Below are 53,376 nucleotides of genomic sequence, written 5' to 3' on the forward strand. Positions count from 1 at the left end.
AAAAAAATTGGGGCTAAATTGTTCAAAATGACTAATGACACACATTGGTTTGTTATTGTAGGGTTGCTGATGGCCTGGGCATTGGGGGTTGTGTTTTCTAGTTTGTTCAAGGGCTCTGTGGTTCTTATTTGTTATTGTAGGGCTTGTCATGGGTGCTGAGACTGCATGCTCTGGATTGTTACTGTAATGTTGCACAGGACCATGGGTCGGTGTACTCTGGATTATTATTGTGGGGTTGCTCACAGGTATTTCATCCCTGTTGAACTGAGTCTAGTGCCTGGAAGCCATCTTCACGGACCCTGGTGAACCACTTGATTATACAGGGCATTAATGTTCCTGGGTCTGGGTCAGCCAAGTATGGTGCTAAGGTTCTGGCACGGTTCGCTGGTGTGTCACTTGAGTGAAGTGGTCCAGCACCAGTATAGGTAGTGTTAGGTCTCAGGAGCCTTCTGGGTTGTCGGAGTCTAGTGCTCTAGATCCAGCACATTTGACACTGGTGATCTACTTGCTTGAAGTGACTTGGCTGGAGCCCAGTGTAACTGGCACTAGAGTCAACCATGGTGGTGGAAGTTGAGTTTGTACCTAGTTCAAGTGAGCCTTGGGCCCACCTAAGACTACATAGTTCAGTGGCAGAGATCCAACACATTTGCTTGGCTAAACCACTTGTCCAAGTGTCAGCAATACCCAGATCTTCAGGATAGTAAACTGGGGCTCTGGCATTCCTTCCTGGGAGTCTCTCCTGACAAAATCAGGCTGGGGTCCTGACTAGGACATGGCATGGCCTTCCTTGCCTCCCGATCCCTTCTGCTGGGTTATCTGTTGTTTTACTGTAGGCCTGCTGGAGGGCACCTGGCTGGGTATTGTGTTATTGTAGGGTTGCCCGGGGGGCTGCCCCCCGTGGTGTGTTATTGTAGGATTGCGGGGGGGGGGCGGGCTGTGCCTGTGATGTATTATTGTAGGGTTGCCCGGGGGGCTGCGCCCTGTGGTGTATTATTGTAGGGTTGCCCGGGGGGGCTGCGCCCTGTGGTGTGTTATTGTAGGGTTGCCGGGGGGGCTGCGCCCTGAGGTGTGTTATTGTAGGGTTGCCCGGGGGGGGGCTGCGCCCTGTGGTGTGTTATTGTAGGGTTGCCCAAGGGCTGCTTCTCTTTTAAACATGCATTTTAAGCGGGTAAGGGAGGCATCTGTTTGAAAAGCAAGAGGCTCTCTTAATTCTCTGTGCTGACGCCAGGACAAGGGGGCAGGGCAGGCTGCAGCCCCGCACGCCCCAGGAAGCCCGGGGCCGCGCGGAGATGCCCCCCTCCCTCGCCCCAGCGCACCCCGCCGGGGCAGTGTATCCCCCGCCGCCCGCCCCAGCGCCGCAGCAGCGCATGCTCCCTGGGAGTGTCCAGCAGCGAGGCGATTTAAAAGGCGGCAGAGCGCGGAGCTGAGTGGAGCCGCTGCCGGGGAGCCGGGTTGAGCCGAGCCGAGCCGGGTTGGGCCGGGCCCCCTGCCCCTCTCCAAGGTAGGGCGAGCGCGCGTGGGTGCCCGGCGCGGGCAGCGGGCGCGGCTCAGACTCTCCCGGGAAGCCGGGGCTGCCCCCGGGGAGAGGGGCCAGAGAACCCCGGCCCCGGCAAAGGGCGAGCGGGGCGCGACTGGCCGGGAGCAGGGTCCCGGGCCGGGCTGCTCCATCCCATGCCCGCGAGTCCCGGTGCGTGGGACCCGGTGGCTGCTCAGCCAACTCGGCCGGCTTTCCGTGGGAACTCGGCTTCCTCCCACGCGCGGGGGCTTCTGACTCGCACTTACTCCCTGGGGCGGCGGGATTTGGGGGGACACGCAGATGCCCTTAGCAAAGCCTCTGTCAGATAGTCCCTGCTCCGCTGTGGTTTATTTCTTGCCTGACTTTCCTTGGGGGACAATCAGTTCTATCCTGGGACTACCCTAGGAGGACGCAGGACTGCCTTTATTTAGCTTTAAAAAAAAATAAAATAAATGTTATTCCTTTTCCTATTGGGCAATGAAATAACTTCATCCCTGGATCTCGTGTGTTTATTATGACCTTTCAGTGCTTTCCTTTCCCCAGGTTTGTGTTGTGCTGTGTCTACTTAGTTAAAAAACAAACCAGGAATCTGAACTATGTGGAACAACCATGGGGTTACTGAAGTTTGTCAGTCGTCTAATATGACTGTAAATATATATACATATATATTCAGTTTTGACATACTCCAGCCTCTCCCTCTCCTACATAGAGCAAACAACATGCTTTTAACACACTCCTCATCTGTCAAGGGGGAGAGAGACCACAGAAACTGGCTCTTTCTGAAGGAGGGAAGAGATTTTGAGGGCTAGCACTCTTCCTGTAGCTGTAGATAAATATGTTCTACCTCTCTTGAGGTATTTGACAAGGCAGCCAAACGTGGTGCCTTTTAAAGTAACATTAATAATAACAATGAGGCTATTGGAGACAGGGAGCTCCTTTTTAATATAAAAATATAGAAGTAGTTTTAGTCAGCACGAGTGGATGGTGTAAAAGTGCAGGACATAGGTGAGAATGTCACGTCAGGTAGTGCCAATAAGCAACCACTGTGTTGTGTTGTTTGTGTCGTCCTGACCCAGTTTTGTTCTTGGTGGATTTTGTGTATTACTCTTCGGGTTGCTTTTGTGCAGTCCAGAAGTTGTTACATATGTTAGTCCTAAACACTGCAGGGAAGAGGGGGGAAAGTCTGGGAGAAGAGAGATGAATCTAGACTTTCCAGAATCCTGGGAGACTTGCAGGGACAAACCAGCCAATATGGTAATTAACCTGAATCAAAGAAAACAAGCATGTCACAAAACTAGTAATGTTGGTATGACCTGAGTTCCTGATGGCCACGCTGCTTTAACTGAGTAGGTACCAGTTCATGTTTCCCTGTGTGCAGGGCCCTCCTAAATTCTCGGCCATGAAAAATGCATCACAGACCGTGAAATCGGGTCTTTTAGGTGCTTTTACCCTATACTATACAGATTTCATGGGGGAGGCCAGTGTTTTTCAAATTGGGGGTCCTGCCCAAAAGTGAGTTGTAGAGGGGTCACAAGGTTATTTTAGGGGAGTCATGGTATTGTCACCCTTTCTTCTGCGCTGCCTTCAGAGCTTGGCGGCTGGAGAGCCGCGACTGTTGGCCGGACACCCGGCTCTGAAGGTGGTGCCCCACCAGCAGCAGTGCAGAAGTAAGGGTGGCAATACCATACCATGCCATCCTTACTTCTATGTTGCTGCTGCCTTCAGAGCTGGGTGGCCAGAGAGTGGCGGCTGCTGACTGAGGGCCCTGCTCTGCAGGCAGCAGCGCAGAAGTAAGAGTGGCAATACCATACCGTGCCATCCTTACTTCTATGCTGCTGCTGGCACCGACTCTGCCTTCAGGGCTGGGCTCCTGGCCAGCAGTGGCTGCTCTCTGGCCGCCTAGCTCTGAAGGCAGCACCACCAGCAGCAGCGCAGAAGTAAGGGTAGCAGTTCCACAACCACGCTCCCCCCCCACCCCCCCGTACAATAATCTTGCTACCCACCCACTCCTCCCCCTCCGCCAACTGCTTTTTGGGTCAGGGCCCCTACAATTACAATTACTCTGATATTTCAGATTTAAATTGCTCAAATCATGAAATTGACTATTTTAAAAATCCCATGACTCTGAAATTGATCAAAATGGACCATGAATTTGATAGGGCCCTACCTATGTGTGACTGCTTTAGATCAAATAGAAAGTGTAAGGAATTAGGATTTGTAAAGAATGTAAGGTATTAGGATTTTTTTGTTAGTGATAGGAAGCTTGATTTCAGTGCTTCTCCAAAGCCACTTGGTCTGCAAAACTGGACTGGAAATGTTTCAGGAACAACACATCTACTCCCAGTCTGGACCTGGAAGGTTTATGGATAATGAAAAGGAATAAACCAAACTCAAACAAGGATCAGTTCAGGTTTGGTTACAGTCTGAGATAAAGGTTCAGGGAGGTGTGTATGTGACACTTGATCAGAACTTAACTGGGAGTTTTTTGAAAATTTTACTCAGAATCTATTTCTCAAAGTGCCTAAATGACATAGGTTCCTAAGTCACTTTCAAAAATGGGACTTGGGCTGCTGAGCCACTCAGACACTTCTGAAAATCTTACCTGCTAACTCTTGAGCAATTTCTAAGTTACTCACTATACCTGCAGGCCTCTTTCTATCATAAAGGATCAATTCATGCCACCAGGTCCCTTCTTGCATCTTCCCATTGTTCCTTGGTAGCTTTCCCACCCTTAAGGGAAGTGGTTCCTAGGTGCTTGCAGTGAAAAAGCCAGGGTTAGAAATCAGGGATTCCTAGCTCCTAGTCTTGTGCTGAGATTGCCCAGTTAGACTCTGGAACATATTGCCGTAAGATATCCTTGAGGCCAAGGGCTTAAGAGGATTTTAAAAAGGATTTGACATAATATGGCTAAGAAGAATATCCAGAGTTGTTAATAAATAACTTTATGAAAGAAAGAAATGAGAGCTTGGCAAGGGAGAGTTTGATGTATAAAACATCACACTTCAGGACATAAACCAACCTTTAAGAACCAGGAGACAGGAGGACATTTTCCCCTGTGGGAGGGTTTCCCATAAGAGTCTGCCTCCAAAGCTGCTGAAGTGGGCCAGTGTCATAGAGGGGATACTGGACTAGATGGACCGGAGCTCTGATCTTGTCTGGCAATTCCCACCATCATGTCTTGCCATCATCTCTAAGGGGGGTCTGTTGTTTAAAACACAAGAGAGCACTTGCTTGGGGAAAAAACTTTGAAACCTCTTGGGATGCATTACTGGTACCATAAGGCCCAACCCCTATTGATTTGTGTTGGAGGTGTCCAGAGCTAGGGATTCTCCATACATAAATCTGAATAAGATAAAGATTCCTAAAGAATCCTATTGATTCAGAAATGCATAGAATTCTGTACAGTATATTACAGACAAACACACAAGGAAACTCCATCAGCAAGATCTTCTAGAAGGGGGGGGTGGCGGCATTGCTGCATTTGTGGCTGATGCTGGCAGCCAGAAATACTCGCTACATAAATCATGAGGGAAGCTCATATCACCAGACTCTGAGATAAAAATAAAACCTTCTATAACATCTGGAGCTGTCTTATTTTTGATGGAGTAACTACAAAATACAGATGCTGAAAATAAACTCTTAATCATTTAATCTAACAATGTACTTCTGTTTGGAGCACTCAAAGTCTTCCCTTGGTTACACCTCTCCACCTCTCTGTTGAAGTTCAGCGTGGGTGGAACCTAATATACTGTGCCAGTTTCACGCAATCAACTAGAGTAAATGTTAGTGTGTTCTTGAAAGGAAAATCTGACATGGGAGTGCAGCTCTACGAAGTCGGGCTCTGGAAATCTCATCCTGCTTGTAATTTGTCATGTTTTGTTTTCTCAATATATATTACTGGCAATTGACAAACTGGATCGGATAACTTGTCCATGTAGCCCAGGATTCCGACTCCCACCATGGCTGGCACCAGATGCTTTCTAGAAAAGTGCAAAAAACCCTCTTAATGGACAATGCAGAGGAACTTGTGTCTAGGGGCAAGTTCCTTCCAGTCAGTTAATGGCTGGCCCATTCATTGAGCATGGGAATTCATACCCCTTAAATTTGTATCCTAGCTTATGTGGCAAAGGATGTTCTTATTATTCATATACATGTCTAATCCACTCTTTGACTCTTGCTAAGTCCTTGGTTGGCCCCAACCACTGGCGCAATGGCAGTGAGTTCTCCAGGTTAACGATTCATTCTTTTTGATCGGTTTTAAATCTGTTACCTTTCAGTTTCATTTTGTGTTAAATTCTCAAACCATATAATTCTGGTGATCCCCGATGCTGCAGCATCTGTCACTCCACGTGGACTCTTCCTAGCTGTAGCCCAATTCAGGACTCTGTTTGTAGTGTTTCTAAAAGCTGTTTTGACTCACACTTGCAAAATCACAAGCCCCTCTTTGCCCCCTGCCAGGCTGTTTCTCGTCTGTCTTTGCTACATATTTCTTTGGTGTAACTTCAACCATGATCAGATTTCTGGACAGCTCCAAAACTGGAGTTGGACAGAAGCAAAGTGACCCAGAAAGATAAGAGCAGAGTGAAGGAAAGCAATAAAGGGGAAGATTGCTACTAATCAGTGTAAAGCCCTGCACCCTGGGAGAAGAAATAAGCAGCGCAGAAATAAGATATGGGGAGGGAAAGGAAATTTAAAAAGCGGCACTTGGCAGGTTTATTTTCCTCTCTGCTGTCCCAGGGTCACTCTTTCATATAACCAAGCCCTCTAGTTTCTGCATGAGAAGGTGCAGGGCTGGGATTGGGAGACAAGAAAGGAAGGTGTTCTGGGAGGATCTTTGCCTTAAGAATAGCAGAGAAGCTTGCAAACAGTTGAAGGCATCCATGAAATAATATGTGTTGCACCAGGAAAATATTGCCTGGAAGCATGTGTGTGAATTTCACTTTAGGATATGCAAGCGAAATCTCCACAACCATGGAAAATCCAGAGGACAGGAAAAGAGCAAGACAGGTGTCCTTTGCAGTTTTTGTCATTTGGCTTGTCAAACCCCACGTACCTGTTTTAAGACTCAATGCAGCAAACTGACATCCTTTAAATCACAGTATTGTTTGTGCAATATGACATTACTCACTGCCATAAAAATGGCCGTGAGAGAGATGCCTGTGTGTTTCACATCTAAGCCACCCAGGGACTTGATCATGAAATATAACTATTTGGAATGCTAAAAGACTCCTTTATTATTTTTGTGCTGCTCCTTGGAGGTCTCTAAACTTGTGGCCCTTTTTGTTTTCATATCCTCAAATGTCAGTTCCTGGTTTAGTTTGAAAATATTTAACATTTTTGCTAATCTGCATAAGAGAAAAAGCAGATCCTGTGAATATTGTCTGGCAAAATAAGAAATGTGATAGAGGCATGTAGCCCGAATGGCTTCTTTGTCTTGGTGGCAGAGGGAGGTTGGAACATGTTCTGCAGTAAGCAGGTGTTTGATCTACAGACATTGAATAAACATTTTTCTCTTCCTCTAAATGCCCATATTGTGAAATTGTGGTTGCTAGTCCAGTTCTCAAGAACCATAGAATATCAGGGTTGGAAGGAACCTCAGGAGGTCATCTAGTCCAACCCCCTGCTCAAAGCAGGACCAATCCCCAGACAGATTTTTGCCCCAGATCCCTAAATGGCCCCCTCAAGAATTGAGTTCACAACCCTGGGTTTACAACCCTGGGTTTAGCAGGCCAATGCTCCAACCACTGAGCTATCCCTCTCCCCCACCTTGTTCTGTGTCTGTGTGGGGAAAGTACCTCTGCAATGAAATGTGGCACTGATTTCCAGCTGTTTAGAGCCAGAATCCCAGGAATGCCAATCCCAAGAGTTTAAAAAAATGGTCCCAAAGATCACAAGATCGTTTGGTATTTTTGTTGTTGTTGTTTGTTTTATTTTTTTTTAATACATGATTTAATCCAGTGTTGGGTTCTTTTTATTTGCCCTTTGGTTTCTGAGCCTTTAGCTTACATATTCTTGTATGCGTTTGACTAGCATCTAACTGTTTACATATTCTGTTTGTATTACTGTAAAACCTGGGAGCCCCAGTCATGGACCCAGGCCGCATCGTGTTAGATGCTGTACAAACCCTGAACAAAAAGACAGTCGCTGTCCCAGAGAGCTTACCATCTAAGTATAAGACGAGACAACAGATGGATACACACTGACCAATGGGGGAGGACAAGGAAACAATGAGACCGTATTGGTCAGTGTAATCGGCACAACAGCAACCTAACCATTGGCAAGTTTTTTGGTGGGCATCACAACCAAGGAGAGTTAAGGAGGAGAATGAGGGAGCGGTGCGGATGTTAAGGAGGAGCTGAGGGGCAGCGTGGGAGGAAGTACAAAGATGCTTGTTTGAAAATTAGAGCACTCCCTTCCCATGAAATCTCTGGGCTGGTGTTTGAAATTCCCATGCTGAATATAAAAGAGCAACTGAAATGATCAGTGGGCTGACAGGATGGATTTTCACGAAGACTAGCTCACAGCTGTATAAGTAGAGCTTGGCTAAACAACATCTGGAGTGGGATGTACCTACCTACAAGAATGTAAAGGGTGTAAGTAAGTGGAGGGGCACAAGACTCATACAGGGTATATAACTTGGACTAATGGGAAGGGTGCTTGGTACTGAGGAGAGAACCCAGCTCTCAGATGTCGAATAGTGCCCATGGGATATGCTGATAACCTCAATGCTTGAGACACATCAAACCAGATTGGACAAAGCACTAGAGAATGTACTGTTGGGAACAGTCCTGCATTAGCCCCTGGGGGAGAGATGATGCAATAGGGCCTTTTTCATCTTTAATTTATCTGAACACAGTCCACTCTTATTCCCCCAGATACTCCCATTCATCATTGTTCGCAAATGCCGTTCATAGCAGGGCATGAGCCTGGTAGGCGAGAGTGGTGAACTCTAGCTATCCCCCTCACCAGTTGGAACTGAGCTTGCATGCTGGTTTGCATGCGTCATCTTGGCTGCACAACTGCTTTGATAACCCTTGGCCAAGTACTTAATAATGGGCAGTGCCAGCACCGTAGTTTTGTGGCTGCAGTAGGCAGAGTGGAAAGGTCCAGCTCCTGCGATAATAGAAACTGCTGCCCCCGGTGACCTGACTGTGTGCTAGAGGCATCCCCAGGGAGTAATGCAGAAGTATCCATAACTCACCAGAGGTCTCCTTCCCCTTCATGTGTATCCGCATTGAACTTTGCTCCAGTAAATACGGCAGGATGCTAAGATATCTGCAGGAGGAGAAAACCCTGCCTTTGCCAAAGAGCCTGCAATGGAGAGCGCGCCACTGACATCCTGCTAACACAGGGTAGTTGTAAGAGGGCTCTTGCCCCTCTGTCCTCTTCAGCAGATGCCCCCTGCATTAACACAGCCCACTTTGTATCAGTGCAATGCTAACCTGTTAAGCGTGCACAACGAGAGACGAGCCCAGATTCTGGCTCTGAGCACCCCTGGACTAAGTGGCTGATCCTCCTTTCTCTGGACTATCACCCTGATAGGAACACAGCACTGGAAGGGACCGCCTGGGTCAGTGAGTCCAGTCTCCTGCTATCTCAAGCTACCCCGTCATATATTTCCATTCATAAATGTATCAAGCTTCACTTTACATAAATAAGGCCGGGATTTTTACACAGGCGTGTGAACGGAGTTAGGTGCTCCATTCCCATTGGATGTCAGGGGTTTAAGTGAAATCCCAGGCTAAAGCCACTTCTTTAGAAAGGTGAAAATCTCCTTCCAGGTACATAGAGCTGAGCAACAGCCTCATGTGAATTCTTACAGCTGTCTGTTAAATCCCTGGGAGATGGGAATTCATGATGGTTTGAGATGGTTTAAAAAAATGCCAATTTTCATGTGAAATTTTGAAAAATCCCATTCTTCCTCACCCCATTCCCTCCAAATTACCCACAACAATCTTTCAGGTTTTTGATTAAACTTGATATTTTGGTAAAAAATCTTTGGTTTGTTTTTACAAAAGCTGGAGAATTTCAACCACCATGAAAATGTTTGTTTTGGTCAAAAAGCCATTGTTTCATCAGAAAAGAGCTGCGACCTGCTCTATTGATGATGCCAGGACCATCACCATCTTAATGAATATGAACAAAGGGATTGGTGCTATAAAGATTGCCCTAAAAGAGCTCTAACACCCCTTTTCGTGGCCGAGGGGAGGGTAAATCCCAGACACTTCAGGGAGAACTATGGTCCATTGCCCAGTCCACCTGCTTCTCACACAATCATATTGGTCTGTTACGACTCATAGGAGCTCCCTGCTTCCAGCTGTCTTGAGGCTAGTCCTCAGAGGGCAAGGTCTTTTGTCTATTTCGAAGATGATTTCATTTTGGTGACTGAAAATGGAGAGGGAGAAACCCACCAACCTGCTGGTGGAGGTCAAAGGGCATGCCAAAACGTATGTTCGCATCAGGCTCCTTGAGCAGGGGCACAAATAACTGGAATTGCATGCCAGAAAATTACCATGGAAAAAATGTACTAACTACCATGTGATTACAAAAGAGCCCATTCGTTCTTTGTGCATCTGGGATTCAAAGTGAGTCCTCCAAGGAAGAGCATGACATCACACTCCTGAAACATCAAGCACAAAGGTCTGTATAACTTTGAGATTGTTTTACTCTTTCCTAGGACTTTCATGGATGATTTTTGGACAGTTGTTGTGCCCTCCCCATCCCCCACAGCACCCAACCCCCAGTGGTGATCCTCTGTGTCTAGCAAAAAATAGATTTTTTTTTTTTTTTTTTTTTTAAATTTCCCCCCTACTATGTTCTCAAGACTGTCAGCAAACATCACCTTTCCTGCCTTGCAATGGAACTCCCTTTGGAGGGAGTGCTACTGGAGTACTCTTGCTACTTCCGAATTTGCCAGCAGGGGTATTATTAAGGTTAATGCATCATTCCCTTCTGCCACCACTCACGGAGTTTGAGCATTTAGTCTCTGCTACATTTCCAGAGAACCACAAATAATTTCACTAATCCAGCCAGGATGTCTTGTATGTCAGGGCAGATCAGAGCCATTGGTCTGGCAATTAACTGCATCAGGTGGAATATCTCAAGCACTGCAGCTTTCTAGCATTGCAAATTCTCCCCAAGGCTGGTGCTGGGAGTTCAAGGCAGGATGATGGCTCAGCAGTGAGTTAAGTCTGAAGCATCTAGCACCGGCCACTGTCAGAAGACAGGATAGATAGACCATTGGTCTGACTCAGTATGGCTATTCTTATGCTCTTAAATCCCTGATTGTGCAGTATCCACCTTCCAGGGCCGGTGTAACCAGCAGGCAAATTAGGCGGCCGCCTAGGGCGCCAAGCTTTGGGGGCACCAAAAAGCGGTGTCCGGTGTCACAGGAGTCAGCTGAGCAGGGCAGGGCGGGAAGCGAGGCCTCCATAACAAACCCGCACCCACAGCAAGGGGCGCTGCGCAGGACAGTCAGTGGGAGCCTGTGGCGGAGCAAGGAGGAGACAGCCGGCCGGGGTGACCAGTGCGGCCGAGGGACGGAGCTGTTGGGGGAGGCAGGACGCGGTCCTGAGCTCAGGTGAGCTTTGTCCTCCAACGCGCCGCACCTGGGGCCGGGCACAGCTGCCTCCTGGGGTGAGGGAAAGTGAAACTAAACCCCGCAGCGCGACAGAGGGGAAAGGGCTGGCGCAGGTGCCGCTTCCAAACACCAACTGCCTCTCTTCCCCCCCCCCCGGTGGCACTGTGCCAATGTGGGGAGCCAGCCCTGATCCCCAAGGAGATCCTCACCTGCTCCCTGGGAGAGCCCGGCTCTGCTCTCCTTGTTCCTGGGTCCCACTGGAGGGCGAAGTATTCAGCCTGGGAACGTTTAGAGACCCTGCGAGCTGGGGACATTCTCAGCCTCCTCCTTGCTCATAGGTTCCCCCGGGCCAGAAGGGACAGTTGTGATTATCTCCTCTGACCCCCTTGTATTAATTCTAATGAACAATGCTACATTATGCAGTATTCATTTTTGAAAGTTTATAATAAGGGATGCTCGGGGGGCGCAAGGTGGAAGTTTCGCCTAGGATGCAAAATATCCTTGCCCCGGCCCTGCCACCTTCCCATCGTAAACAAGAAGTTCAGCTCTCGCTTCCTATTTTCCCAGCTCTGTACGCAAGCAGTGTGGCCTCAAGACAACCACTAACACCCTAACAGTTGCTACAGTCTTGGAGGTTTTTTTTTTTTTCTTCTCATCATCATAAATGAACAAAGCAACTATAATGCTGATACTGCAGAAGCCAGGGCTGACTTGCCCTGGAACTTGAGTTCAGTGTGACTTCAGCACATATTGTTCATATGGGGAAAAATAGACTGAACGAGTTTTCCTTCCTATTGTGTTTCCAATAATGGAAATTAGAGGGGGAGGTACTTTATACATTCCTTCTTGTTTGTCCTCTTCCCTAACCCCTTTTTATGGCCAGTGCTGGACTGCTCCCCCAAACAATCTATGGAAGTAAATTTTTTTTTTTTTTTTTTTTTAAACAAAAGTAATGCAGTGGATCATGGTAAAAAGACCTGTCAAATCTCATATGTTTCCCCAGGCGGATCTGATTTATACTGAAATTCCCCCTGCACCCTGAAAGAGCTTTGGGGCTGTCTCGCCTTCTGCCAGAACATTAAGTTGCGGAGGGGTGTGGTGGGGGAGGCCTTGTCCCCGGCATCCCAAGTGGAGTTTGAGTGGGCCAGCTTCAGCCATCCCTAGTCCATAGGGTACATCTGTCCAAGAAATTCAGTTATTTGGAGCCCTTTATGAGCTAGTAGGGGGTGGTGCAAAAGTGGTCTGGTTTTTAAATGAATGTCTGGCTAGTGGCAACAATTCCTCTGACCCTGTGGATTTGGTATTGACCGTGTTGGTTGCTCTCAAGTTCTGTATTGCAGGATGTTTTTTGCTGCCATTCTCAGTCTTGCATTTTTCAGATTCTTGACACCATGGAGAGATGTTAAGCTGGTGAGTTATCTGTCTGGGGAGGAGGATCTGTGTGGAATCCCTGGATCATGTGCTTCTTTCTTTTAGTTTTTAGTCAGAATGTTTCTAATTGTGGAATGTAATGATGAGCTAGTTTCCTATCTGTGACTGGATATTTCAGGGCTTTTTTGTAATTTCCTTTGCTGTGTCTTTGCTGTGTGCAAAAAGAAGAACAGGAATACTTGTGGCACCTTCGAGACTAACAAATTTATTAGAGCATAAGCTTTCGTGGACTACAGCCCACTTCTTCGGATGCATATAGAATGGAACATATATTGAGGAGATATATATACACACATACAGAGAGCATAAACAGGTGGGAGTTGTCTTACCAACTCTGAGAGGCCAATTAATTAAGAGGAAAAAAAACTTTTGAAGTTTGCTGTGTGCGTGTGTAATATCAGGGCTGACTTTTAACCTTCTTCCTCCACAAAAGTCCCCAACCACTCTCTTTAGGACTGCTGGGAAACTACTCAAGTGAGTCTCTCAAATGTCCGGAACAAGAGGTTTGGGATACACTTGCTACGAATGGGCATAAACCAATAGGTGCAGCCATGAGTCAGGGAATCTATCCAGAGTTCTGTGTGTGTGTGTGATATATATAATCTTCCTACTGTATTTTCCACTGCATGCATCCGATGAAGTGGGTTTTAGCCCACGAAAGCCTATGCTCAAATAAATTTGTTAGTCTCTAAGAACTCCTGTTCTTTTTGCGGATATAGACTAACACAGCTGCTACTCTGAAACCTGCATGCTGCATGTGGCTCAGGCTTAAAGTGACTCCTGAAAGCTGGTCACTACTGGAAATGAGGCTCATGGGCCTGGTTCACCATTGCGCTGCACCTTGCAAAGTCACTTGCAGGAGTTGAAAATGCTACCTGGTCAGAACGGCAGCAGCACTTCACACGCACTTTGTGCTAGTGTAAATGGTTGTGCAAGGTGCTGGGAAAGGGCAAATTAAACCCTATCTGCCTTTTCTGGCACCCCCTGAATCTAGCTAAGCTATCCACGAGTGTCAGCACCTAAAGAGTCTCTACCTTGCGTAGGAAGAAGGGCGGAGAGGGCTGTACTGGGGACTCGAGGGAACCTATTTTTTTCCATAATGAATTAACCCCTTCCTACCAAGAGCTGGGAATTTAGGGACATGGTGGCTGCTGAGATGCTTTTGTTGTTGAAAATCTGGTTACAAAAGCCCACAAGGTCACCCGGGAATGCACAGCGCCCACGTGTTATTACCCAGCGACTGAACGGGGGAGAGTCCCGTTCTGAACTCCTCCTGCAGTCAGAGGGGTCTGGAATTGGATCCAAGCTTGGCAGGCTGGGCCCTACTGAGAGAGGCAAAGGCAGATCCTGAACTTGGCAAAGCTGGGCGGAAGGCGCCGCCTGAGGCATGGCTAACCCATCCAATCGCTTCCAGAAAACCAGACAGACGTCTTTTGCAAATGAGCGGGGTGTGTGTGTGGGGGGGGGGGGGGCTGGAAGTAGGAGGGTTGTCACATTTTCTATTTTATTATTAGTCCCTTTTGAGCGCTTCTGTTTCTGGCCCTAGATACAGAAAGAGGGCAGCGGGGTGGGGGTGGGGGGGAAGGGCAGATCCTGAGCCACCTGTTGGATTTCCACACTTGTGGAGGCCGCTGTCCTTTTTAACAGTGTCTGTGTCTTTCTCCTCACTCCCTACGCCCCAGCATTCAGTGCACAGCCGGCCCATTGTGATGCCGGATTAGAGCAGCTGGGTGGAGCCTTTCAGGCTCAAGCGTAACTTCAGTCCCTTTAAAAACCTTTGGAGGCTTTTTCATTTTTTTTTATTTTTGTAAAGAGGATGGCAACGCCAACAAGGGGATAATTTGATGGATTACGCTGCGGGGCTGAGAGGCTCTCCCTAATCCCCTTTGTGCGTCTGTTTGACCAGACGCGCAGCAGAAGCCCCCAGCCTCTGGCAGGGAAAAGGCAGCTCAGCAGGGTGTGTTTTACACACTGACATATAAATACGGGGCCCTGGTCATGTGGGGTTCCTCGGATATAATCTGTGCCAGTCACCACGCCACGGAGGAGAGGAGGGAACCTGGCTGGAGCTTATTATTTCCCCCCCCCCTCCAATTCAATTTACATTTTTATTCTTCTGCTACTAATAAAAACTAGAGCAGGGGAGGGAAAGGAGAGGGGCAAACTAGGTCAGATGTCATGGTGATGGGCACAGTAGGCGAGCCAGAATAAAAAGCAGAACCAAATCTTCCCTGACCCCTAGGGGTGTTCAGATCCTGACTTCACAATATGGGCCCATCTCTTAAAATAAAGCCTGAGCAGGCATGGTGCAGTGGGACCCGCTTAGAGAGGAGTCGGAATGAAACTCTGGTTAGTTATTGAGCATCAATCACAGGCCCAGTTATCCATCTAAAAAAAAAAGATATTGCAGGACTGGAGGGGGTTCCAGGGAGGGTGATGAGAATCCTAGAAATGTAGGGCTGGAAAGAACCTCATGAGGTCAAGTCCAGCCCCCTGCACTGGGGCAGAACCAAGTAAACCTCGACCATCCCTGACAGGTGTTTGTCCAGCCTGTTTTTAAAAACCTCCAGGGATGCGGATTCCACAGCCTCCCTTGGAAGCCTGTTCCAGAGTTTAACTACCCTGAGAGTTTGGAAGCTTTTCCTAATATCTAACCTAACTCTCTCTTGATACAGATTAAGCCGATTACTTTTTGTTTTACCTCCAGTGGACATGGAGAATAATTGATCCTGGTTCTCTTTATAACAGCCCTTAACATATTGGAAGACTGTTTTTCTCAAGACTAAACATGACCATTTTTTTTTTTTTTAAACCTTTCCTCACTGAGCAGATTTTTCTAAACCTTTGATCATTTTTTGTTATTGTCCTCAGACTCTCTCCAATTTGTTCATCTCTTTCCTAAAGTATGGTGTCCTAAAGAACTGGACCACATACTCCAGCTGAGGCCAGAAGAGTGGGAAAGTTGCCTCCCATGTCTTTGACACAGCATTCCTGTTCATACCGCTCGCTGCATTGCATGATTGACTCGTATTCAATTTGTGATCCAATCGTCAAGGGCCTGGAAAAACTCCTCTATGAACAGAGGTTGGAAAGCTGGGGATTGCTCACTTTAGAAAGGAGATGAATAACTGGGAAGGTGATGATAAAAATATCTAAAACAATGACTGGGATAGAGAAGGCAGATTAGGAGCTCCTGTTTCCCCCTGTCTTTTTGCCCATCTCCAACTGTTAGATGGGTATGAGACCGATGTGGGAGATCGATTTTCTGCCTATGGTAGGGCTCTTACAGCTTCATCTGAAGCAGCTGGTGCTGGCCGCTGTCAGAGACAGGATCCTGGGCTAGATGGACCTTGTCTGGCGATGCTGATGTTCCTGTGTTGAAGAAACAGCACTAGGGCCAGCCTCAGATGTCCTGTGTCTGAGACTCCCAGGTGCTGGATGCAGGTGACGAAGCAGAAATTTGGTTCTGGGCAAAGTTGTTCAGGGCTGGCTTGCAGGGCCGTAGGTGCAACAGTCCCATTGCTGTTCCCTCAGGGCTGTCCTAAGATCTCCCTCTTAGGGCCAAGTTCAGCCCTGCCGTATCTCGGTCAGTGTGTTTGGCCCCTCATTGCTCTAGGGCTGATTTGACCCTTTGAGTGAACTAATGTCTTCCCTCCCCCACAGGATCTAGCTTCTTTTTGATGGAAATGGGCCTGAGCTACAAAGCTGCAGTGCAGCTCTGAGCTTTCCCAATGTTTGAGAGTGCCGGGATTGGGACCCTTGGCTCTGGCATTTCTCCCTTGCACAGGAGTGCCCAGCAAATCACCCGTGAGAAGCCCTGCCATGTCCTGGCTCCTACCACTCTGAACTAACCGCTACACCACATTCCCTCCTAATGCCAGCAGTAGAAGCCATTCCTTGTCAATTAAGCCCTTCCATGGTGGGCTGCAACTGAGCCTTCCAGGCAGGAGGTACCTTCCTCTGCTACTCGACAGCCCTGAAGTGGGCTGACCTCTGCAGAGTACGGACCACCATGATCCTACCCAGCATCCACTGGGCTGCTGATGCACTGTCCTCTCTGGAAGCGTAATGTATTCTCTGTGGTGTCCAGCATCCACCCATGGCCTCTGCTTCTCTGGTGAGTTAGTCAACTCCCCTCTTGGTCAGGCATGTGATTCCTGTTTTAACAGGGACAGAAGAGCATGTCAGGTTCGAACTGGGCACTGCCTTTGCTGAAGTATCGTTTCTCCGGGTTGGAGAGGGTGAGGGACAGGGTAGCAGGATACTGGAGCTCAGTGTGAGAGAACTTCCCATCCTGGTCCATCCTCCAAATAGAGGGAATGGATGGCGGGGCCAGAGGTCTGTGAGGTGGCTGAGCTGCCGGCGGCTCTTCCAGAAGGGTGAGGCTTCAGATAAAGAGTCTCACAGAATCTCTGTTGTGGCACCACCAAAAAGCATGAAGCAGCGGGAGAAGTGCAGGGGTGAAGAGCAGGGGGATTGATCCACTTGGGGACACTCATCTCTATACAACAGGCTACGCCTAGATGGTGCCGTTAGCCAGCCCCGCGCCCCCAGGCCAGGAAAGAGTCCTGGGCTAGTACTTCTTCAGAACAGTGAATTCTCCCTTCAAGGTGATAGTGTGATTTTACAGAACAGTCTGTCTCTGATCACCTCTCCCTCCACCTCCTGCTCTCTAACAAGATAAATTGGTTTGGCTGGAGGGCCTGATAAAAGTAGGAGCCTGTCTGAGGCAGTGTTTCCTAGTGGCCTGAACGCTGGAGGGACTCGAGATCTCTGCTGAAATCCGATGTAGCCCACGAAAGCTTATGCTCAAATAAATGTGTTAGTCTCTAAGGTGCCACAAGTGCTCCTGTTCTTTTTGCTGAAATCCCCGACTCTGCCACTGACTTGTTGGGTGACCTAGGGCAAGTCACATCACTTTCCTTTTCTCAGTTTTCCCTTCCACTGAAATGTAGATGATGAGCTAGTCAAACAATGAAGGGGGGGGGAACAATGTGTTTCACAGGTTTTGAAAAGAACGGACTTGCTGAAATCTTTTACCAAATATTTTCAGTCCCCTTCTCTCTCCCCCTCCCCCACCTCCTTCAACATACAATTGTTGGGTTTTTTTTTTTTCTTTCTCCTATTTTTTGCCACTGAAAAGGAACTTAGGAGGGAGAGGCAATGGGGGGGGGGGGGAGAACAATTGTTGAAAAATCCCAACCTGCTCTACTTGCCTCCTTTGCAAAGCCCTCGGCTCTCTGGATGAAAAGCCCCCCCTAAAAGCTCTCTATTACTCTCATCCCCTCTACTGCTGACTCAGCGTGTGGCCTTGGCAAGTGGCCAAGCTGAGCTGTGCCTTAGCATCGCTGTTGGTCAAATGAGGATAACTACTGACTGGCTACCTGAGGCCTTGCTTGTTTCTACGCCGTGCTTTTCAAAGACAACAGGAAGTACGTAGGCACAAAGTACTGTAGTATAAAACAAACTGAGCTGAGTCACCCATTCAATCCACAATCAGCACCTGAATGAAACCCACTCTGGTGTCTGGAATAAGTTCCGAACTCCTGATTTTTCTGCCCCTCCTCTGCATTTTTTGGGGTTCCCTCTGGATTCCTGGGTTCCTTCCAGGACCAGTAGATCTCTGCCTCCTTCCTTGACTTGTTCCCTAACAAGCTGGAAACTTTCACCAACCATCCCAACTTTAGCTTTTCAATCCCCCCCAGCAAACCTCTGCTGGCGTTGTCTGGCCAGGGGCCTGTGTCTGCTCTTACACAGTGCTAGTATCCTGATGTCAGTGGAATCATTCTGAATCCATACCAGCATCACTGAGAGCAGAACCAGGCCCACATTCTTCCGTGAGATGGCCTGTGGTAGGCCAGAGCTTTCGTCTTAAACAACTCCATCCAGGCAAAGTGGCCTGCCCAGCAGACCAAGGCTATGGCTGACAGCAGCTTCATTGACCACCTCGGCATGCGTGTTCTGGTCATCAGCCTCGCCTGCCGAGCCATTCCTTTCGAATCACAGATCAGCCCGTACCTGCTGCATGAGGGGACTTGGCAAGAGAATGGACTCCATCACCATATTTTGAACAGACATTGGGCAGCAGCCGAATACAACATTGTTCGCTTCCATAACTGTGGTTCGCTATGAAAGGGCCTACTCCAGATTATCAAAAGAGCTCTGCACAATGGGTGCATGTTAGGTGCTGAGCTCTCTTGAAAATCCACCACTTATTGTGGGTGCTGAGCAGTTGAAAGTCTGGCCCTTCCTCTCTCTCTGGGCCTCTATTCCCCAATGGGGGATAATCCTTCCTCTGTCTGTCTCATCTGTTCAAACTGAAAACTTTTGGGGGCGAGCACTAGGGCCCTGATGTAAATTGAGGCTCCTAGGCTTTATTGCAAGACAAATAATGTCGGCTGGATTGGCAAGGAAGAGACTATTGTCACAGCAAGAGAAATCCAAGGGCTTTTTATTGACTAATATCAATGTCCTCCTGGTGGTCTAACATCTCCCTGCAAATCGAAGTGAAAGGGTCCTCCCAACCTGCAGCACCAAACATGATGCCCACATTCTACACTGCAGTCTTTGTGCCACACTCTGCCCTCTGAAGAGCTAGGGAAAGCAATGGAATTGCAGGTGGATTTGGGACCTTGATTGCCTTCCTGGACCTCCTGTGTTTGGTACCAAAGGGAAGGGATTTCCAGCGGTTGGCTTCTTCTCTTTCCCTAAAGGATTGGCTGAACCCAGTGAGGCTGAGATAATGGAGTCCTGGGCTCAAAGGAAACATAGTGTTAATTCAGAGAGACTAAATAAATTACACTTCTCCACCTTCCCTCTTCAATGTTCACTCTCGCTTTCCCCCGCTTTGAGAGGAGTCAAGGAGATTGTGGGGGGGAGTCAGAGAAGGTCAGGTGAGTTTTCCATTTCATCCCGCACAAGCCTGCCAGAGCTATTCTCCATGGGGTCTTTCACAGTCAGCTGCAGTGAATAGACGCTGATAGCTGTGCAGGGATCTGGCAGTGTCTGAACGGCCCTTCCTTAAACACTTGCGCTCTCTTTCTCCCACACACCCTTGATTCCAGAGGGCTTCCAGAGAGAGGGGAATTAATAATCATCCTATGTCCCTCAAAGGTTAGAAATGTAACGTTGTGGTTGTAAATGGAAACCTCGCTGGTAGCAATGCACTTACCACACCCCTCTCTCTGCCCTTTGCTTGGAAGGACTTTCTGCACCAAAGCTGCTGGGTTGTGGGGAGGCAAAGGGGCAGGCTAGATTATGCTGGCTGAAGCATTATGCTACATGCTAGATCAGCCCCAAGTCTCCCCAGCAGTGGCCAGCACCAGCTGCCTGAGAGAAAGGTGCAGGAACCACGCAGCAGGGAGATACTTTGCCCTCCATCTAGTTCCTGCCCTAATCATGGAACCATAGGGTTAGTAGGGACCACAAGAGTCATCTGGTCTAACCCTGATAGTTGGAGATTGGCTTAAACACTGAGGCCTGAGGTTTTTATTTCATTTCCAAAAATGAGCTGTGGAATTAATTGTTAATCGTGGTCTAGTGGCTAGAATGTGAGGCTATAGGAGTGGTATCCACAAAGGTACGTAGGTACCTAAATTCTGTTTTTTTTAGGCACCAGTGCGACCCACAGAACTCTCGCCCAGCTTCCCCCTAACCCTGGAAGCACCTAAACTCACTCCTCACCTGTTTTGTTTTTTCCTCTGGGCATGCACACTGCAGCTTCAGTCTAGGCATCCAGACACCTGTCTCCCAGACTCCAGAGCAATTCACAAACTGGGGAAGACAGGCATTTAGCTGCCCAAATATGGCGGGGAGCGGGGTGGGGTAATCCGGTAGGCGTGCGCAGAAGCCAGTACCAGATCAGTCCCCTCAGGTGAGTTCATAAGAAACAGCTGGGGGGATAAAGTCCCTTATAACTTTAGTCCAGTGGTTAGGTTATTCAGGCGGGAGACCCTCATTTTGAGTCCCTTCTTCTGACGAGAAGAAAGGAGTCAAACAGGGATCTGCCACTTTTCAGGGGAGTGGTCCAACCGCCCAGCTATAGAGTAATTCTAATGCTTTCTTTGGACCAATTAATATCTAAGTATTCCATTATTTGAATTAATGTGAAGTAACTTCAAGAGGAAAGACCGAGGAAGCCCCACATCAGAATATTCCATAGCCTAGTGGTTAGGGCACTCAGCTGCTCTGTGTTCAAATCCCTTCTCCCCCTCAGGAGGAGGGGGACTGGAACCAGGGTTGGTCTCTGACCTCCTGGCTGAGTATCCTGTCCACTAGGCTAACAACTAGAAAGGAGAGCTTTGCCCCTGGCTGTTTTCCTCCTGGCCCTGCATGGTTGCACTGAGCCAGCTGAGTGCTGGTCTTTCCAGAGTTTTTGGATCAATAGCAGAGTTCCCTGCAGTCCTGACTTAGGTGCCTATCTCTGTGAAGCGTGCAGGGCTTAGGACACCCCCGGCCTCTGGTCAGTGTCTCCCACATGCTGGCTTTATGGATCACCATCTAAGGCTCCTGTCCTCTCTCCCTCCATCCATCAGAAGGGGAACCTAGACAACCAGCTCGGGCTTTGTGGATTGCAGTGTTGTTCCTGTGATTTTCTTCTAGGTGCCTAGAAGTTAGACACCACCCAAGTCCCTTTGTGGATCCCCCCCTGGAGTCAAGGCAGGAGACGTACTTACAGCTGCACTCACTGTGGGACCTTAGGCAAGTCTTTGAAATGCGGTGCCTCAGTTGCCCTCTCAGTAAAATGGGGGATCCCACTGACCTATTCTGTAATGTGCTTTGAGACCTGATAAATGAGGCCATACAAATGCAAAATACCAAGACTCTATTCATTATGAAATCTGAGTAATGCCCCCATCACAGGGTGACACTGGCCTTTGAAGAGAGCAGGGCCAGTGTTTGTGATTGGTCAACTGATCCCAGTTGAGCTTGAAAAGCAGAGAGCTGGTGAGGGGAAGCCCGGGTGTGTCAGGCTGAGCTGGACATGGGGCTCTCACTGCCTGCTCCCCTGGGAATAGGGAGCCCAGAGGACTGCCAAGGTGCCTGGGGTTGGGGGGGGGGGGGGGGGGGCAGCAGAAGCCTGAGATATAAAGGCTGAGCTGATGAATTGTTTTGATTTGTTTAAGTTTGGACAGTAAAACTGCTTAAGAGAGACTTTGCACGTGGCAATGAGTCTTCGGGAGCTGTCTTGTTACTCTCCTTTTTTCCCCTTCATCTGCATTTAAGATGATGCTTAGCAGTTCATACCAGCCCTTGGTGGTTCACAGAGATTTGCTGGGCCTGATTCTCTGTTTGCACAGTCAGTGATACCTAGTGCCAAGTGGGTGAAAGGCTGGGCAGACCTGAATGGCTGCCATTTTGATTTGGAAATGTCTTTGACCCTTTGGCACTGGAAGAGATGCAGAGCACTGGAGAATCAGGCCCTGGGACCAAGGGGAATGTGTATTGTAACAAGGAGAGAGGTAGAGAATTGACAGACTGAGGCAGGCCAAGAACATCAAGGGCAGACAACCTGTTGTCTCTGTCAGTGAGTCATTCCTGTAAGGACATCAGATTTCTTGAAAGAGAAAATGCTAGGTAACCTTGCAACTCAGTCTACAGAGTATTGATTTGCTAATTGAGGTATCTCACTCAAACTACTTAGCTTTTTAAAAAATTATCAGAAATTGTGATTTTTTTTTTTTTTTCCTAAGAAAATTATCCACCGTGAGAATTCATCCCAAAGGCAGGAACTTTCTCAGCCCGCTGATCAGAGATCAACCCAGATCTTGAAAGGACATCGAGTTAAAAATAATCTCCCCTCTGTCTGAGCAATGTTAGTGTTACTTGCAACTCTCTTTTTACTCTGATCTCGTGAAAGCCAGAGAGTGCTTTCTTCGGCTAGTTTGGTGCAGCTGACAGCATGTTGTGTATAGGCCGTTTCCCAATGTCTGTGGGGAGGCTGAACCTAAAATAAAAGGTGTTGCTTAAAGCCTGTTAGCTAAAAAGCTTTAAAACCCTAGTGTAGCCAGGGCAAATTGTATTTTAACATGTTAGCTGGCAAAGGGGGAGTATAGGGATCACCTCTACCAGCTGCCATGAGTCACCCTGTCTACTCTAGCCTCCAAGGCTGTCAAACTAGTTCCTTTCACCAGCTTTAAACTCAGTATTGTTCCCTGGTGTTCCCATCAGTCTGTTCCACCTCCGGTCTTATATTGCGAGCGTGAGCTCTTTGGGGGCAGAGATCGCCTTTCTGTTCTGTTTGTACAGCACCGAGCACAGTAGCGTTCTGGTTCACAACCAGGGTTCCTAAGTGATCCCACAATATAAATAATTGGTAACCCATTGAAATCTGCTTTGCAACCTTTGAATAAGGAGAGGACATTAATGAGGGAATTGCAAGAAGCTAAAGAAGCCACTGGGCTACTAGCTAAAATGAGTTAGCTTCCGGGGATTGTGTCCCCCAGGCAGCTATCTTTTTTTGGATTTATCCCACCTTCTCTGGCTGCTTGAATAATAAACGGACAGTCTTTTCAGGTCAGCTATATTTAGCTGGACCCAGTCAATCCGTTAGTCCCTGAACACTTAAGTCTCTCCTCCCACGTTATTGGAGAGGCTGGGACAGCAAGAATGTCAAACATCCAGCGTTTGCCTTTTTTTGTTGTTGAAATGGATCCCCTGTCCACCTCAGAGACTGAGAGCTTAATTTCCCTTTGTCTGGTCAGCAAGCTCCTTTTCTTCTGGCTTTCTCCTTTCAAATCATTTCAAGTCCCACCCACCTACCTGGTTACCAGGTGAGGAAATCTTTACAAGCTGATCTGTTGTTTCTCTGAGTGAAAAGCTATTGCCAGTTCAGTCAGTAGGGCGTAAAAATAATTAAAACGAAATCTTAGATTAAACCTGTGGCTGGGGGCAGGACACTGGGGGCAGGCGAGGCAGATCCAGAATATCCAAATGCAGATGACACCCCATGCTCCCCAGCTGCACTAAAAGCCCACTGGTGGGCCAGGTTTGCAAATCTGAGCTAAATTTCAGAGGGGTAGCCGTGTTAGTCTGTATCCGCAAAAAGAAGGAGGAGTACTTGTGGCACCTTAGAAACTAACAAATTTATTTGAGCATAAATAAATACATTTATTAGTCTCTAAGGTGCCACAAATCTGAGCTAAGTTTCAAACGGAAGCCCCACCTTCTGCAAGGAAGGAGTTCCGTATGAGTCAGGGCGAGGACCTCGGTCATGGGAGGGAGTTCTGCTTTGAGTTTTGGGGGTCTCGCTTGAACCTGAAACTCATGGGGATGGAGTGCTTGGGAGTGTGGCTAACAGTGAGCCGTGAATCCCCTGTGAATGGAAAATGTTGAGTTTCCCCTAGTGCTGTTCCTTGGGAGGCAGTTTAGCTAGGGTGACCCTATTTCTCAAAGAGAAAATGGGACACCCCAGCTGCTTGCCTGAGGGTCCTCCCCTACCCACCATGGGAGGCTGCTGCCAGTGGCTGGAACCCTTTGAGGGCCCCCACACAAGGCTGTTGCCCATCGCTGGAACCCTGCCCTCCACCCATGCTGGAACGCTGCTTCCCCCCAACCCAGCCTCCCCCTTTGCAGGGGGCTGGCCTCTTCCCCCCCCCAACCCTGCCTCCCCCTCTGCGGGGGGCTGGCCTCTTCCCCCCCCCATATTGCTCTGCACCGCACCCCACTTTTGCATTTGTCCTATTTGCTCTTGCCAACTGCTCAATTCAGCAAGAGCAAATGGGACACATGCCTCCTTTTGGGAAGAAAAAAAAAAGTCAGGACGGCTGGGACAGGGCTTAATAAAGGGACTGTCCCGGCCAAAACGGGACGTATGGTCATCCTAAGTATAGCCCCAGTCCTGCAAGCTCTTTCTTAAGGGCAGAGCCCAGTGGTGCTCCATGGAGACTCGGGTCCACCGGCATAGAAAACCTTGCAGGATTGGGGCCAGTCATGTAGTCCTCCTTCAGGCATTCACTCGATTGAGAGCAGGGCTTTGCAAAGCCCTGGGCCTGATCCTCTGATGTGCCGAGTTCCCATCGCTACCATTGCAGTTACAAGTCAGTATTGCTTCCCTGGGCTGTAAACAGGAATGACCATACTCCCTTGCCTTCTTAGCATGCTTGGAGATGGATGGTGCTAAGTATTATTATTATTATTTATTGTATTGGAGCGAGGCTTGAGCAGCAAGGTTTGGATATGGATCTGAACCTGGCGGCTCCCATCCGAAGTGAGATGGAGTTTGCTTTCAAACCCATCTCTGTAGAACTTGAAACAGAAGAACAGTATCCTTTGTAACATGAAGGTTGTAAGCTCTTTGGGGCAGAGACTGTGTCTTTGTACAGAACCTGGCACAACAGGGCAAGGCCCCTAGGTGCTGGGGTAATATGCTGTGGTTCTGTGTTTAAAAAGATCAGAGGCAAGGGAGGGCTCGGCAACCAAACCCCGTAGGTGTGCTGTGTGTGCCCACAGGTTGGCTCCACCTCCCGCTTCCTGCAAACTCTACTTAACTACTTTTGCAAGGAGCGCTGAGCTCTCTGCATCCCGGCCAGGCTGGCTTTATTAAATGAAGTTCCTGCAGGGCAAAGATGGGAATTTACCTGGATCATCTGTTGGCTCTTCTGTAGGGAGGGAGGTGAGTCTGGTGTTCTTTGTTTCAAGAGACACTGGTTCTCTGAGGCGTCCCAAGACTACACTTTTTGTTTGCGTTTGACCAAATCAGTGGTTTGATCCTATCCTAACGCTTTTTTAACTCTGTGCCTTCACTCTTTCCACTTCAAAAGTTATTTTTCCTCCCTTGGTATCCTGCTGTTAATTGATTTATCTCGTTAGACTGACCTCACACTTGGTAAAGCAACCCCCATCCTTTCATGTATTTATGCCTGCTCCTGTATTTTTCACTTAATGCATCCGATGAAGTGGGTTCTAGCCCACGAAAGCTTATGCCCAAATAAATTTGTTAGTCTCTAAGGTGCCACAAGGACTCCTTGTTGTTCTTTCTCTTGTGGTTCGCTCACCCAGCTCCACTTGTGTGGTCAAAACCAAGTTGTATGCAGTGTTGTTGTAGTCATGTTGGTCTCAGGATATTACAGAGATAAGATGGGTGAGGTAATATTTTTTTATTGGACCTACTTATAGGGGGGGAGGGATAGCTCAGTGGTTTGAGCATTGGCCTGCTAAACCCAGGGTTGTGAGTTCAATCCTTGAGGGGGCCACTTGGGGATCTGGGGCAAAATCAGTACTTGGTCCTGCTAGTGAAGGCAGGGGGCTGGACTTGATGACCTTTCAAGGTCCCTTCCAGTTCTAGGAGATGGGATATCTCCATTAATTTTACTTGGTGAGAAAGACAAGCTCTGTGTAAGCTAGAAAGCTTGTCTCTCTCCCCAACAGAAGTTGGTCCAATAAAAGCTATTCCCTCCCCACACCTTGTCTCTCCAAAACCAAGTTGGCATTTACCTTCAGACTGGTAAATGCTCGTCCTGAGAGAGGAAAAAAGGGATGTTTGAGCAAGGTGCAATTTATACCACAAGGGCTCCTGGCAGCAGCAGCATCACCTGTAAGTGGGTCACAGTTGGTAGCTCCCAATCTGTGCTTTACATCTGGCATTGCTGCTGTGCACATTGGGATTACTCTTCTTACTAAAGTTTAATGGAGGCTGGTTGTGGGGGAGAGAGACACACCTATCTCTCCTCTCCTGATACAAGAGAGGCTGAGCCTTTCTGCCTTGGCCTGAAATTCTAGGGCAGTCTGAGATCCTACCTCCTGCTCCCCCCATTACAGCTACTCTTCATTAATGCTAGAAATTCCACTACAGTACGAAGTGGGAAGGGGGGGGGTTGCATCTGAGGTCTTTTTGTATTTTTAAACCCCAGTCCGTAAACCATCCAGGCATCTGGGACTGCAGCCCATGTAACCCACTGGTCCGTGTACATTAGGTCTTCAGCGTGCCTGATCCACAGAGAATAAGGGTGTGTTTATAGCTCTCAGCATGGCTGACTGGCTCAGAGTATCAAGGCTCATATTGTCAGGTAGGTCCCTGCTTCAGTCTCTAGTTTGCTGTCTAGGAAGGTGGCTGTCACATGCATGATGCTTGGCCTTGTTGAGATGTCCTGTCTAGTCTACATCTAAGAAGGGTGGATTTCTGCCCCCCCCAATCCTTTCCCAATAGACATTAGTGTATCTCCTGGATTCAGAATATCCAGGCCAATCCCAAATGGGCCTTCAAATTTCCCATATTAGCTTAGGGGACAGGACTCCTGGGTTCTGTTCCCACCTCTGCCACTAACTTGCTATTTGATTGTGGGCAAGTTTAAACCTTCAGTGGATGCTTCTGTTTCTCCTGCTGTGAAAGGATAACCCCTCAGAGGAGTGTTGGGAGTCTTAATGGTTCGCAAAGCCCAGCTGTTTTGGAGGTGCAAAGTACTTGTGTTAGGCACTCTCACAGAGCAGTAACTACGATTTGGATGAGGTTTGATCTTGTTTCTGTAACACTTTGCATTTTGAAGACTCCTAACGCAATTTACAGTTGTTGCAGTTGTCCCCATGCGGTCACACCCTTACAAATGTTTGGGAGCCCCATTTAGTCACTGTGGCCATAGGGGTGCACCTGTGGGGCTCAGCTTGTAAAATTGATGCTTTGCACTCCACCCCAGAGGTGGGTGCATGAATCAACAACTGATCAACTTGCAGCTCCTGGCACAAATCTTTCTATCTATTCCCCGTGCCACCTAGGGGCTGGGCTGTCTGTCTGTCTCTCCCACATAATCTTCTAAGGAAGATAAAACACAGTAAGAGGCACCCTGAAGTCATTAACCCTTGGGAAGCTGAGGGCAAGCGAATGAGTCACAAAGAATTGAGTGGGAGAGGAGAGACATTAGGCATGAATCCATGGGTGTTGGTTATCTGTAATGAGTTAATGACTGCCCATGAACTTCTCAACTCTGTGGAGGAAAGAGGCTCCTCTGTCAATTATCATAATTGCAACAGCAGGGAAAGGTTGGGAATGATGCTCTGTGAAGCCTCATCAACGTGCTCCAAGAAGAGATTGTTCCAAGTCTGGGCTGAGCTATTTGCCTGGTGGAGAAATCCCAAACTCTCCCAGACTCTGAGGAAGTGGGGTTTAGCCCACGAAAGCTTATGCCCAAATACATTTGTTAGTCTCTAAGGTGCCACAAGGATTCTTTTGTTGTTTTTCCTATCTACTCTGTAAGACTTGCTCAGTTACTGCAGTGATGAAGGTGACCCTGGGTAGACGGATCATATACGTTTGCCCGGCCTAGGGAGTAAAAAACCCCACATTCTCGTGGTGGTTCAGTCACTGGGGTAAAGAGCACAATTCTGTCTTGTCCAAGGCTGCAGCAGGAATCCAAATCTGGCTATACTTAATGCAGTGCTCTGTGGGGTTAACAGATCTCCCCAGGCCACTGAGGTGAAGTGCATTCAGAAGTAAAGGGGCCTTCGTTTGCTTTAGTGAGGATTATGCTACTATAAACTAAGGGTTTACCTACATAGTTTGTAGCAATCACAGGTGTGAATCTACCCCAAGGTAAAGCCTGTCCCAGGTTACTTGTTCCTGGGAACCTCTGGATGTCCATTAATAGTTTGTTAGAACACTTTGATCTTGTCCTCCTACCACTCAGTGTTCTAACAAACTGTTAATGTACGTGTCAGCAGGGCGCACATAACAGACCTTGGCAGGCTAGCAGAGGGTAGAGTCACACCCCAGTTTTCTGCAGATTAATTGTTCATGTAGACAAGACCTTAGGCCACTTTACTTCTGAATGAGAATGTCCACGAGGGGGCAGGAATATTAATGTGCTTTAACTTCCCACTTTAAGTAAATTTGCCCTAACTTGCCTGAATGTCCATTGTGCCATTCCTCCAGCATTCTTTTAGCAAAACAATTGGCTGGGGAGATCTGTGTGACACCGGACAGGTCATTTAGGCTATGTCTACATGGCCCCACAGTTCAGACTATGGGGATGTGAACTGCAGCTAGTGCGCTGTGCTTTAACTGCCCCATATGGATGCTGCGAGCGCAAAAGAAAAGGTACCTAGTTAGTGTTAAATTAGTCCTAGCAAACTAAGGTATCCTATATATAGTTCACTCCCACAGCGTCCACACAGGGGAGTTACTGTAGTTCACTCCTCCATAGTCTGAACTGTGGGGCTTTATAGACAAACCCTTAATCTTCCTGGATTTCAGGGCTTGTACACCTGGGGAAAAAGAACAGGAGTACTTGTGGCACCTTAGAGACTAACAAATTTATTAGAGCATAAGCTTTTGTGGGCTACAGCACACTTCTTCGGATGCATATAGAGTGGAACATATATTGAGGAGATATATATACACACACATACAGAGAGCATGAACAGGTGGGAGTTGTCTTACCAACTCTGAGAGGCCAATTAAGTAAGAGGGGAAAAAAAAAAACGTTTGAAGTGATAATCAAGATAGCCCAGTACAGACAGTTTGATAAGAAGTGTGAGAATACTTACAAGGGGAGATAGATTCAATGTTTGTAATGGCTCAGCCATTCCCAGTCCTTATTCAATCCTGAGTTGATTGTATTTAGTTTGCATATCAATTTCAGCTCAGCAGTCTCTCCTTGGAGTCTGTTTTTGAAGTTTTTCTGTTGTAAGATAGCCACCCGCAGGTCTGTCATTGAATGGCCAGACAGGTTAAAGTGTTCTCCCACTGGTTTTTGAGTATTATGATTCCTGATGTCAGATTTGTGTCCATTAATTCTTTTGCGTAGAGACTGTCCGGTTTGGCCAATGTACATGGCAGAGGGGCATTGCTGGCACATGATGGCATATATCACATTGGTAGATGTGCAGGTGAACGAGCCCCTGATGGTATGGCTGATGTGATTAGGTCCCCTTTTTTTTTTTTCCCCCCTCTTACTTAATTGGCCTCTCAGAGTTGGTAAGACAACTCCCACCTGTTCATGCTCTCTGTATGTGTGTGTGTATATATATCTCCTCAATATATGTTCTACTCTATATGCATCCAAAGAAGTGTGCTGTAGCCCACGAAAGCTTATGCTCTAATAAATTTGTTAGTCTCTAAGGTGCCACAAGTACTCCTGTTCTTTTTGCGGATACAGACTAACACGGCTGCTACTCTGAAACCTGTACACCTGGGGAGTTTTTCCAGCATAACTATTCCTGATTACCTATCCCTGAATAACTCCATGTGTGCAGGGCCGGCTCCAGGCACCAGCCGACCAAGCACATGCTTGGGGCAGCACCTTGGAAGGGGCGGCCAATGTTGGGGTGGCGGGGGGCGCTTGCTTTTTTTGTTTGTTTTGTTTTTGTTTCGGCCGGGCAGCGCGGGGAGTGTTTCAGCGGCAGCGGCGTGGCGCTGGGGGGCAGAGGGGGAGGGCGGGGGTTTGGGCAGCCCGGCCTGGCCCAGCCCAGCCCGGCGCTCCGGGGGTTTGGGCGGCCCGGCGCGGCGCTCAGGGGCAGGAGTTTGGCTGGCCCGGCCCGGCGCTCGGGCAGCCTGGCGCGGTGCTTCGGGGGGGCAGGGGTTTGGGCGGCCTGGTGCGGTGCTGGGGGGCGGGGTGTGTTACAGTGGGGCGGCGCTCTTCTTTTTTGTCTAGGGTTGCAAAAAAGTTAGAGCCAGCCCTGCATGTGTGGATGTCCTTATTTGGAATTATTTTAATCCACTTCCAATCTGGATTAAGGTAATTCAGAAGAAGGCACTCTTATTCTGGAAAAAGAGCATCCACACATGGAGTTATTCAGGAATTCCACTTAAATTTTCATAGCCTGCCTTAATCCAAATTTATTTCCCGGTATAGACAAGCCCTCAGTTCCCCATCTATGAACTGGGGAGCTATGAGACTGACCTCCCCAGGGTGTTGTGATGACCCCATAAATACTTGGGCAGACACTCCACTGCTGTGGGATATGGGTCACAAAGAACCAACATAGAAAACATGCCCCGAGGACTTCAAAGAGCAGAAGTGGCCTGATCTCCAGCTTTCAGGCACATGAATGGCTGTTCCCTCCTCAAAGGGCACTGATTCAGTATTGCCCCAGTCAGCGATTCCATCTACTGACACTCGGCTGCCTGGAGCTGCTGTTCACTCTGCCATCCTGTGCCTGACCAGGCCAGCTCCCGCCGAGTTTACAGGATCTACTGAGGTGGAACAGCACCCTGGTATATCTACCATGGCAGAGGACTCCTGGTATCTCCCTTCCCCTTGCTTTGAGCCCATCCTCAGAGTCCCTGTGAGAAGCTGCATGAGCGAGGTGGGAGAGATGGAACATGTTAAAGGGAAAACCGATGACTCAGCTGGCAATATTCGCTCAGATGACAAAGTAATGCTCATGATAATTGCCATTTACTGGCAGAGGAGGCTGAACTGGGTCATATTGATTTGTGAAACTCAATGAGGCACCATCTGTGCTGCTGAATATCACACCCCTGTCAAGATGATGGGTACATAGTTCAGGTAAAAATATTGACCTGAGAGCTTTGTGCATCTAGGCTGTGGGAAGGAGCAGTGTGTGACAGCTGATCTCATGATCAAGGCACTAGCTGAGGCCTTGAGATCTGGAATCAACTCCTGGTTCTGTCCCCAACTCCTTATGTGACTTGGACAAGTCACTTAATCTCCCTCTGCCTCAGTTGCCCATCTGTAAAACAAAGATAATCCTTCGTTTTGCCTTGTCTAGTTAGCTTGTGAGTTCTCTGGGATAGGGTTCATCTCTAATGTGGTGTTTGTACAGAACCTAGCACAACAGGGCCCTGATCTCCGTGAGGGCCTCTAAGCACTTACTGTGATGCCAGTAAGAAATGGAAGAGGGTCTGGGGTGACTGACCGTGAAGGGGCTGAACCTTCCAAGGCTTGGCCTCTCTGTGAACCATGGTCCTTTTGATATTGCCAATATTGATGCTGTTTGCAAAGGTTAGTGGGAGTGATTTTGTGTTGGGGAACGCTGTCCAGTGCCCTCCTCGTGACTGTAGCTTTGTGTCCCACTCCAGACGGGTGGTGCTGTTGACTTCAATGGAATGGGGAACTGTTTCTTGTTTTGGTCCCCTTAAGAAGGAACCCACCCTGGTGTGGATTTCTGATTTCTAATGTGCTCTTTTCTTTTCTCCATAGTACAGAATGTGAAGCCAGGGGAGAGACCTGGAATATGAAGCCTGTCTACCAGTGCCTGGACTCTGCATTGTAGTGACTGCATCTTGCAACCTATGGAGGAAGAAGGGACAAACTGTTCACTGCTGATAAAAATGGCAGCCAGTGTCTCTCCATTGGACTGTGAAAGGAGACTTCGGACCTTGGTGTCTGTCTGTTGGGCGCCCCAGGAAGGCTGCTGCCTGGTTGACACAGCCTTCTCCTATTGAGTGGAGCAAGGGCAGCATGGCTCAGAAAGTGTGGGTCAGCATGCTTTTCCACAACCGCAAAGCCCAGCTCCTGCTGGTCAACTCCCTGACGTTCGGCCTGGAGGTCTGCCTGGCTGCTGGGATTACCTACGTGCCACCGCTCTTGCTGGAAGTGGGTGTGGAGGAGAAGTTCATGACCATGGTTTTGGGTAGGTGGCTTCTTTCTTTCTTCGACTGAGATGCTCACCCCCTCTGAGGGCAGTGGGGAATCGGGGCATGAAGATTTGTATCCCCACGCTCTGATCAGCTGAGACAACCCTATTCCAGGGAGAATGTGCAGCCTATTGGCTTAGAGCTGGGGACTGGGAGCCAGGGCTGCTGGGTTCTATTCCTAGCTTCTGCCTCTGAATTGCCTGTGTGGCTTTGGCATGTCTCTGCCTCAGTTTCCCCTTCTCTAAGACGGGGATACTTCCCTGAGGGGCTGAGGGCTTAATGTTGATGAAGTGCTGTGACCTGCATGGTGGAGGGCTTTTCTAGGGTGTGCTTACCAAGTTGCCTAGAAGCCGTAAATGGTGAGGGGGCAGGTGCTGGTGGGGGTCTGGTTTCTTGGGCTGAGCTAAGGCCAAGGTTTTCACAAGTGATTATGGATATCCCACTTGAGAGACCGCTTAAAGGGGCCGGATTGTCAGAGAGCGGGTGCTCAGCACTTTGACAGACAGGCCCCCTTAAGGTGCTTCAGACGGGCACCTGCAATCACTAGTCGCTTGTGAAAGCCTTGGCCCTAGCTCTTATTGCTGGGCACAGGGATCGCCTGCAGCACTAGGACGCTGCCCCTAAAGCCACGTCTCTGTCTCCATTCCAGGGATCGGGCCTGTCCTGGGCCTTGTCTTTGTACCGCTGATTGGCTCCGCCAGCGACCACTGGCGCAGCAGCTACGGCCGGCGGCGGCCCTTCATCTGGGTCTTGTGCCTGGGAGTCCTGCTGAGCCTTTTCATCATCCCCCATGCCAGCCGCCTGGCAGGCCTCTTTGCCCTCAATGCTCACCCCCTGGAGATTGCCTTCCTCATTCTGGGCATTGGCTTGCTGGACTTCTGCGGCCAGGTCTGCTTCACTCCCCTAGAGGCCTTGCTCTCGGACCTCTTCCAGGAGCCTGACAACTGCCGGCAGGCTTTCTCCATGTACGCCTTCATGATCAGCCTGGGTGGCTGCGTTGGCTATCTGCTTCCAGCTATCAACTGGGCTGGTAGCTTCCTGGCCCCTTACCTGGGGGGGCAGGAGAAGTGCCTCTTCAGCCTCCTCACCATCATCTTCCTGGGCTGCGTCCTGGCCACCCTTTTTGTGACGGAGGAAGCAGTGGGGCAGGTGGACGCTCTGGCAGGCCCCGCGCTGAAGGACTCTTCCCCCAAGCCCTCGTCCCCCAGCTGCTGCTCGTGCCAGGTTTCCAAGAGCCTCTTGCGAGCCAGGCATGTGGTCCAGGCCTTGAGGAACCTCTGCGCGTTGGTCCCACAACTGCATGGCCTCTGCTGCCGCATCCCCAAGGTGATCCGGCGTCTCTTTGTGGCCGAGCTGTGCAGCTGGATGGCCCTCATGACTTTCATGCTGTTCTACACGGACTTTGTTGGCGAAGGGCTGTACCAGGGTGTTCCCAGGGCCGAGCCAGGAACAGAAGCCAGACGTCACTATGATGAAGGTAATGAATGAGCCAACTGCCTTCAAGACTGCAGAGGCAGAATTTGCTTCCATATGCAGGGGAGTTGTAACACTGAGATGGGGTCAGGATGGACTATACATTTAGGGTTCATCTCTCCCTACCCATTGGGTCAGAGCTCAGGTGCGTAGCCCAAGCCTCTGCTAGTGCCACGCAGCTACCTTTAGCACACTAGCTTGAGTTCTGCCAACATAAGTCTGTCTAGCCAGGCTGGGAAGCACTCTCCCAGCCGCAATGTAAACCGGTCTGAGTTGGGTATCCTCTCTAGCTGAGATGGGGCAGGGAGGTAGGTATATTAATATCTATATTTGGCAGCACTTGGTGCTCTATTTGGGCCACATATGGCTTTGCTGCATAGGCTGGGATAAGAATCTGCCAGGACCAGAACCACTTGCCTGAACCTATCAGTTTTTTAATGACTATCGTTCATCCCAAAATCTGAAAGGTGGGGAAATGGAACTTTCACCATTTTACAGATGGGAAAACAGAGGCACGGGTAGGTGAGGAGCAGAACCAAAAGCCAACTTCTCTCTACGTGGTGTTGCAAACCCCAAACCCACCCCTAGTTTTTACCAGTCTCCAGCACCTGGCAACAGTGTGAAGAACTGAGGCCTTGGCTACACTGGTGCTGTACAGCGCTGCAACTTGCTGCACTCAGGGGTGTGAAAAAACACCCCCCCGAGCGCAGCGAGTGCAGCGCTGTAAAGCACCAGTGTAATCAGAGCCTGCAGCGCTGCATGCTCGCTCGCGGAGCTGCCAGCTATTCCCCTCGGAGAGGTGGAGTACATACAGCGCTGCGAGAGCTCTCTCGCAGCGCTGGCGGCGCGACTACACTCGCGCTTCACGGCACTGCCGCAGCAGCGCTGTGAAGTCCCGAGTGTAGCCAAGGCCTCAGTTAGTTTCCTTGACATAAAATCTCATGCTCCAAGGGATGTAAGCTGATCATCTTGGGGGTGGAGAGGCAGGAAGGAATTCTCCCCCTCCCATTCGTCAGGCAACATTACGGGGTGACTTTCCTGTTCCTCTGAAACATAAAATATGGGACTAGAGCCTGATGCGATGGAGCGCAGGTCTGGTGCCTGAATTCTTAAGAGATACTGTGATCCAGCAGCCAGCACGCTCAACTGGCCGTTTGTGGCTTTACCACTGATCTACTGTCACCTCAGACAAGTCACCGCACCATTCTGTGCCTCAGTTTCCCCCATCTATACAATGGAGCTCATGATGCCTGTCCACCTCTTGTAAATCACTTAGAGACTGGTGGTGCAAAGTCCTGGGAGTGTTAAGTAGCGGTGAGATGAGCCAAGCTGCGATAATGATGTTCAGACCCCTGTCTCCAGACTGACTCGCTCATTTCTACACTGCTCTCTTCCTGGGTTCCCTTCCATGTGCATGTTCTCTGGAAGCCCTGGAGCCCTCTGGCTCAGCTCCACAGCCTCTCATTTTCTGGTCCTCCCAGATCGAGGCACATACGTCACCGACCTCTTTCTCCTGCATGCGTCAGTTATGTACTTTGGTCTCTAGATTTCCTTATTTCTGCCTTGTACGTTTCCTCCTTTGTTAGGCTGTAATCATTCATATTATTGTCTCCATTAGCTCAAGAATCAGCTTAATTGTTGTTTAACAGTTCTGCTATGGTAGGCCCAGAGGCTTCTACCAGGTAGGGTCATTGTGCTAGGCACTGTACAAACATCCTGTTGGTGACTGTCCCTGCTCCAAAAAGTTAATGGTCTAATTACCTGTAATCCAACCTGCCTCTCCGAAGGGGAAGGGCAGGATGGCTGCCAGATGTTTCAGAGCAGCTTGTGGATATCTCTCTCTGTGCCAAACTCTAGTTTCTCACCAGCTTAAAACCATTCTTTATTCCCTTTTGTTTTGTTGCTGCTTTGGTGTCGGATAGCGCTTCCTGGTTAGCAAGCCGACAAGAGATGGATTCTGGGGAGAGAGTCGGGGAAGGTGAGGGAGTGACTTTCTAAGGCACAGCTGCCAATGCCCTTTGTGCCTCTGAAATGTTCCCCTCGGTTCTTCCCCTGCATGTGGGTGGTGTTTTCACCAGCACTGTCTGGGGGGTCCTTTGTGTGTAATCTCGGCAGAGAATCAAAGGAGTGAATGGACTATGGAGACTGGCAGGATGGGGAATCTCGCCTTGCTGCTGCCCATCCTGTACCTGTGCTCCGAGCAAGGATGGACTCTGGTCTCCAGAGCTGGTGTTGAAATGTGCTGACCTCTATGGAGTAGTGCAGAAAGACCCTGCTTGGGCCCTACAGAGTCCCCATAGTTGCTTGGCTTTCGGAAAGCTGAACAGGGGTAGCCTGCCCACCACCCCCTTCCCCACCAGTGTGTCTGTTGTTTTCAGGCGTCCGCATGGGCAGCCTGGGCCTGTTCCTCCAATGTGTCATCTCCATCTTCTTCTCGACAATCATGGACCGGCTGGTGAAGCAGTTTGGGACCCGGGCGGTCTACCTGGCCAGCGTGGCATTCTTCCCCCTGGCTCCTTTCGTCATATGCTTCTCCCAGAGCGTCCTCATCGTTACTGTCTCGGCCGCCCTGACAGGCTTCACCTTCTCTGCGCTCCAGATCCTGCCGTACACGCTGGCGTCGCTGTATCACCATGACAAGCAGGTGGGGGCCACTTCTGGGGGGTGATGGGGGACGACCCGCAACGTGTTGGCGATCACAACATGGGGGTGCAGCTCAGCTTGGCCTGTGGCTGGAAAGAAACACACCCACCCAAAGGGTGTCACGTGCCTCACCACACACATGGGGCCTCTCACCTGAACCCTCTTGATCTTGGGGGTCTGAATAAAAACACAATCTGGATCTAACTCAATGCTGGTTTTGGGGGGCGAGGGAGGGGGATCCAATTCCCTAGCCCCTCCCTACTTGCCACAACCAGAACATGGATATGCATATTGCTTTGAATGAGGATTGCATATTTCTAAAGGCAGTGCCTCATCTCCTCCACATTCTGAATGCTTGGCTGGAAATCAGTCCAGGGTCCCAAGAGGTGCCTGTGCTTTTTGCACCCAATCACCTTTGAAGCATCACCAACCCCAACTCGGAAATCACGAGTCAGGTCCCCAAACCTCCCATGAGATAGAAAGTAATAAATTACAAATGTTGGGTTCTCTATTTGCCCTCTGGTTGTTGAGCCTTTAGGGTTCACGGAATCACGCTTTCAAGCTTTTGTCCCTAACCATCAGGGCAACTGAAATGAAAACTCAGAGCTGAGGCTTAAAGAAAACACCAAATGTTTAGACATGATACAATCACAATAGTTGGCAATGCAGCTGTTGTTCACAGCACTGGGAGCCCCTCACACACTGTAAATGCACCAGTGACTTGTGGCATGAGAGCACCTTTCGTCCCCATGGCAGGCAACTTGCTGTGACGTTAAAGAACTAGGAGCTTTTACTGCAGACATCCAGGTGCTCACATAGAACTAACACTTCCAGGCAGCCCATCCCAGTATGCACTAGGATGCCTGTCAAACTAGAGATGCATTTGGAGGGCCTGTTCCACTTTGGTTTCTTCCAAAGTCCTGGACTTGGGATCTACTCCAGCCAGCAAAAATGTAAACCCACCAGGGCATTTTCCTGTCAAGCAGGGATTAGTGAGGGGAGGGGTCCAACTGTTTCCTCAAAGGGCTGATGGGGAAACCCCATCCATGACCAAGAGATGGACGCTAGCCTTCACAAAGCCTCCTCTATGACTAGCTGTGAGGTCCCGCCTTCCTGCTTCCGTTGCCTTCCTAATAGGTTACAATGGAACCCCAGAGAAGATAAGTCCCTAAAAACCCTTCTGCAGAAATGTATCCATCTTCTACGATCCACTTCCTTTTTGTTTTTCTTTTTTACTGTTTTAATTCTTTTTCTTTGTTGCCTTTTGTCGTTCCTTTTTTCCTGCTTTCTGTTTTCCTCTCTTTTTCTCCCTCTTCTCCTGAAGTGAGTCAATGAAAGGGTGCCGCATAACGGCTGCCCCTCCAGCGTTGTGTGGAACCTTAGTGCAAGCCTGCAAGACTAATCCCATCTGACGCTGCTCACATGGACCGTGTAAGTTGGTCTCTTTTCGTGCATGCCCTCGATTCTGCCTGTACTAGTGAGACCAAAGAGGCCTTGTCTAGAGTGGGATAAAAGGTGTTCTAATTAATGCATTTGAATGTCTATCATAGATGAGGCACAACACATGCTAAGCTAGTTGAGTTAAAACCTAGGATCTCTTCAACTCAACTAACTTGAGTTGCAACAGGGCTCAGTTTTTTTTGACCAACTTCTCTTCTGTGCTGGGTTTTGCACCACTTAAATTCTGGATCCCTCTAACCTTGGTGTGGTAGGTGTAAACGGAGAGTTTCGTGAAGCTCTGGCCATTGCATGTAGGATTCGGGTGGCTTGACTTAGATTTCATAAGACCAGTGAAGTGACAAACTTTATTACAAAACACTGTCTTGAGAAAATTCATGGCTAGTCAGAGTCCATGTAAAGATGTCTGACTCTCAACAAAAGGTTCTTGGGGACCAAAAGTCTCATCTGGCTTCATTTCTTTGCTTGAATCGGAAACTGGTGCATTGCAGAGCTGTAGCCATGGCTTCAGGGAACGTTAATGGAAAATAGCTAGTGATACTATACCACAGCAGAGCCTGTGTGTGTCAGGTGAGGTACTAGATGCTGCCGATTGCTGTGGTGTGGCTTAGGCACAGAATGCAGCAAAGACGCCTGCACACCCTGGAGTATGCTTGTGTAATTCTCCAGTGGCCCCCGCCTTTCCCTCGTGAGTGGAAAGCTGATATTGTTGGTACTTTGGGCAGTGCAGCTTTGACCCTTGCACGCCTGTATAAAATTCTCTTCTCTCAACCAGTCAGTCTTCTTTCTCCTGGCTGGTTTTATCTCATCACATGGAGAACGGATTAATATGTCCTTGGCTAGCTACAGTGCATAGGATGTGTCTGAGCACAGATGTCTTGACATTTCAAGGCAGGAGTTTTGCAGCAGTTTCACTTGCTGCACATAAATATTGATTTGTATTACAGTAGCCCACAGAGGTGCCAGCTGAGATCAGGGCCCCAAGGTGCTAGGTGCTGTACATACATTCAGCAAGAGACAGTCCCTGCCTCAAAGAGCCTACAGTCTAAATAGACAGGCAGACAAAGGGTTGGAGGAAAGGCAGGATTATTCTCCCCTTTTTACAGATAGCAATGTGAGGCACAGAGAGGATTAAATGGCTTGCCCAGAGTGTCTGTGGCAGGGCTGGGAACGGAACCCCGGTTGCCCGAGTCCCAGTGCAGTACCTTAACCTAGTTGGGTGAAATTGTAAAATTCTTGGGAGCAGTGGAAGGAACTTGGCTGGAAGAGGCTGCTTGGGTTACCCAGAGCAATGGCCCCTTTGCAGTGATACTCCCTAACCAGCTGTGGAATGTCCCTAGCACTAGAGCCTTGGCAGATTGTCTTGAGAGGCCGCTCTGCCGCCCAGTTGCATAGGGAACGTATGCAGCCTTAGATTGTACGGAGCGATGTCCCCGTTCACACTGGGTAGCGTCACGGAAGTTACCTAAGGCCTGGTCTATCCTACAGAGTAAGGTTGACGTCCGGCAGCTTACATGGACCTAACTCTGTTAGCATGCACACTACAGCGCTGCTCTCGCTGATGTAAATCACCCACTACACCGACCTAATAACTCTACCTCCGTGAGAGTGTAGCGCTTACTTCCAATGTAGTGAAGGCAATCCAGTGTCTCTGTAGATACTATGTTACTTAAGCAGTGCTGACAGCTGCCCCCACCCCAGCACTGTCAGCCCGAGCTGTCAGCTGGGTGCTGGGCTCACAGCTGGAGTCCCCCCTCCCTGCCCCCAGGGTTGACAGCTGGAGCATGGCAGGTGCTCAATTTCACAGCAGGGAGCCTACTAGCAGTGAAATTGACATTCTTGTCAGTTTCACAGCTGCTAGGAGTTCACATTTTGTTTCCGGCTCTGGCAGTCAGCCCCGCGGCGGGGGACTCCATTTCAGTCGGCACATCCACTCCTGGTGAGGACATGCAGAAGGAGGGCAGTGTGGACACCAGCAGCCGATCTAATTGCTGCGGTGGCTGTAGGTCGACGTGACTTAAGTTGGCCTAATTTCGTAGTGTAGACAAGACCTATGATGGAAAGTTAATTCAGACTAAGGTAGAGTGTGAATTTGAAATGCAATAGCTAGTCCTGAATAACTGCATGTGTAGACAAGCCATAAGGGCCATTGCTTGAAAATTTGAACACTTGAGTTATGCAGCTACTCACCTCTTATTTGCAGCGATACGCCTTTGAACGCACAATTGCCTCTTTGCCTACCTGTGCTCCGGTCTTGAGACTATCACTTCGACACTCTGCTTTTGAAAAATAATCGTGCCAAATCCACCGTCCAACACATGCCCTTCAGTCCATGTGAGCGGTGCCCAGGCTTCCAAAGCAAGGGCTTTTTGTGAGCAACTCACGTGTCCTGCAGCAGGAGGGTGTTGAGTCCCTTAGATTAGCTGCTTTGGCGGTACTGCTCTTTGCCTTTTAACAAACTGCTCCCACCCCAGACGATTCCAGTAGCCCTGGGTGATGGTATCACTCCCTCATTAGACCAAGTTTATCCATGGCCTGGCTGCAGTGGCATGAGGGTGGGGAGGGCTTTGGCCCGTTCTCCCTAGGTAATGGAGCACTTTCTATTTAGAGGGATTCAGGGGGAGGTATTTGGGGCTGGATTCTCCTCTCACACTAGTGTGTGCTGGGAGTTGGGCCACTGAAGTTCATGGAGCTGTGCTTTGAGAGAGAAGAGAATTGGGCCCGTTATGGGTTTGCACCACCCGCTTCTCTGAGAGTCCAGCGATCAGACGACTCTCAAGGCTCAGCACGAAACTGCCCCAAACAGCAGAGCCTTGTTTGGCTTTGGGTTGAAATGCTCCCCAGCGTTGGTGATGCATGAAGCAAACACACAAAGGTACCGCTTGGAGCCAAGTTACCGCAGCAGGTCAGGATCACCTTGAATCTGAAGCCTAACAAAGAAGTTCCTGGCAATCCTACCCGCGCTGCTGGAAACCATCGAACTCACCCCAGACTTGCTGCAAATGTCCCCAGCCTTTAGCCAAACCCGGCCTGAGGATTTTCACGGGCTTGGAACAATTTGAAGGCAGGGGAAGTTTTGCCAGGCCTGGGGTGTATCGCTCCAGCTCTGCACTGCTCTAGCTAATGGCACTGCTCTCCTGGCCCGCTCTCCTGGCCCACTCTCTGGCTCTTTAGGGCTTCACCAACCCCTGCAGTTCCTCACCTTCCCTCTCTCTTTATTTTGTCTCTTAGGTATTTTTGCATAAGTACAAAAGCAAAGGAAAGGAAGATGCTGCTCAGCTGGACAAGAAATCAGGCTTCCCCAAAGGCCCCCTCTCCAGCCAGAAGCTGACCTACCAGAACGGCCATGCTGGGGGCCTCTTCTCCTCTCCTCCAGCTGCCAGCTCGGCCCTGTGCGTCGGCTCCCCCTGCGAGGTCTCGCTCATGATGAGAGTGGGAGACTCAGACCCTGCAGCGCCCGGTCGAGGGATCTGCCTGGACCTGGCTATTTTAGACAGCGCTTTCCTCCTTTCTCAGGTGGTCCCGTCCCTCGTCATGGGGTCCATCGTCCAGTTTACACAGTCGGTGACTGCCTACATGGTGTTCGCCACCGGCCTCGGGTTGGTGGCTATTTACTTTGCAACCAAAGTCGTCTTTGATAAAAGCGATATGGCCAAGTATTCGGTGTAAAAGGGGGTACGTGTGCACGTGGCACGCCGCCAACTTGTCTGTACATGTGCATTGACGCTATATTATACGGCAGGCTGCACGTTGTGCACACCTCCTTTCTGTCTCTCATGCTGTTTCTGTGGGGCATGTGGCTGGGGAGAGGCTGTTGGGCTAAGTGCGGGTGTATTAGGAAGGGCACCATGCTGTTCTGTCTCCCACCATCAGAACTTGCCCCGTGGTGCTTTTGTCTAAGAGCAGTGTTGCACAGAGGGCATCAATGAGGTGACAGGAGAAGAGTTTCCCTTCAATCACAGGGTTACATTTCTGTGCAATTCCGCAGTTGCATCCCGGAGGGAGAGTGCTCCTCCTCTCATTCCTGGAGCGACGAGCTTAAATCCTGCCTTGCTCTGGCAGGCTTCACCTTGCTTCGAAAGTGTAGATTTCCTCTCTGACTGGTGGCTGCGGTGGATTGGAATATTTGGGGGACAGGTGGGAGGGTGCTGCATTGACAGAGCTTGGGGGGGCGCGGGGGGAGACATCCAGGGTAGGAATGGGGTATTGCAGGTCAGGACGCGGGTGCATTGGCAGAGTTGTATGGACGCAGTCCTACATGGCACGGGGGTGATGGAGGTGCATGGGCAGAGCCTGGCTCTGTCCAGGGCTGGTAATCCCATTGCTCTGGTGAGCATGACACTAAGTGACCGCTCGATGTTCGTGCACTCCAGACTGCCCTGCAGAACTGGCCGGCTGCTCTGTGTACCACAAGTGCCAGAAACCTATTTGCAGTAGCCTTATAAAATGGCCTGGTTAGAGGCAGTAGGCAGAGTGATTTAACAAGGCTCCAAGGCCGTGTTTTTATGGCACTGCTCAGACCTCATTAGCCTGAACATTACCCTGTATTCAAGTGCAATATTCCCCAGCGGAATGTGCAGGGTCTGGCGTCCTCTGTACCCCGCAGGGGCTGGAAGCACTTATCCTTTGTCCCCCCTGCCTGAGGCATGTTAATGGGACACCCTGTCCCAGGTTACTGCTCTGAAGTCCTTTCCACGTAGGAGACACACTAAGCCCTTGGGCGAGATTCTGTCCAGGCTGCCCTGTTGCATGGCTTAATAATTGGACGTGCTGTCCTCTCTTCGGGCCACGTTCACTGATGGTGTGAGCAGGCACATATACCCTGCCCTTTGAAGGGTGTGCAGGAGATTCTTCCACTGCATTAACCCCTGCTGGTACCTAGCCTTGCCATCCCTTCCTTATCCTTCTTCATCGCACATGGCTCTGCCTGCCCCTCTCTCTCCCCACCTCATGAGGTGCTTCCTCCATTTCAAATCTCTTGCTCCTCACATTCTCTGTCTTCTCCACCCATGTTGGGTCCCCTTGATGCCCATTCCCTTCCACTCGGGAATAGCCTTGATGCCAACTGGGTGCAGTCGTTCCCTCCGACAGGAGAGTAAGCTGGAGCAGGCTCAAGAGGCAACCCTGCAGCATGTTCTACTCCCCTGTAGGGCCATCTTTCTGCTTTGCCCCTTTTTCAAAGGGAAGAAGCCAAGAGAGACCTTTCCACTGATCTGGCCCTGCTCTTGCTGCCATGAATTGATGGCAGAGCTGTCCCGGATTCTGAGATCCTGCTGCTGCAAAGGTCGTTCCCAGCTCAGACGATATTCCCAGGTCAGTTCTATCCTACCCACCAGGAGTCACCCTTATGGAAACATGGAGTGTCTATACTGCAACACAAGCCAGGGGTAGTAGAACTTGAGTTAGCAAACTGTAGGTTGGTTAACCTAGGGCTTCAGCGTCTGTGCTCATTTGGAACCCCAGCTTAGGAACTGTTGAACCCTGGGTCCCAACCTGAGACTCCAGCATCTACACTGTATTATGTGGGCCCAAATTCAACCACCCATAGACCAGCCTTCCTCGCGCCCTACTAACATGTGGTTGCTCTAGCCCTTTGTTTGTGGTGCAGTGTTGGAAAACTTGACCGTCCTCCAAACTTGACTGTCCAGAGACCAAAGAAAGTCCAGCCTGTGGCATTGTGGGATACTTTCGGCAGACTCCCAGAGCATGTGTCCAGGGAAGTTGTATCTACACTGCAAAGCAATAGGGCTTGAACCCTGGGTCCAGCTTGACGCAGGCTTGCACCCTCCATCCCCGTGTGGTTCTGGGACCCTGGGTCTGAGCCCTGGATTAGCGCAATTTGTGTGTATGCGGAAGGGGGGTTAGACTTGAGCCTGAGTTCAAACCCTGGACTTGCACTGCAGTGTAGACCCACCTACAACGTCTTCAGTGATTAAATTCCCACCTCCCATTTTAACTTCGCAAACCCATTAGCCCTTGGGGAAATTATCAAAAGCAGAAATGCCAGTTGGGGCTTAACTCCCATTGAAAACCAAACTACCATTCGGGCCTCTGAAAATCTTCCTAATGGTTTTAAAATCCTTGGTTCTTTGTTTTTCATTCACAATGGGACTGTCTTCCCCTGCCCCTGGCTATCGTTCTTCCTGCAGGGAACTGCCCCACCAGCAAACCTTTTAAATAAGAATCCCGCTAGCCCAGACAATGCCTGGCCCAAGGAGCCAACTCAATAAGCCACCCGCCAACCAATGGGATCAATGCCCGTTCCACAGGAGGGGGAGAAGAGGGAAGGGCAGACACAAGGGCCAGCAGCCAGTCAAGAGCTAGTGTGGAGCTTTGCCATGTCAAGCAGAGCCATGGGGCTGATGGCGTGGGAAATGGGTTTACAGTGCCCTATATGCCAATAGAGAACTTTGGCTTCCAGCCCTCCCAGTCTCTTTTAGCTTTACCCTAGATCCCTCACTGCCAAGCCGACCCCAAGTCACTCTGTTTTCCAGCTCTAGGGAGAACCTTCCCAATGAGCTCGTTGGAGGGGGTTGGATTCTCCCCCATGCACACTTCTGGAATGTACCGCTCTGGATGTGTGTGTGTGTGTGTGTGTGTGTGTGTGTGTGTGTGTAAGAGCCTCCGCTGCTGGCTAGGCTCATGGAGATTAATCTCCAGCTCGCTGAGTAGAAATCTGTGTTCTGGGTCCAAAGGGTTACGTCTTCTGATTCCATCGATAGAATTTTCTGGGGGAAGGGACAGTGGCTGGGAAGCACCCTTCTAATTTCCTTCCATCCCCCTCCTTGCCCAAAACAAAATCCCATCCACCATTTTTTTAGATGAAGTAGACCGGACACGGCACCTATCTCAGACTGGTATGTCATAATGTTAAATATGATGTGTGTTTTAATCATGTATTAGAGGCTGAAGTAACCCGCCCTTGCAATGAGCAATTACATGTGGTTGCAGATGGGAAGTTATTTACTATGTAAAGAAAACCCCTTTACCTTGTATAGCAGAAAGGAGCAGGGGGGAATCTTAAGGAGGCACAATGTATTTATTCAGCATGCCAGGCCTAATGACCAAACTCTGTAATAACCACTGACGAAGCTATTCAAACCAAGTCCATTCTTCGGTACCTAAATAAGGGGCCTGGTTTTTCGAACGCGCTGAACACCCTTTAAAGTCACTGAGAGCTGCTGGGGGCTCAGCACTTCTGCAAATCACTTATTTAAGTACTAAATATGAATTTAAGTGCCTAACTTTGGGCACCCAGGTTTGAAAATAATGGTCCATGAGCACTCGGGACCTGTTGGCTACTCATCTGAAAGATGCATGGAAAAGTGATGGGCTGGAGAAGAAGTGAAGTGAAGGCCTGCTTGTAATATGCCCAGGTATCAGGCAGGCACCGCCTAGAACAATAAACATACAGATCCTGAACCAGAACCTCTCCTTTGCCCCTGATTAAACATAGGCCGAGATTTTCAGAGGGAGTGGGGCACCCAAATCCCAGTGTAAACCCTAGCCTTTGTCTCTACTGTCATGCCGTGTGTGCAAAAGGAGCCTTGCTTGTAGCCAAGGATTTTGTTTGCTTGTAGCCAAGATATAATGGCAGGGGAGGTGGCTGTTTGTGTTTGAAAAGAGAGTTGAGCAATCAAACTTCTGACTCCCCAGCTAACTTTCATTTGTATCTGCACCACCTCGTTCAAGGTGCGGCTCTAGTTGCCCCAGTTCTGACCTGAGCGGTAGCAGATCCTGGTCTCCTGAGCTCTCCATTTCATCTGGGAAGATGCAGCAGGCTCTGGGAATTGCCGGAACTGTGGGGCGCTTTATCTGTCTCAGCCTGGTAGAGGCTTTCCCATCACTAGTGGCAAAGGAGGGAAGGTGGTAGTGGCACTCTAGTGGGGTTTCTTCATAGTCAATAAGCTAAGAAGTTGCCCTCTCCCTCTTCAGCCCAGTGGGTATCTCAAAGAGAGAAGCTATTTAATGTCCGGCTTGCCAGCAAGGGAGTCCAGATTTCCCCCATGCAGAGCACGGAGTTGAGCAGCTCCCTTTTCCTCACTTTCCCTGCTGGGCTGCGTGCCAGGAGGTAGCATGGTGGGTGGATGGGGATGGGGGTGGGGTGGGGTGGGGGGGAGGAGTGCATACCAAGAGCTAGCCATGGCTTCAGCTCCAAACATCCCTGGCCCCTCTATGAGGTCAGGCCCAAATTGTCTCAGGCCCATGTCTAGTAGGAAAACTGCTGTTTCTGAGCGAATGCAAAGACCACAGCTCTGCCTGGATAATCAGCACATTCATGGTGCATCTACACAGGGATAAAAGAGCTGATTCAGGCTCGCGGGACTTGGGCTGTGGGGCTAAAAATTGTGGTGTAGACATTCAGGCTAGAGCCTGAGCTCTTGGAGCCTCCAACCTGTTGCTGAAGTAACTTGTGTGTAGATGTAAAAATCTCTCTGACGCAAATTACATCCTCTAACCTTCAGCCACTAGTGTAAGGTTCGTAAAGGAAAGGGCAGTTCCTGGGAGCTCTGCTGGGTTTGGGTGGTAGATCCATCCCCTCTCCATTGAGGAATCATATTATGCCTCTCCCTTCCTGAAAAAAGAAGAACAGGAGTACTTGTGGCACCTTAGAGACTAACAAATTTATTAGAGCATAAGCTTTCGTGGACTACAGCCCACTTCTTCGGATGCAGAAGTGGGCTGTAGTCCACGAAAGCTTATGCTCTAATAAATTTGTTAGTGTCTAAGGTGCCACAAGTACTCCTGTTCTTCTTTTTGCGGATACAGACTAACACGGCTGTTACTCTGAAATCTCCCTTCCTGGTTGCCCTAGGGGTATTTAAAGGGAACAGCTTCAATGCTGTTGGGTCAGTGGAGAGGACTGTAAAGGGAGGGTCGGGTCTTTCTTTTCTAATGCATAAGAATGCATTATTGTGAATCTCCTGTCTAGAGAAGGATGTTTTGATGCTGTTTCCTTTCAGGAAGATATACTGTCTGCAATATGGTCCTGTCTTATTTATTTAGTGGAGTAAATATTTTGTACAGCGTAAGGGGAGGGATATTATAAAGTTTATTAAGGAGGGAAATAAAAAACTTTTACATTGGATCACTGTGAGTGTCACTATGTTAACTGCACTACTGAGAACATTTTGCATGAGAGATGGGCCAGAAACCTTCCTCTAATTCCCCACCCTGAACACTGGTGGGCTGGATAAAGCAGGGCCCCACATCTCACCCCCAAGCTACTGTTGCCCTTCTTTGTGTGGCCTGATTGTGCTGGAAGATGTGGGAACCAGAGGGCAGCAAGGGAAGGAGGAGACCGGATGAATGAAGACTACCGTCTAGTGCCACGTCCCTCTCTTTTCTTTTCCACCAGCAGCAGGAAGACATTGCAAGGGGTGAGCTCATTTGGGGAGGATGAGCTCCCGACCTGCTGCACATCAATGCATGATGGCTCGGGGTGCAATATGGGCCACAAGCCAAGCCCACAAAAGCACACTGGTCAAGTGGAGAGCAGGGCATCCTCTGTCCTAAGGAGCAAACTAGATGACTGTTAGTATTCATACAGCAGTAGTAATGGTGTTCAAAACTACATGTGGGATGGGTTGATGATGCCTGTGCCTCCCATGTTTTGGACTGCTATATTGCCAAGCTGTGCTCCACCCCCAATTTTCCCTACAGAAGAAGTTGCCATCAACTTATGTCACCACCGCCTCCCTTCCTGGCAGACTTTTCCCTGGCTCTGGTCAGAGTCCATGGAAGCCAGCCCAGACTTGGCAATTAATTGGATCCAATAATAATTTCTGATCCCTTCCTCCCCCCCTCACAATGTCCTCTCCTGCTCCCCCGCCAAACACTTCGCTCGGTCTCTAGTTCCTGCATTGCCCCCTGTGCTATTGGTATCCCTGTTTAATGAGGCTGTTAGAATTGCACTGTTAGGAGGAGAACATAGCTGAGCCTGGTGTCTGTACTCTCTCTAGCTGCACCAGCAGATGGTGCTATTGCATGAGTTCTACTGCAAGAATACTGTATTTCCTTCTGCCCCAACCTGTTTCCTGACTCTCTTCACTTCTGCAAACTGCATCCCTTGCTGATAAGTGAGCGGCTCACAGCCTTATGCACACAGAACCAAGACTGTGCTCTGGGTGAGACAACATCTGAAATGTAGCAGGCAGGCTGCAGCCCTGCACAGCTGCCGATGAGACGCTAATTCCTACAGCATCTCAAGTGTGCTAGGAGTATCATTGGCAAATACAATGACACCGTCCTTGTCCTGAGAAGCAGTCAGAGTAAGGCAGTGGGACTCGATGAGACTGCAGGCATCTGTCCACATGGAACCACTTGCAGAATGGGAGCCTAATGTAATCCATGGACCACTGTGTGTTATTTCTTCCCCCTTTGTGCCCAATCCACAGAGGCCATGCGTCTATTACAGTCCCCAGCACGGACTCATGCTGTGATCCATGATGCCTTTCCCTCCTGGACGGGCATGTACAGCAGGTCACACTCTGAGCCTTAAGCACCAGGATGATAGGTGCTTCTGAAATACTTTAGATGAACGGGCCAGGCTCTGTAGCTCAGGCTGTAAATAGTCCTGCTTATAGCTCTTGACGTCCCTGGTGTGTTAGCCAAGCTGGGAGCCAAACTGGCATGATGTGATAAGAGCCTCATTACTGATGTGATGAATAAGGAGGGGAGGGGAAGACCAGGCTAACAATCGGATAACCCCGCTATGCAGCAAGAGCTAGGGTACGGACCAAACGCTTTATCCAGCCGTAGCCTCTGGTGCAATATAATGTGCCTTTGTGTTGCCTAGGAAGGTGCACTAATGAGTGAATCCTCACAAAATCCCTGCAAGGTGGCTAAGTATTGCTTGGCCCCTATTTACAGAGGGGAAACTGAGGCACGGAGCGAGGCCGTGATTACTTGCACTCCTCCCAGCAAATCAACAGAAGAGCCACAAACAGCATTTGCCTTCACCAAGTGACCAGCCAGCTTCCCCTGTTCCAAAATTAAAACATTAATTAATTTTTTTAAATGCCAGGAAAACATTTCAGGGTCAAACTCTGATCTCTGGCACAGGAGAGTAAATCTGGACTAACTCCATTGGCTTTGATGCAATTACTTTGCATTTACACTGCAGTAAATGAGAGCAGAATCTAGCTCCTCTTGAACATATTTCATCCTGAAACTCCCCTTTTTTTAAAGAGACCCTGTCCACTTAACTCTTCTAGCTGAAAATGTTTATTTTTAACAGCAATCCCTGCACTTGTTCTCAGAGATTGGAGGAAAACTGATTTCGTTCTAGTCTGTCTGTGTGTTCGCCTTGTGCATCGGACTATAGGTGCTGGAACTAGGGGTACTGGGGGGCTGCAGCACCCCCTGACTTGAAGTGGTTTCCATCATAGCCAGGGTTTACAGTTTGGTTCAATGACTCTCAGCCCCCGCCACTATAAAAATTGTTCCAGCACCTCTGCATCGGACAGCACTGGTTCCTTTCATAGTTTCTGTGCACCTTCCACATAGCAACAGAAGAGAGAATGTCACTTACGGTAACACAAATGCTTTCTCTTTAAAAAAAAAAAAATCAATCTAGGGACAGGTGTTTGAAGGTATTTAGGCATCAGAAGATATAGATGCATGGCTCGGGCTGTTACAAAAGCGCCTTGACAGCTAGGGCCTAGGGGCTGCTTCGCCCCAAACGGGCTGGAACTTTGGAATGTTGCTACGGTGTAGTGTCGGTTCAGACTTGCTTTCTGATTCCTGCACCTTACATGCTGTGTAGTCCACTCCACCCCGCTCCCTGCGGCAGAGCAAGGGAGAAACATAGGGCTTGAGCCTGCAAACCTTTACTACTGGGGGTAGTGCTGACTAGGGTGAGTAGGCTGCTGGGGGACTGCTAGTGTCAGTATGCATGGCTCTCGGTAGTAAGGGGGTGCAGGACTGGACCCAATGACTGGCTAGGGAACAGCCCTGCATGCAACACCTGTTTTACAGGGCCCAAGAAAACACATATTGGGTGAAAGTTAGCCCAGTACAGAGTCACAACAGAAGGCCTCTCTATCCCTTAAGTCCGCGCAGTGGGATGGAGGTGGGCCTTAGATCTTGTGCATAAGGATGAGTTTTGCCCTAATGGAATAACAGAGCAGCTGCTACTGGGGCAACTTGCGTGATGCTCATGTGTGAGTCAAAGCAGCAGGAGGGTGACTGCTTACTTCTGCTATTAAACCCGTCCCTGGTGCTGACGGCCAGGGAGAGCAAGGGTCAATGGGTTGCTTCCTCCACGGGTGGGGTATGGGATTTTTTCTTCTAAGGCTGATAGAATTTTTTTGGTCCCTTGCTGTGAAGCTGGATTCATAAAGGAGGCTAAGGTGTAATAAAGAAACCCTGGGCTCCTCTGCTTACACACCACTAATTTGTTGGCTTAGCAGCCTGGCCCTTTTATTGATGGGACCTTGTGGTGCCCTCTTCTGGTACATGGATGGAAAATCACATACACAGTTTCAGAAAAGAACAGGGGGGTGGGGGAAGCCGAAATTAGCACAAACTGAAGGTGGGCTTGATTCCAGTTCCTTGTAGCACACCGGGGCAACATTCAAAACCAATACAAAGATTGGCTTTGTTAGCCAAGCCATCCAGATGAGAGAATGGGGGCAAAACATTTCTGAGATGTAACCAAAGGAATCGACTAGGTGGAAAAATGACTCAAGAACAAGACAGACCCTTAAAAAGCAATTACACTGGAAGACACTTTAAAAAATGACCAGCCTTCTCTAGACACACTGGGACAATGTAAGACCTAAAGAAAAACCTCAGTTCAGGGAAACATGTAGCCCAGATAATAAATATATTAAAGCAGTGGCTCTCAACCTTGCCAGACTACTGTACCCCTTTCAGGAGTCTGATTTGCCTTGTGTACCCCCACGTTTCACCTCACTTAAAAACTACATGCTTACAAAATCAGACATTAAAATACAGTGTCATAGCCACTAGTACTGAAAAATTGCTGACTTTCTCATTTTTACTATATAATTATAAAATCAATCAATTGGAATGTAAATATTGCACTTACATTTCAGTGGATAGTATATAGAGCAGTATAAACAAGTCGTATGAAATCTTAGTTTGTACTGACTTCGCTAGTGCTTTTTATGTAGCCTGTTGTACAACAAAGCAAATATCTAGGCAAGTTGATGTACCCCCTGGAAGACCTCTGTGTACCCCCAGGGGTACATGTACCCCTGGTTGAGAATCACTGTATTAAACCAAGTGCTGAAACGCAGCACTGACCACGTGCAGGGAGCCCTTCTGACATTATTTAACTTAACCTTCCAGTCTAGACACTTTGTTGGAGTATGGCCAGCTGGACTCATTAGCCCAATACACAGAAGCAGAGATGGCCTCAAACAACCTGAGCAACTATTCTGCAGCATCCACAATAAACTAATATTGCAATGTCTGACTGGCACCAGCAGAACCCATTACAAGAAATAGCTCTGTGATCTTGATGCTGTAAAGAAACCACTAATTTTTCAAAGGCACCTAAGTCATTTAAAATTGAATAGGAGTTGGATGCCTGACTGTCTTCAGGCTCTTTTGAAACCCCCAACCTAGATGGATAAAATTATCCAATTAAACTATCTGACAATATAATTCAACCCTTTCTCTTGTAAAGAAGTGAAGTTCAGGGCCCAGATTTGTCATCAAATAATTACAATGATTCAGGCAAAATCAAAGCACTGAAGAAAAAAAACTAATCAAAACGAAAGCTTGATCTTCACATATATGATCGCCCCCATGTGTCAACAAATCTAACAGCCTGAGCGGCAGAGCAAGCAACCAAGAAAGGCTCACAGCATTAGAACAAGAAGTGGGCTGTAGTCCACGAAAGCTTATGCTCTAATAAATTTGTTAGTCTCTAAGGTGCCACAAGTACTCCTGTTCTTTTTGCGGATACAGACTAACACGGCTGCTACTCTGAAACCTAGCATTAGAACAGCACCTACAACACAAAAGGTATAGGCCACTGGGGGGAACCACAGATCCAAAGGAACAAGCTAGACTGCTACAGCTTCTGGCACAGAATGATCATGCTAGTGGGTTATCTCACTACAGTGAAATGGGCAAAGCCTTCACCAAATACAGAATCAATTGCCATAAACTAGAGGTGGACAGCACAGACTGAACCTATGAGAAGAGCAGGTGTGGAACCCATGTGACAAAGGAGAGACTGAGATAGAGAAGTCCTTCCCAGTGTCTGGAATGGACATAGACTCAAACCCAAAACACCATTCTTGAGAAAACCGTACCTACCTCTGCCAGAGACCTGCAAAATCTGTCTCTTTTACACACTGGCAGCACTTGTGTAGCTTGTCCTGCCAGCAAAGTCCTATTGAAATGAAAGACTCTTTCAAAATCCATTTAATCAGAAGCCATGAATTGTTCCTGCCTGCTAGAACATGATCTTTAACATCTGGAGAAACCTGGGCTGTTCCCAGCATAAATGAAAGGAGGAAATGGAACACTGTGGTAAACTGCAGGAGAGGAATCAAAGCATGTATCTCCTCCGCAGGACCATGCTGGTAATCTGATAAACCAGGATACAAGTCAATACAGGATTGTAAGCTTCCAGGAAAGAACATGCTGGGTCATGCCACAAGGAGAAGAAAGGATGAAGATTTCATGAGAGTGGGTTGAGGAACATGTGAGCTGTTGGGTGGCAGAGAAAATGCTAGCCTAAGACTAGGCAGGAGTCCACTGCAACAAATTTATAGACATGGGATATGACCATTGCTTCTGCATATGGGCCCTTTGCAGAGGATTTCAAAACCAGTGTATCATATCCAGATGGTTTTTTTTTAAATTCCCCACATTGCACGTTTCCTTTTTAGAAAAAAGGGAATTAGGTCCAGATCCTCAAAGTATTTAGGCTCATAACTTCCATCAAAATCAATCATCTTTGAGGATCTCGGCCTTAGAGTGTGTAGCCAGATGAAAATAAGTGACAAGACAAGGAGTCGCATGAGAAGGGACTGAGGGAAACAATACCCTCTGAAACAAGCCCACCTCCGCAGTCTACAGGCAGTGTAGAGGGGAAGAGCAATCTGGATTCCTTGGTTCTATGCCCTGCTCTGCCACTAATTCATTGTGTTACTTTAACAAGTCATTTCACTCGTGGGCACACATGGTAGTTAGGTGCCATCCTCCCACCGAAAGTCGCTACACCTAAGGCTGGGCCTTCGAATATCTCCCCCTAAATCAGGCTCTAGTATTTTCCCCCCTTAACTTAAGTTCCTGGCTTTGCCTGTTGCTAATGTCTCTGTCTGATCTGAAGTGCAAAGCAGGAGGAATTCCTCTCTCAAGTCAAGCCCTAGCAGGTGTACAAAACTGCTCCAGCGGAGAGGATCGTATGGTCAGTGCTTTGATGGAGGGTGCTCTAGAAATATCAAATATGGTGGACTCTGTGCATCCCCCACATGCCTGCATGAAGAATATTATTAATCGATTATTATCTCATAATTATTCTGGATTGGTGGAGCCTGGATCCCAGTGTTCCTAGTGATTGAGCGTATCCTTAGGGACTTCTATTCAAACAATAAAACCACCTCAAGGTGGACTACGGAGGCCCTCACGTATCCTACCTGGACCTGGGTACTAAGGGATTGTGACTGCCTGGAACAGCCTTTGTCCCACACACCTGGGGCCAGATTTTTAAAGGTATTTTAGGTGCCTAAAAAAAGCAGCTAGGTGCCCAGAGGCATT

At 48.9% G+C, this 53,376-nt stretch overlaps 1 protein-coding gene across 3 annotated transcripts; it reads left to right on the top strand.

The window, feature by feature from the left end:
- Nucleotides 1–1,454: 1,454 nt before the first annotated feature.
- SLC45A3 (solute carrier family 45 member 3) lies at nt 1,455–41,815 on the top strand. Of its 3 annotated transcripts, none has more exons than XM_054024732.1 (5): nt 1,455–1,501; nt 31,622–32,054; nt 32,708–33,535; nt 35,910–36,175; nt 40,864–41,815. In XM_054024732.1, the coding sequence occupies exons 2-5, from the start codon at nt 31,883–31,885 to the stop codon at nt 41,299–41,301; spliced, it is 1,704 nt and encodes a 567-aa protein (XP_053880707.1). In that variant the 5' UTR covers nt 1,455–1,501; nt 31,622–31,882; the 3' UTR covers nt 41,302–41,815. The 3 variants fall into 3 exon arrangements, with proteins under 3 accessions (XP_053880707.1, XP_053880706.1, XP_053880709.1); XM_054024731.1 differs by lacking the exon at nt 1,455–1,501 and adding an exon at nt 25,040–25,140; XM_054024734.1 differs by lacking the exon at nt 1,455–1,501 and adding an exon at nt 25,041–25,140 and having other exon boundaries at nt 31,627–32,054.
- The last annotated feature ends 11,561 nt before the right edge of the window (nt 41,816–53,376 follow it).

The sequence above is a fragment of the Malaclemys terrapin genome, chromosome 4, assembly GCF_027887155.1.
Source record: "Malaclemys terrapin pileata isolate rMalTer1 chromosome 4, rMalTer1.hap1, whole genome shotgun sequence".
Classification (NCBI taxonomy): domain Eukaryota; kingdom Metazoa; phylum Chordata; order Testudines; family Emydidae; genus Malaclemys; species Malaclemys terrapin.

What these genes read in the sequence shown, in the direction of transcription:
- SLC45A3 (XM_054024732.1), top strand. Translation starts at nt 31,883, where the DNA reads ATGGCTCAGAAAGTGTGGGTCAGCATGCTTTTCCACAACCGCAAAGCC. An exon ending in GTTCATGACCATGGTTTTGG is followed by an intron (nt 32,055 to 32,707) that starts GTAGGTGGCTTC and finishes TCTCCATTCCAG; the next exon opens with GGATCGGGCCTGTCCTGGGC. An exon ending in TGTATCACCATGACAAGCAG is followed by an intron (nt 36,176 to 40,863) that starts GTGGGGGCCACT and finishes TTTGTCTCTTAG; the next exon opens with GTATTTTTGCATAAGTACAA.